The sequence below is a fragment of the Dermacentor silvarum genome, chromosome 7 (assembly GCF_013339745.2).
Source record: "Dermacentor silvarum isolate Dsil-2018 chromosome 7, BIME_Dsil_1.4, whole genome shotgun sequence".
NCBI lineage: Eukaryota > Metazoa > Arthropoda > Arachnida > Ixodida > Ixodidae > Dermacentor > Dermacentor silvarum.
Genome location: NC_051160.1, coordinates 139,109,553 through 139,181,641, shown reverse-complemented (window position 1 = coordinate 139,181,641; position 72,089 = coordinate 139,109,553). Strand labels below are relative to the sequence as shown.

Genomic DNA, 72,089 nt, shown 5'->3' with positions numbered 1-72,089 from the left:
TGGCCACATCAACTACATCGCACGCTATTAATCCTGCCGCTACTATTCCCTCCACAGATCTGAAGCCTTTCCTACGAAACAAACTGCGAAGCCACTGGCAACACTTGTGGGACGCCGAAGCAAATAATAAGCTCCATTTGATTAAGCCACAGGTAGGGTTCTGGCCCTGTACAACTAAAACACGACGAACTGATGTCCTATTCTGTCGTCTTAGAATAGGACACACATATGGTACTCACAATTTTCTATTGAATGGCAATGATCCTCCTACCTGTGGTAGATGTGGCGAGAGGCTCACCGTCCTCCACGTCCTCTTAGGAGTGTCGGGAAGCCGAAAGAGAAAGAAAGAAACATTTTCCGCTAGCATATCGCTATTGTGTCCCTCTCCATCCCGCTATGTTTCTCGATAAAGAACCGCTTTTTAGCACCAATGCAGTCCTTCGCATTCCTTGAAAGATGTTGTGCTACATGTTATTAGCCCAATAAGTTCATAGCACATCCTCTCTCCAGAGGATATTGCTGTGATAGTTCTTTTCTTTTTATAGCACATACCTCCAGGCCCTGGTGTTTCAAGGGCTCTGTTTAGGCACTTGTGCTTCTGGCCAAGTCTAGCATCTTTATTATTTTGTAAGTCGCATCATTCCTTCGCAATGCATTGTTCATGTCCATAGTATACATAATCAGTCATTGCCATAATCTTATTACGTATATATTTTACGCACTTTACAGCGACTGTTTTAGGCCCCTTTAAGCCATGTCACATCTAGTGTTCATATAGTTCACTATTCATGTACCACTATCAAACCGCTACCATCGTCTTGACGCTCTTTGGCCACATCTGGCCCTTGCGCCAATAAACCACAATAATCATCACAGTACTGAAAAGGCTGCTTGAACCCACAAGTCATATAATATCGAAATGTCGAACCACTTAAGCTGTTGCGATGCTAAGTTCCGAAATGGATTGCACTTGCATATAACATATACAGTCGAGTGCAAAAGTCTAAGAATTAAGGGGAAAAATCAGTTTCCTGGTTATGCAACAGTACAGCCTGGAATTGATGTGTTAACTCCATCGGCTGAAAACACATGGGCGTATTTCACACCTTGATTTTAGCTTGCATGTTCATTGTCCTTAGACATCTGCACTCGAATATACATGTAACTGAGCAGTTAAACACATTTCACACATCTTAATGAGATTCCCAACCATTAAAAGCTGTCTGAATATGAAGGAAAATGATGTTTATCGCCCTTGTATCAAAAAACACACCTTTAGCTGAGGCAGTAAATGTATATCACAACTGACCAGATAAACACATTTCTCACATCTTGGTGAGATTCCTAACCATTAAAAGCTGTCTGAATACGAAGCAAAAAGAGGTTTATCGCACTTGTATCAAAAACACACCCTTAGCTGAGGCAGTAAATGTATATCACAACTGACCAGATAAACACATTTCTTACTTCTTCATGAGATTCCCAACCATTAAAGGCTGTTGTCTGAATATGAAGCAAAAAGGTTTATCACACTTTTACCAAAAAACACACCATTAGCTGAGGCAGTAAATATATATATCACAACTGACCAGATAAACACATTTCTCACATCTTGGTGAGATTCATAACCATTAAAAGCTGTCTGAATACGAAGCAAAAAGAGGTTTATCGCACTTGTATCAAAAACACACCCTAGCTGAGGCAGTAAATATATATCACAACTGACCAGATAAACACGTTTCTCACATCTTGGTGAGATTCCTAACCAATAAAAGCTGTCTGAATATAAAGCAAAATGAGGTTTATCACACTTGTATAAAAATACTCTTAGCTGAGGCAGTAAATGTATATCACACATGTTTAAAAATCCCTACTAGTAAAGGCTTCTTAAATACAAAGTAATATCAGGTACAACTGCACTTATTTCAAACATGCACCCATAATAAAGGTGCCAAATGTACATCGCACAGTGTTGCATAGCAATCCCTAGACATTCGTGGCTCTCCGAGTACAAAGTAAAATCAACTTTCCTTAAATATGCACACATAGCAGAGGTGGTCATTTCACATTACTAGAATGAAGCTCTGAAAATTAGTGGTGCATTGTCTTGAGTAACTCGAGTATCATTTGCAGGCTGCCTAAAGAACTAATGATTTAAAATCAGTTATGCACATCTTAAAATATTAATCTAATTCGTGGATATTATAGGGAAAGTTGTAGAGCATTGTGCAGTCTGAAACACCGAAGACTGGATGGAATGAAAGCATGCAATATATGTAAAGTGGTGTCATGGCATGCTTGTAGTCATTGGGGTAAAACATTCTAGAGCATGTCTTTGATGAATGGAATGCTCGAACCATCACCAACGAAATGACGAACAACATTGTGCAGTGTCATTTGTTTCTGAGGTTGAAAGTGGTGCACAGTGAGTGAGCTTAAGCACATATCAGTCATGAAAGTTTCACAAGTGGCTGCTCATCCCTACAAAGAATTTCCTAGAATTATTCTTGGCAGTGCAATGTCTCTCAAGAAACTGTGCAAACTGCCTATGTGAGAGTCCATGAAATTTTCGTCCCTCTCTACTACTACCAGGAGCCCACCTGCATCAACGCGAATGTAGAAGTAGCAGGTTCTGATATTTTCAAGGTTCAGGTGCAGTTGGGCTTGCACCTGGTAGTAGTAGGCATGGGTTTCTTTTAAAGCCCCATTAGCTGCAAGGACAGAACTCATTCTTTTTTGGCCTTCAGCTAATAAGTTCTCAGGATGGCAGTCCCTGAGACTATAAAGACATTTAATTTCTACAAGTGCAGTTTGGTGGCAGTCGCATCTGAAAATTCGGTCAGGGCTGCAGCCGAAAAATGGGTAGCTGGGGTTCACCATGAGGCCACATGCCTCAATGTGGGCATTTGAGTAAATGGTGCTCAGATGTGCTAGAAGCCTCTCTTTGGCAACAGGTTCGTTCACAACACCATATTGCACAGCAGGCACATTCAGTGGTTGCGCATTAAATATTTTGTTTAGCAGAGTTGTGCAGTGTACTAGTTTTGATCTGCACACATCCTAAAAAAGTGATGCCGTTATCCTACTCTTACGGTGTTGGTACCATATGGGACAACATGCCTGATTTCGCATGGCTACTTCTATTATCCTCGCCTCATTTTCTGTTATGGACAATTTTTCGAAAAGAGTGCCTGCCAAGCACTCAACGCTTTCATGCTTAAAACCTTTCCGGCTGAGCAACCTTGATGTGAATGCTACCAGAGGTGTCTCAAGTGTTAATGTTAGGGGTTCCTCCTCAACGTGATGGGACAAACTATTGACATTTTCAGTTGGAGTTGCATTGACTTGTTTGCAAGTTGTCAGTGTAAATATCCTTGCCGTTGGTGCAACCTATGGGAGAAAAACAAAATTTGCAGTGGTTAAAGAATGTTAAACCAGCAATACACAATGCATTTTGTTGAACTTGTTCGTATACGTCACCTCCTTAATTTTTTCCAAGAAGCCTTCGACGTCAAGGGCTTCTTTAAGTTCTACTAGCTTGCACTTTTTTGGCACTGTTGGTTGAGGTCCACAGGAGTGTCGCTTGTACACTATATCTTTTGTTGGCATAGATGGGACCTATGGACAAGAAAATATAAATAAATCTTTATCCACAAGTTGTTCTGTTTAGCTGCAAGTTTGCTCTAGCTGTTAACTCAATGACCATGTACCATGTATAATTTCACATCTGCACAAGCAAGCCTGGCTTGTGCACTTTTTGTGGCGCCACTGTGATATCAGAGCCTGGCTTGCGTATTACCTTTTTCAGACGAGGCTGCACCCACTGGCATGGGAAGTCTGTCGGATCTGGTTGATGAGTGTTGACCTGGGTGCAGAAGTCGACGGCGAAGCATACAGCAGCGCTGTGGCTGCAGACTCGTCCCAGACTGAAGAAAAGCAAATAAGGATCTCTTACAAGGGCTCCTTACAATGCACGGCTCACTGAACTGGAGAAACATTCCACTGTGCTCTCACCATTATTACACATAACAATGTGCATAACCATTTTGCTTACCCTGCCATACATGAACACCTTGCATCTTTTATTTCTCCATCTTCAGTGACCAAAATCCAGCACTCATATACTGGTCCATTCCTCTGTGAAGGGCTCACGTAGCCTTTGAGAACCCGCAATCCTTGTCTCGGTGTTGCAGTCTTTATATCATTAACTTTGCCTGTGTAGAATTTTTTCTTACTACACCAGTGTACTGTGATAGCCCAAATAATAAATGATTAATTAGTAAAACAGGTGTGGCATCTAGAAATCCAGCAAATTTGGCTGTATAGAGGGGCAAGCCGTTAGAACGAGCAGCAACAAATGAGGACTATAGCGAAAATTATTGTAGGACATGAGCCGACTGCCGAGTTTTAGCAACATTCCATAATTTGAATTTCCCATTGCACCACCTTGCCTGTGTTACTGTTTGTTATGTTATCAGCTGTCAGTGTGTAGGGATGGCTTCAAATTCTGCTGTCGGCACATATCCTATATTCTTACTCTAGTCCTTGTTGTTGTGGTGCTGTGGAGGTTCCCTATAAATGCAGTGACAATTCAACTGAATGTTAGGTATGCATTATTCTGTGCATGCACTCTCAGTTTGACAGTAGTTTATTCATCAAGTCGTGCAGTATACAGGTGGGGGAATAACTGGAGGAGGTCCCGTAGTGAAATGTTATAGTGCATTCGTTGTCAAACATAATGTAAAAAAACAAGCACTAGCAATACATGCGGCAGGATGTCAGTACTTTCTAGTTTCGATCATTTTTATAAATGGAGCGGAGCATACCTATACATGTACACAAGCCGGCCTTCATACGTAAGCACATGTAACAGCATGTGCTATAAAGCTTATAAATATGACTGGCACAATTATGCAAAAAACAAGGTGAAAGGAAAATAGCTTTGTAAGGCAGCCCTATCTAACCATGTTAATCCTAGCTATGGAATTTTAACACTGTCAGGCAAAACAGCTCATGTGTTCACCATTTGTGTTCTCACTAATTGAAAATTATGAGTACATAAGGCCAGTGCTTAAAGTCGGGGGACCCGGCCCCCTCACCATTTTTCGAGGAGGGGCTCGGTCCCCCTCTCGGCGAGCTTCTCACCGCGCACTCGCCGGAGCAAGACGTGTTTTTCTTGCTCCCTTGCGCCGCTTTGTTCCCCTCCTACGACCACGCTCTAAGGGTAGCCCTTATTAGGGCTCCCAAGGGAATGGGACGTTAGGAACCTTAGCTCTAGCTGAGTTACCGTATAGCTAGGCGGCTACACTCAACATGTAGCCATCCAGCCCAGCACCCTCACGATGGGTGATCTCTCGGACGGCGAGTCCGGTTTCGCGCCCAGCGGCACCCCCGGCCGCTCGCGGAACATGGAGGCTCTCCTCAGAGCCACTCGACGGCTCCTGACCCATGACCTACACCCACCGGCTCTCCAGTCTGCATCCCAGAAGGTCGGAACAGTGGGCAAAAAATGCGCACTGCCAAGCGCCTCCAGCCTTCACCCAGACGCATCGGCGCCCCGACCCCTGCAACGGCCCGAAAGCGCAAGCGCTGTAAAAGCCGAAGCCCCCCGGTATGCTGCATCCCCCCCAGCCACATCACAAAGCCGCCACAGTTTGAGAGAAGCTGAGACCACAACCGGTTCGCCACAGCACATCGAACTGGTCTCGCCTCCCCCACCCGCGCAGCAGGAAGTGGCCACGCACTCCCCCCCCGCAGCCTGACACAGCAGGGGACGGTACCGCAGACGAAAAGAGCCTGCATACAAGTACGCTCTACAGTCCCCCCCTCTTATCCGCTTCCACGAGCCCTTCCGAGAGCTCCTCCTCCCCCCGCCATCGACCGGGAGCACCCCGAGCAGCGAGGACACCTCCTCTCCAGCTTGCACCCGAGCCCCTTCCCCTTCGGATCGCGAGGCGCCCGAGCTGTCAGAGGGAGAGGAACCAGTCCAGCAAGTCCACCACGTGGCCCACGCGCTGGCAGAGGTAGAAGAACCGGCTGCTCAACCCCCCGCACATCACGGGGCACCCAAGCTCCCGGAGAGAGAGAAACCAACAGAGAGCCAACAACTTTCAGAGCACATGGCGCACAAGCTCCCGGCGAGAGAGAAATCTCCCCAGCGACTCCATCCCCCCCCCCCCCCCCCCGGCGGACCAGGTTGACACTGCTCTACCGGCGAGGGGGAAACCGGTCGGACAGCTGCGTTCCCTGGCGGCAACGGCGCGCCCCAGCTGTGTGCTTGGTACCCTCGCCCCCCTGGTCGAGGATGCGTTCCCCCCTCTATCCCCTCCAGGCAAGCCGCCCCTCCCCCACCCTGGCACAGAGGCAAGCCTGCCACAGGCAAGGAGGGAGAGAGACAACCAGCTGAAGGAGTCAGCTGTGGCTTCAGGGAAGCAGCCCGGCGACCGGGCCGCGTATTTCCATTTGCTAGTAGGCACGGTGTAAGAATAAGGAGAGGTGCTGACACTCTCCCCCCAACGCGCGCGAAAGCGCCGCTCGCTCGCGTCCAGATTATGTTCGGCTTGTTTGCAGCTGGTTCGGCGCCGTCGTAGAGGGCGCTGCGGTATGCGGTCCCAGCCTCGGCGGGAAGGCGCGTGCTTCGCTGTCTTAGTGCGCTTTGTGCTTGCATGTGCGGCCGTGCTATTTTGAAGGCACACTTTTTGTTCACGCGCCTTTCATCATCTTGTGCTTGTGTATTGTCGCCACGGGCCAAGGTGGAAGCGGCTTTCTGAGAGTTTAAAATGGGTAGAAAGTGCTTCGTCACGAACTGCAATTCTGGCTACCGAACTTGTGCGGAGCGTGTGCCTCTATTCAAAGTGCCGTCCGACAGCGGTCGTCTAGAGCAGTGGCGCCGTGTAAATCTGAGGGCAGACCGAACTCTAATGCCTACCGACCATGTTTGCGCCAAGCATTTTTAGAGGATATGATATCGACGGCATATATTACGCGGAGCTCGATAAAATGGTGCTACTTGACGCGCCAAACAGCCCTGTTATGTCTGCAAATACAGTTCCCACCTTATTTTCGAACTGTCCAAAGAACCTCACACGGTCAAATAAATCTCGAAAGCCGCGGCGGAAGAGACAACCTCCTGTGTGCCACAAAAACTGCTGTGTGGCACAGCAGTCTGTGCAAATTTTGCTGCATAATACATATACTGGCACCAAGATTTAAAAATATGAAAATGTCACATAGCTGGACAGAACCAAGGCAATGTTGTCTGTCGTCTCTTGGAGATACTCAGGTTATTGTTTTTGCATTCCGCCTTATTACATAATTATTTTCATAACTGATTAATCAACTTTTCTAATGCTATAATTAGATAAAAAAGTGTGAACGAGAGAATTGCACAGCAACATGAAAGATTCCCGATACAGCTTTTTGTTGCTCAATACGTGATACATAAAAGTGTTTTCCGAGCGTGAAAGAAACCCGCGAATAGACTCAAAATTGCCTCGAGGCACTTTGCGTGTATTCGTGGGCTTCTTTCACGCTCGGAAAAATACTTCTACGTAGCGTGTATTGAGTAATAGAAAGCTGTATCGGGAGTCTTTTATGTTGCTTTCCAATTTTCTCATTTAAACTTTTAATATAATTATAATAATTGAGAAGTTGATTAATTAAGACTAATCATGTAATTAGGCCAAATGTAAAAAATAATATCAGTATCTCCAAGGGACGGAAAACAACATTACCTTGGTTCTGTTCAGCTACGTGACATTTACATGTTTTTAAATCTTTGTGCACCCTGTATAATACTGCTGTTTTCTGTGCAGATGTGTGCCTGATTTTCAAATTTCTGCAATCCTGGATACTGAATGTTTTTTTACAATGCGCGTGTGGTGTATATTACACGCTTGCATGTTTTTATTCAACATTTTTGCATTGTGGGAGTGCATGAGAGCGTAAGCTTCTGGGAAGGCTATCCTCCATTAAAATTATCGAGCTGCTTCAGGCACAATTTTTAAATTATTCTGTCTTTGCAAAATAAAAAATAAAAAGTCTATCAGATTATTGTGTGCTGGGTATAAGTGTATTTGTGGACAGGCTGTAGCATGCATTTCTCATATGCAATTAAAAAAAAGAAAGCCACCTCTTAGATCCTGCAAGAGTTACTCGCTCCCCAAACGACGAAAGCCAAATGAATAATATACACAGTCTGTGTTAAGTGGAATTGAAATAAAAAAGAGTTTCAAAAGTAAACTGTATTAGTGATATTGTAATCCAAGATAAAACGCCTGCTTTCGTCCCGCCTGATAAATTATCTTTTGAAAGATTTCTTTACATAGCTATGGGCTTTCTCATCATAGGTTCTAGCCATGAACACCCACTTTGCTCTAGTGCGTTGCATATCGCAAGCTTGCGCCGTTTCATTTCTTAAATTATATCGCGCCCACACTGAATTCGCGTGACGATGCTTGAACGGTTTTCTGAGTTTGAATTTTCCGATGCAGTCACTATTTTCTTCTGATCGAGGGGCAGCACGCGGGCTTACGCTTTCATTTTTCTATGCTTGTATGCGTGACTAGATCGGCCGCAACAAAATGTGCGCGGGAGCGGAATGTGAGTGGGCGTTGAGTGCTGCCCGATCGATCCGTGTTCACTTCATTCACGCCCTGCACAATATACGTTCATGTTAGCAAAGCATTCAGCCTGGTGCACTTACCAGCTTAATCTGAAATAAAGAATTTCCTTCGCGTTTTGAGTTTTACTGGCGCCACTACGAACGAAAATTTTGCGGAGGCAGAGGAATGCCAAGCCGTCGGCGCCTCTAAGCTGGGACCGCTGGCCGCGGTGCCATCTATCTGCTCGCAGCAGAGCTACTCGGTGGGCCCGCGCGCGGCCGACGCTCGCTCGCGCGCAGTGTCAACACCTAAATATTCTTCCACCGTGCTAGTAGGTACAGCGTTTGACCACTGGCGCCACGCTGCGCTGCTCGCGCGTACCATGCTTCGAGCATTGGAACAGAGGAGGCGTTGACGAAGAAAACGCTGGACTGGTGGTGACTTAGCCTGCTGTTGGGATCGGTGGTATTATAAACGCATCACTGTTTTGATGATCCAAATATAATCTCACTATCAGGGAGGGAGCAGTGTACCTGACTGGAGCAGTATTTTTTTTATTTGGGGTGTTGCTACGCTGCGCTCCGCAACACCCCAACGACCGCCGCTTCGCGTCGGCGCCCGGCACCACGGCTGCCGCCGTGGCGCCGGGGTTCAAGCGACCGCGCTGGCAAACAGAGAGGGAAAATAAAGGAAAAAACGTGATATTAAGAAAAAAAAATGAAGCCAGAGCGGGTTTCAAACCCGCGTACGCAAGATCCCGAAGCGAGCGCCGTATCCACTCAGCCATACAGCCACGCTTCCAAGGGTTGCATTCGTGCAAACCATATGATTGCGTTCGAGTGCCCTCGGTGAACGGAACCACATAGAAACGCGGTACGCGCGAGCGGCGCAGCGTGGCGCCAGCGGTCAAACGCTGTACCTACTAGCAAATGGAGTGTTGCGACCTGGCCGGCACACGTGCACTCAACGGTGCCCCGCCTCCTCCAGCGATGCGAAACCGCAAGCGCCGCCGCCGCGGAGGCCGTCGACAGCGTCCTCGCCGCGCCCCAGCCCTTGTGCCTTTGCGGGAACCTTGCGGCACTGTGTTGTATCGCCCCCTCGCCGGGATGACAAACTTCCTCGCACACTCGCATGAGGCGATTGCGGCACAGCTGTCGCGGGTGGCTGGCGCGCACCGGGTCAGAGTCAACTTCCGACTCAACATTGTCGCGGTTGATGCTGCCACCGACGCTCCACTGGACCCGCTCCTCGCAGTCACAGAAATATGTGGCGTCCCGGTTCGCGCGACGACGGCCCCGGCCGACTCCTGCACGGGATACGTCTTCGGCGTCGACCGCAACCTCAGCGATGACACCCTGCTGGCGAACATCGATTCGGGTGTTGCGGTACTTGGGTGCTTCCGTGCGGGCAGAAACATTGTCCTCCGCTTCGTGGGCAGGAAGCTCCCTGCTGAGGTCGCACTGTTTAAGGTGTGCCGGTTCGTGCTCCCGAAGCGCCCGCGTCCTAGGCAGTGCCACCACTGTGGCGCCTACGGCCATGTGGCCGCGACCTGCACCTCGGAACAACGTTGCCTTCGTTGTGCGGGTGCCCACAAAACGTCCGGCTGCACGGCCAAACAAGCCACCTGCCTGAACTGCGGCGGCCCTCACGCGGCGACAGAGCCGCGCTGCCCCAGCTGGCAGCACGAAAGGAAGGTCGCTGAGACCCTAGCCTCGTCTGAGCTGCCGATATCTCGCCACCAAGCTACCGTCCTAGTCGGCACCACGGGACAACGCACCACACAGGGACCGCAACAATTCGCCGTCTCCCGTGTCCCGTCCCGAGTGCAACCTGGCCGGAGCTACTCCGACGCCGCGGGCGACCGCCCGGCGAGGCTGCCCGTCGAGGGCAACACGTCGACGCCTCCGCCCCGATCGCCCTCGGCGTCTCCCGACTCACGCGATGCCGTCATCGCGCTGTTGACTGCCGCGCTCGCGTTCGCGATAGTTTTTGCCGCAGGACTGCCCCGCACGCCCACTGTGCGCGGCCGCCCTTGCCGCTCAACGAACACTGGCCAGCCATGGCAGTTAGACCTCAGGGTGCCTCTCGGCCGCGCATATTGCAGTGGAACTGCAACTCCCTGCGCCGCCGACACCCTGAGCTCGCAGGGCACCTTCCTCTGCACGACTACATTGTCCTCGCTTTACAGGAAACGTACGCACGTGCAGAGGAGGTCTCGCTGCCGGAATACATCGGCTACAGCAGTGCGTCGGACTGTGCCATGCCTGAGTGTGACGCTGCGCCGTGCTCCGATGACGCGCATCCGCCTGGCCGCCCCCGCGTCGCCGTCTACGTGCGAGCCGCCCTTCCACATGCGCGGGTCCCCACGGACCACCTGTGCTCCGCGATGATCGAGTGCGTGGCCGTCACTGTGCGCGTGCGCGGCACCAACACCTCGGTGGCCAGTGTTTACGTTCGCTCGGGTTCCCGTCGCGCCGACTACTCGTTTGGGAAGCGACGTTCGTGCGCCGGGACGGAGTCGCCACAGTGATCGATCTGGCGCTTGTCTCGGAGCGCTGCTCTTAATCCTGGCAGCGTGCTCCGGACACCGCCGGATCGGATCACTACCCGATCACCCTGTGCCCCACCAGGCCAAGTCGCGGAGCCACGCGCGTGTACGCTGTCGTGCGGTGGCCGCTTTTCCGCGAGATGTGTGCGAGACCGTCGCGCTCCAGTGATTACTTCGCGCACATCGCGGAGTGCGCGGGCCGTGCCACGACATGTGTGATCGTCCCCGCCGGCACGCCCTGCCCCGACATCAAGTTTCTGATCGTCCGCGCGGCTCGCCGACGTGCTCAGCGACGCGCGGTCCGCTCCGGTGCCGCCGCGGACTGGACTACGTACAACCGTCTTGACGCGGTGTGCAGGCGACACGCGAGGCAGCTGCGCCGACGTAGCTGGGCGGGCCTCTGCTCGTTGCTCGCAAAACCCCGCAACCAACACCGCGGCTGGCGCGTCCTGAGTGCGCTGCTGAACCCCAGGACACCACGGTTCCCTGTCCTCGCCATCGCTGTGGCGCACGGCATCAGTGAGCTGGCGCTCGCCGAACAGCTGGCGGACGCCTTTGCTACTGTCGCCACCGCTCCCCTCGGTGTGCCTGCGGTCGCGCTGCGGGCGCTCTACGTGGCTGTGTTCGTGCGGGGTGGAGATCAGTCAACCCACGCGCAGGCAATCACAAGTCTGTGCGAGGAAGACTTCACCTTTCACGAGCTGCAGCGCGTGCTGTGCCGAGGACGGCGCCGCAGTGCGCCCGGGCAGGACGGAGTCACCCACCAAATGCTGCGCAACCTGGACGAAGATCAGCGACACCTCCTGTTCAACGCATTCAACGGTGTTCTGCGCAGCGGGTGCCTCCCGCAGTCCTGGCGCTCCGCGCTCGTGGTGCCAGTGCTGAAGAGTGGCAAGCCGCCTCGCAGCCTCGCCTCGTACAGGCCCGTCTCTCTAACGTCAGTCCCTGGCAAGACGATGGAGGCGATGGCCTTGTCGAGGCTCCAATGGATTGCGGACATCCGCGGTGTTTTTCCGCCTGAACAGTGTGGGTTCCGCACGCATCGCTCCACGGCCGACTGCCTTGCCGCCGTTGTGGGCACGCTGGAGCAGGCGAGTCGCGACGTCCACGCCGCGTTCCTGCTGCTCTTCGACGTCCAGAGTGCGTTCGACTCCCTGCCCCACGACACCATCATCTCGGCTCTTGGTGTAGAGGGCAGGCTTCTGGCGTACATGCGGGCCTTCCTAACCGACAGGTCGTCCGTTGTTCGGGTTGGGCGGGCGACCAGCTCGCCCCGTTCAGTGACGTGCGGTGTGCCTCAGGGGAGTGTGTTGAGCCCCTTTCTGTTCAACCTCGCACTCGCGCCCATCAGCGAGTGCGTGCTCAGCAGTGGGCACCTCCCTGTGCGTGCCGTTGTCTACGCGGACGACGTGGCGCTCTTCGTCCGTGGCCCGCCGGCGGCGATGGCGCGGATGCGTGTGCGGCTGCAGGCGGCGGCGGATGCGGTCGGCAACTTCCTGCGGGCCATTGGCCTGCGCTTGTCGGCGGCAAAGTCGGAGGCCATCATGGTCCATCCGCGCGCTGCTGCCCGGCGCCACACTGGCTGCGTGGTCGTCGACGGTGTCCCCCTTCCCTGGCGGCTGACGGTGCGCTACCTCGGGCTCACCATTGACCATCGCCTGACATGGTTCCCCGCCGTGAAGCGGCTTCGCGCTGCCATGCGGAAAGTTGAGGGCGCGGTGCGCGCGCTCCTCGCGCGTGGTGACGGCTGCCCCCCCTCGTTCGCGGTTGGCATGTACGGTGCAGTGGCGCTGTCCAGGGTCCTGTACGCGCTCCTATTGTGCAACCTACGACCGCATCTGTGGCGACGCATCGACGGCGACCACCGACGAGTGCTTCGCATGTGCCACGGCCTGCCCAGTGCTTCTCGTGTCGCAGAAACGCTCGCGGAAACCGGCGCCTGGCCCGTCTCCCTCACTGCCGATCTGCGCGCCCTTGGCCACTTAGAGCGCCTCTCCCGTGCCCCCGGTGCCGGCCCCATGCTGTCATACCTGCGCGAGCTGCCCAAGTCGCGTGTGGGGGAGCTCCTCCAGCTCTTCGACTGCCTGGTGGTCGACGCCCCGGCCTCCCCTGCAGCCTGGCCGCCACCAAACCAGCGTGTGCCGTTGCGCGTGTGCCTCGACCTGCCGGGCGTCCGCTCCAAGCACCGCACGCCTGGTTGCGCTGTGGTGCAGGAGGCTGCCGCTCGGATACACGATGACCTGGTGGGGAGGACACACCTGTACACTGACGGTTCTGTCCGCCAGGACGGTTCCGCGGCCGCCGCCTGCGTTGTGCCGCATCTCGATGTCGCGAGACAGCGCAGCCTGTCCTACCGAGCTTCCTCCACCACAGCGGAGCTTGTGGGTCTCCATCTGGCGGCCGACATCCTCGAAGAGTCGCCGTTCCTGAACCGAGTGGCGATTCTTTGCGACTCGAGGTCCGCATTGCGCCAGCTGCTGCTCAACGAGCGCGCGCCGCCACTGGCACAGCGCGTTGCCTGCAGGCTGCATGCTCTGCAGCAACAAGGGTCCGACCTGTGGATCCAGTGGATACCGTCGCACGTTGGTGTCGCCGGGAACGGGGCAGCTGATGACCTGGCAAAACGCGCCCACGATCCCCTGTCCCCGCTGTCGACGCGAGTCAACTCGTTCGCCGTGGCGCGGCTTCATTTCAAACAGGAGCTCGCGCTGCGCCACCCCGACAGCCGCGTCGCGCGCGGTCGCCCGCCACGCCTGCTTCCGGAATCCGGCTTCACGAGGAGAGAGCGAGCCTTCCTCCTCGCACTCCGGACCGGTTCCGTCTGGCCCGCCGAGCGCAAGCGGAGCCTCCTCGCCCCTGTGCCAGGACATAGCCTCCTATATACTTCATGCCTGCCCATCGGCGCCGAGAACGCAGGAAACCGGTCGTCGCGCCTAGTGCCGTCACTCACCACTAGTTGGCGGTGCTACCCCAGAATAGAAATACAGGACGCTCTACGGCGGCGCGCGCTGTAGCATAACTATATATCACGCTATTTTTTATTACCGGTGCCGATTCTATTGTTTTACAACATCTGCGGGCGTTTAACACCGACACAGAAGCGTACAGGCCGCCGCGCATTGCTTCTTCCAAAAGAAAAGAACGATAAAAGTAAAACCACAGCTCTTATCTGTACTAGTATGAAGCTATTTTCCTTCTGCTTAATATTACATATGTTTTGTATGTCAGTGTGAAAAAAAATAATGTCGGCTCTAATAACTGCACAACAAAAACTTTATTGCCATCATTTGGATTTAAAGTTTGTGGAGCTTTCGTGACAGGGGCTTCTGTGAAAAAACTTTTGCGATGTCGTTCTTGTCCGTTATCTTCAGCGCAAAATTAGTGAATAGAGGGCGGAAGAACTTTGTCACCATGATCTCAAACAGCTTTTCGTGATGCTCAGGCACTGAACAATTACGTAGTTCACGCTCTCGCAGAACTTAAGCAGTATTCACGGCAGTCTCCCTCAGCGGCAGCGTAAAATTTCTTAGCTTAGCGAGCACTACTTCAACCTATTTGTGCAAAGAGTTCAGCAGAACTACGAGTTCGTCTGACCGATACAGCAGACGGCTTCTGTCTTCAAGCCTAATCAGAGAATCTGATGGCGCCGAGGGCTTGGCTTAGTCAACAAACTGAGGCATTCTTTGCAAGACACCCGCTCATTAACAGCTTAACGGCTCTCGATAGGTATCCACCAACCATCGCTAGTGCTGCACATTATGGCGAACGAAACGTTTCTTTGCGCCTTGTAATGTGGTTGAACAGCGCTGCTGTCGCCTCTTCGGGAAATTTTTTGGATGGTTCTGGCGTAGTACTTACGCTCAGTTGCTGGCGTAGCGACGAGCATGTGCTATCTTCCGTGTCCATCACGTTGCTGTTTGTCGATGTTGACGCAACGCCTGTCTTCAGAGACTTTTCTGTTCCGCACAAAACTGCCCGTGAGTGTGTCTGATCGTTGCTTCCAGCCAGTGGCGCACCGACGGGGGGGGGGGGGGGGATTCGGGTGTTGTAACCGCCCCCCCCCCCCTGAGGCCGACCTAACCCCCCCCTCTTTTGTTTAACCCCTTTTCTTTCCTTGCGCATTCGAGTACTGCAACTAAGATGTAAGACGCGCAATCGTCTGCACACTCGCAAAGAGCGCATTTTTTGACAATTTCCTGCGAAGAATTCGAAATTAGTGCTGTTTAGATGGTATTGGCAAACTGTCAACACCCCCCCCCCCCCTGGCCGAGATCCTGGGTGCGCTACTGCTTCCAGCTGACCTCCTCAACCATCCAAAAAATATTCATCGGCGTCAGACGAGAGCTTTCTAGTCAGAACAAATCAAAGTGCATCTCTCTCAGCAAGTATCTGACGCATTCCCACGTCTGCCACATTCAAACTTGGAGCCACTTCTCTGGAAGTTCTTCATCGCTCGGAATTTCATGAAATGAGATGCCCGGGACGTTTCTCTTACTGTACGAGTTGCATCTATATAGGTCACAACGATACGCCATACTACTGGGTATCACAACTCGCAAAGCGCCCTATCAAACCACTTAAAGTAGCACAACTCACTCGTGACCACAATGTCTTCTTTTCGGCCAGAAGGCTCTCATTTGCGCTGCTGCTAGACGTCCTCAATGTGGCACCGACAGTCTCATAGCCACAGTCCTTCAATACCCTGCCGCAGCTCATCGCGTCAATCGAAGGCAGAATGCATTTTTTCCCCAGCCGTGGACTGCTGCAGGAAGGTGGTGATCGCTCAGCAAGCCAGCGAACTGTCGGCAAGCGAGGCAAACTGGGTATTGTCTCGATTTGACACGAATGGAGACGCGCACACGCAATTTTTCCCGCCTTTAACCATGCACGGCGGCTAGCGAACTATTCTGGGGTAGCAGCGCCCCTAGCGGGTGACCTGCGAGGAGGTCAGGAGAGGAGGTTGAACGGCGCCAGGGTTGCCAGATTGGGCTATTAATAGCCAAATTGGGCTACTTTTTAAGCGGCTTGGCGGCGAAAATTTTGAGTTGGCTACATGGCTATATTTGGGCTATTTTTGCATTAAGGACGTCAGCACTGACACAATATGGGAACGCCGGTTTATGAAAACCCAAAGCTCATTGCTGCGAAAAAGTTATGAGGCAATCTCGAAGGCTGTGTTTTTAGGCAATGTAGGCGCTGAGTGGATGGCGTTAATTCATCGCTGCCGTGTTTACACGTCTTTCCAGGCTAAGCTCTCTTTTTGTTTTGGTTTTGGTGCCATCTGCTGCCGCTTCACACGTGGTTCAGTAAGAAAACCGTTCTCAAAACTAAGCATGGGCAAGTGGGCGAAATACAGCTGTGCATATAAGAAGGAATGGTAGAAGAACCCCTCTTTCAAAGGTAAATTTTACTTTATGCGCATATTTGGTTTTAAAAGCATCTGGTGGTGTGTTGTTTCGAAATGGAGTAAGAAATTCGGCAAATTTCTTTCTCTATTACAAAATGTCCGAAATTCATTTCGCATTCGAAGGCAACTATTGCATCTGCAAAGCATAAAGCCATTCAGAATTTAAAATATTGCAGTTGAGAATGAGGATGCCTTCAGGTAGCGTGAAGGTCTTTCGTGAGGCTCCCACATGATCACGAACTTCGGCACAGGCACGAGCGCACTGTCGCACTTCGTACTTGCGGTGGACGCACTTTGTACTCGCTCGTCGTCTGCCGTTATCTCAAGATCGGTAGCCACGGCACGGTGCGCGTGGAGGACCGCTGCCGTTCCGTCCCCTCTTTCCCTTCTAGTCTTTGGAAACACACAGATATTGCCGGCCCACCGGCTTTATTAAAGAAAGGATAATCGAATGCGCTATAGGATATTTATTGCGTTTCCTTTTTGCATAAGTAAGAACGCAGGTGCGCCATTTTCGCTTAGTGTGACGTAGTGACGGTAACGGAGGGTGAGCCAGCCTGGTCCAGCCGAGTGTGTTCGCGAAGAACGAGTTATCAGAGTGCGCGGGCTCGTTTCCTTTACTGTTGTTTGCCCCGGCGGGCTGACCACCCCTAAAATGAGTATTTTTGGAACGTGATAATGCACAGGTAACTGAGCAAGAGGTATTTCCTTTTATTGCGAGAGCAATTATATGGGGACTCCAAGCGCATTTCTACCGTGGTCGTCGCTGGGAGGTTGCGTCTAAAGTTCAGGCACGGTAACATCGTCGCCGCGCGCGTAAGTGTTCCCAGTGGAATTACATTTCTTTATTTTTTTTTCAAGTCACACTGAAGGTAAGGTACACAGCCCCCCTCGGAAATTTGGCAACACACGCATTCGTGCCTGCATTCACAGAAACTTACGCACACGTTTTCAGATTGCACGCATCTTGCCAGGGAATCTCTGTTTAAAAATTGCACAGTTCAACGCTTCGATACGAATAGCACCTGGGTTATTGCCAGCGCCGTAATCCAGGTGGCAATTAAAATTGCAAACTTTAATTCACCTCTTCTGCTACGGGCCAGCAGGTCGTTCCGTTTTTGCACTATTGCAGTCACAACTGTCCCTTCTTCGCACGAGGAAAATGAGAGAAGGTTTCAAGGTTTCTCCAGAGTCCAGTGTGTCTCTAAGCGGTGGCATTTGCTAACTCAGCGTCAAGCTGCTTTCGAGTAAAAAATACAAAATTGAGAAAGAGAGAGAGCGGGATAGAAATAACATGCTTATTCTATGAATCAAGCTTAGAAAAGGCATCACTATTCTAAAATGCATTGAGCTCGGGCCGCCTCTTGAGCACTCGATCGTGACCAGCCGAAGATGACCCTAGAGGCTGGAGCTGGCCGTATTTTTCCCTACACTTATAGAAAAATGCCTTGAGTAAAGCGAGGCGTGAACTAAAGTTAGCTCACAACATGGCTCAGTAAATACTGATAGCGTCATGAATCAATCGGAAACGAAATCCTTCGGCTCGTAACAATAAGTGGTGTCCAAATCCACGTCTGAGTGGCAGGTCTCACTAGAATTCTTTACGCAGATCTTAAGGCCACTGTTGTGCTGTTTGCATGCGGGGGAAGTAATTTTGGAGCCGGAAATACGCGGTGAACCATCTGCACCATCTATAAGACACCTGCAGAACATCATCAAGCTTTTGGCTATGTTTTTGGCTACCTTTGCGCCACAAAAAAATTGGGTCTGGCTATCTTTGGGCTACATTTTGAGATAATTTGGCTATTTTTTGTTGCGGCCATCTGGGAACCCTAAACGGCGCTCCCGGAGTGATTGCGCGGGCACAGAAAGTATATAGGAGGCTATGGCCAGGACTGCGGTGCTGTCGAGACGCTGCAACATCTGAAGTGCAGTGCTTTGTCGACGGCGCGCGCCACTCTTGCCCGCGTTTACCGCGCGCAGAACCTCCCCTGCTTGACGGTGGAGGACGTCTTGCACCCCTCGGGCTGCACATCGAGCCACGGCAAACTCTTTCGCGCACTGCTGAACTTTGCCGACGACGTGGGTTTGGTCGACCGCCTGTAGGCCTCCCCTGTGCGCTCCCGGCGGCTCTTTCGGGGCCGTCCGGGATGCTGCGTTGGCGTTGGGGTCCGGCGGGTGTCTCTCGGCGGCTACGCCCTTCCTCTGTTTGTTTGCTTGATATTATTGTTGTTGTTGGTTTTTTTTTCTCATGTGGCGTGTTCTCTCTCCGACAGTGTGCGACGTAGACCCCACGCGCCTGTGGCGCCTTAGATGCTGCTGCTGCTTCCGCTCCTGCGCCTGCGAACTCTTTCCCTTCTCTTATCTTTCAGTCCCCATCCCCCTGTGCAGCGCGGTTGAGGTGTCCTCTATTGAGAGACAGTTATCGCGCTGCACTTTAAACCAATTTTTCACCATTTCCAACTATAATCTCTCTCTCCCCCTCTCGGCAGGTCAACTGTGGCACTGCAGCACCCATTTGACAAGCACTGATTTTAATACCAGTAGTGCCTTGTGCGCGGCAATTATAACTCTCCAATTTTCCGACTAATGATTTAATCTTGTTTAATCGTTAGTTCATGTGGCATGAGCCAAAAAGGTATTGTAGTACTGCGGCATGCATTTTCCCAAGGCACTGCAGGTGACGGTCACCACTCTTGCTTGACTAATATTCTTGGCACTGCATTCTGTTTCATGAGCCACCTGCGTGAAGCTACCTGCTCGTGAATTAGTGAAGGTTCACCCTTAGCTTCATTAGATTACCAGTTAATTTTTATTCATAAAGTTGTGTATTATATGAGCTGTAGCATGTATATGAGTTGCATGTATCATATGAGCGTGTGTGAGTGTTTGTGCGATATACTGGTCGCTGCCCTGTGAGCCCCCCCCCCCCTGTATTGAAGGGAGACTAAGCCCTGCATACATAAAACATGTAAAGAAATGTAACTCAATCCTACCTGACTTCACATACTGGTATGCATCAAGAGCCCGAAATGCTTTAGCAGGCCGCCATCATGGCAAGGCCTTTCCAAAAAATACTTGCATATTGCAGCATAGTCAATGGCAGGCCATAGGTGTGTGCCATGCTCATAGTTCAGGTTTCTCATGGCATCAAGGTTATATGAAGCCAAGTTCCTGAAAAAAGCCATTGAACATTTTAATACATAGCTACAAGTTGGACAGACTACAGATGATAGAGCGGCTGCTCCGGAAAGGTGGTGGTCCTGGGTTGGAGTCCTGGACCAGGACGAATTTTTCTTAAACTGCGAGGATTCTCTTTCGAGGAACCTGTATGGGTTTTCTTTGTAGCAATTGCTACGATTGGGTGGATGTCTCATTTTCCCTTTAATAGTTTTAATATTTTTAAGATGTGCAGTTCATGTCCATAACTCCACTTTGCACGTAGGTATGCTTTGTATTGCTTGCAACTGAACTTGTTTTTTATGTTGTACCTATATGGCACAGGCAAGAATATTTTACTCTACGCAGCTGTACCCTTCATTTAGTGCATAAAAAGCAGCATTGCAAAAGGCCACAGACTTCTCATGATGCCTGCTTTTGTAGCTAAAAATAGTGATAAAATTGGGCCATCTACCATAATAGTGACTAGGATGTAGATAATGTTCCATATGTAATGAATTAACAAAATTTGAGGTTGTAGTGAAATCTTAGGACTGCATGCTACTGTACTTGCACAGCATTGCCTACTAAATATAAAATGAAGCACACAGATGTGTCCCAAAAATGGAGGCACTGCATGCCAGCATGTACAAGCTATCTTTGCAGCATACATTTAATCAAATGCTGAAAAAAAACGCAGAATATTGTAAAGCTGGCGTACTTGCATTTGGTTCAGTGTGGTACTGCCAAAGCATAAAACGATGGCGGCAAAAGCTACAAACAAATGAGACTAGTACAATGTTGCAACTAGTTCATTAAAGGAAGCAAATTTATAATATATATACGTGCCCATAAATTCAACTATTAATGCTGGCTCATCAGGGAAGCAAACTTAATAGTGCCTGTTATGTGCAATTGCTTGATGTGGGTCTTGTTTTGTCGTCATGCTTCCTTCAGATAGCTTTGAAAGGTGACAACAGAGCAACTTAAGTACTATCCAGTGACATATGGCATGACAGCTCCCTTTTTTAATTTGACACCTTACTGGACACCATTTTTGTGTACATGCATACTTTTTACCCAGGACCAAGTGATAATGTAATACAGATAACCAGCTGAGTTCAGATTCAAGGAATGTTTGCTAAAAACATTTCACTCAATTGATAGAAATGTGGCAGCACTGTTTCAAAGTTTAGGTTTGCTTACTTGTTCTGTACGGTAGCTTGTTATGAACACTGTTTTGCTGTCATTTCTTGCTTTCACGTTCGTAATTCTTGCTTTCTTTTTTTACGGGAAAAACTTTTTAGCACACACATCAACACTGAAACTGCTCGGGTTATCTTCACTGTTCATCAAACTGTCATGGCATGACCTCAATAACGGTTTCACTTCATGCCTATTAAGTATCTTAGCATTTACGCCATCTGTGCCTTTCCAATTCGATTACGTAAGAAATGCTGCAGGCAGATGCAGTTACCCCGTCATCCTCTTCCAAACACGAGACATGGAAATTGACAACACACGACCTGCAGCTAACTGCACGATAACATATGCACCACCGAATTTGTTGCCTCCAAACCAGCATTTAAGAAAAGCCCAGTGATGCAGCAAAACATTACTTATGACACAGTTCACTGCTGCCACGAGCTTGTATATTACAGATTTTCTTTGCAGGTAATGCAAACTTTAGGTGAAGACACGTAGAGAAGAATACACGAGGACAAGCACTGTCCTCGTGCATTCTTCTCGACGTGTTTTCATCTGAAGTTCATGCTACCCATAAAAGGCAATGCAATGCCAGCTAGCCCGATCAGCCACTTCACTATGTTACAGAATTTCATCACATTAACGCCATTATTTATTATGTACAACAGACAACAGCAGAGGTGCATGGTTAGCAGATAGCCTTCATCAGCAAGCTGTCTTGCATTTATGTTCACAAAACTACAGCTTCTGTGCATGCTCCTTGGTTTTCATTATTTACTTTGTTGCATTGTTCCTGACAGTTAATACTTTGAGCATATATTATTTTGAACAGGCGTTCATCGCAACTAATTGCGAGATGGCACTTGTTCTACATGTTTTTCACCCTTGCCTTTCTTTTTGTCCACTACAAACACCAGCAATAGTGTATGGCAGCCTATTGCATTGTTATGCATCTTTAAACACAGAATAAAGGAAAGCAGTTCTTTCTTTATGCTAGTGGCGCTAGTTCTTGCCTGGTGTATTTGCTGGGAAGAATGGCTGTGTAGGTAGCAGCTCTAATGGCACCAGTGTCATTAAACGATATCTAACACTGAGAAGTACTGTATATTGTGTGATAAAAGGCAATTGCAAAAGATGCGACTGTAACATTTCCACTGCTGGATTTGTCTCAACTATAAAGGCTCTTACTCTGCATTTACTGTTTGCCCCGTTCCAACTTGAAGCAGCTTTGATTGAAGGCAATCAACATGGCTGGCTGGTGCAGCACTGTAAGAGAGAAGCATCTAAGAGTAAACAAGTGCAGCAACATGTTGAAAAAATCTTTCAGAGCTGTAAACAATGTAGCTGTAAATCGGTGAGTGAAAGAAAAAACGTGTGAGCAGAGGCAACGCTGGTACCTTTACCCTTACCTCAAACTACTACTTTGCAACATCCCTTGCCAAGTCAGCTGGTCACAAGCATCAGAGGGTTGGCTGCCACTTCTAAAACTGTAACAAGGCAGAGACCATCAGTGAACAAAAAGAAAATGAACGTACAGTGCCACTTACCAGGCGGCGATGAGCTGTGTAAAGGCCGACACGTAATGACTCCCGAATATACTTCTTTCTCTAACATTGACTCCAGCAACCAGAAATATTGCGGTACTCGCATGCACATATAGAGGTATTATGGCACATGGTCTTACGGCGCAAATTTAAACGGGACAGAACGAGATACATACATATTACTCGTACAACTAGCCCACCGTAGTTCCTTCAACAGATAGAGGTAATGCGCAGCCGTAACATGTCGGCGATAGGGCCGTTGTTGACAAAAAAGCGAACACTTCATACTGTGTACCACTTCAAATGAACCTCGAGTTTCGACCGAGAAACGCCGTTGACAGCGCGCAAGGTTTTCAGTCATTTTCAGCACTTCATTTTCTAATTCCGCTAGCTGCGCCGTTACCGCCGATATCATTTGCAGCGACGATCAATGAACAGAATTTACCTGACCGCTGTAGCCAACGCCTCAGCACCCGATTTTCTAAGTAATGCTTCTTCGGATAATTATAACTATTTCATCTGTCTGACTGACCCGCAGGCAAAGCAGTCAGTGTCGTTAAGTCAAGAAGCGGCATAGAGCTAAACCTGTCAGAGAGAAAGCAGGCTGACGAAACGCGAACTTTATGAAAAAAAAGCATATCCTTACCTTTCTTGGCTTGCCATCGTCGCGCCAAGAGTGAACTGAAAGCAAAAAATCAGCTGCACAAATGGCACTACATTGCTGGCCGACAAAGCGGACGGAAAGCTTCGCACGATGAAGTTGAAACCGCGCAGAAAAACACGTGCGCCGGGCTTGCCGCCGATGCCGCCTCGTCGAGCGCGTCGTCCGCCGAACCGGAAGATCCAAGCAGACGGCGCGCCCCACAATTCCTTGCGATTTCTCATTTTACGGGTCACCTATTGACAGACCACGATGGAGTAAAAAACATGCAAGTCAATGGGGCTCGCACACGCCCACCCGATCAGTCATTCCACAAGAAAGCATCAGTAGATGCAGAATTTAAAAATGAGTAAATTATGGGGTTTTAAGTGCCAAAACCACGATCTGATTATCAGGCAGGCTATAGTGGTGGACTCCAGAATAGTTTAGACCACCTGGGGTTCTTTAACGTGCACCTAAATCTAAGTACATAGGTGTTCTTGCATTTCGCCCCCATCAGACTTGCAGTGCATTGCAATGATCGCACATGCCGGGGGCCCGATCAGTCATCGCACAAGAAATCATCAGTAAAGATACAAAATGAAAAGAAATGAAAGCCCCAATGAAACTTATTAGTAGGCATGCCACTTTTTATACATGCTTTAAAGGTTTTAAGTACATAACGTGTTTGGTATTCTGCTTGTATTAGTACCTTCTTTTTGCTCTTCTGAAGTTTGATATAGCGGCTAACGTAACACACTTAACAAAGCAAGGTCGAAACAGTGAAAACATGTTCTCTCACCTTTTACGATGCTGTCGCTTTCTCGTCAGGGCTTCGTCACCGCGCCGCGACACAAACATCAGTCCAGCCGCTAGCCCAGCACGTTACTTCGAGCAACCGAACAAAAACGGAGAGCTTAAGAGCTTTGCGCCGCACTGCTCCACTACGGATTGTAGCAACTGCGCTTGGAGTGAGACTAGTGAAACCAAAACTGACAAAAAAAATACGTGTAGACTAGTTCGCCATTCAACCGAATACCAATCCGTAGCCTGTACTTCCCATCATTCCCATAATGGTTAAACGATTGCAGCGCCAGATTTCCCTCTAGTTACAGTAGAATCTCTTTAAACGGAAATCGCTTAAATGGAATTGCCGCTTAAAGGAACAGTCGCCTGTAATTTGGTTGGTTTTGTATTCAGGTAACGTAAAAAAACTTCCGGTAATCCGAAGTAAAATTTCCGCGTCGCCGTGTAAACGGAATCGAAAATGAAACTTCTTGGCAGACCCATGAGATTGTCAGATGCCATGAGCATCAGTTTTTTTCCGCTTCCGGCTGTTTCTTATTTTTAGTCGTAAGCCTCACCTAGTTGGTAGGCGGCCGTGTTAGCGCAACGAATGCGCAGTTCTTGTGTTAGCGCAGTTCTTGTTCTAGTCCTTCGATCTCAGTTCAAGTCGCCGAAGTTACAGGGCTTAGCCCCCACCGCCTCGTTCGTGCCGTCGTGATGCCATTCGTGCTTCATTGCCGCGTTGGCATTTTCTAACATCGGTGGCTTGTAAGCGCTCGCGAAGTTGAGGTCTAGCCTCTGTTGTTTCAATGGCGGCGCAGAAGCGTGCACACCATGCGCTCACGTTAGAAAAGAAGATGGACATGATTCTTGACTTCGAAAGCGGCTCTTACACGAAGTCGGTGCTCGCGACAAAGCACGGCATCCCGAAAAGCAGCTGAACGAGGATCCTGCACGACAAGAAGCTACGGGATGCCTTTGAAAGGTCGCGATTCGGGGCCCAGAGGAAGCGTCTGCAACAATGCGACCACGAAGAACTGGAGAAGTGTCTCGTGTTGTGGCTTAGGAGAGCCCGGAGCTAGAACATTCCAATCAACGGACCACTAATCCATGCCAAGGCAGAAGAGTTTGTCCTTCAACTCGGGATAGCAGACTTCTTGTGCAGTGAGGGCTGGCTGACAAGTGTTCAAGACAGAAACGGCCTCGTTTTCCGCACCATTGCAGGAGAAGCCGCAGCAGCTGGATGCGACAGCGTGTCGCGACTGGCGTGCAGGGCGGCTTCCGGAAATTATGCGTCAATTCAAGAACGAGGACGTCTACAACGTAGATGAAACAGCGCTTTTTTTAAGCTCCTGCCAACGAAATCGATGACTTCCAAAGGTGTGAAATGCACAGGTGGCAAACTGAGCAAGGAAAGACTAACTGTTCTTGTAGGAGCAAACATGTCGGGCAGATACAAGTTGAAGCTGCTTGTGATCGGCAAGTCCAAAAATCCTCGCTGTTTTAAGGGCATAAGTAATGTGCCCGTGACATAGGAGTCAAACTCAAAAGCGTGGATGACGCAAGCCCTCTTCAGCAAATGACAGCACACCGAGGATGCGCGATTTTCGCAGCATAAGAGGAAAGTACTTTTCCTTGTTGATAACCGCCCTGGACATGGGACTGTAACAGGACTGAAGTCAATTCAGTTGGAGTTTCTCCCGGCCAACACCACGGCACTGTTGCAGCCCATGAATCAGGGAGTTATTCAATCCACGAAAGCCCGCTTCCCCAAGGGTTTCCTGCAGAGGATGCTGGTGTGTATGAACCAGAATAAGGAATACAAGGTGGACATTCTTGGCGCCATTCACCTTATTGCCGATGCCTGGAGGCAGCTGACTGCTACTACTACAGCAAATTGCTTTAGGCATGCAGGATTATTTTCAAGTGACCAGACATCCGACTTGCAGGATTTGCCTGAATGTGACAGTGAAGATGCCCTTGAGAGGCAGGAGGTGGTAGAGCAGTGTGCTTTAAAGGCAATCCATCTGGACTTTGTGAGTACATGCACATCGACGGTGATGTTTTTTTCAGAAGGAACCAGGACCTGAAATGTTTGTCCAAAGCTGAAGTGCCATGGAAAAAACAATACTAAAAATGCAGTTCCAAGGACTCATACATAGCAAAATTGGCACATTTTTTAGTCCAGAGTGACTAATTGTTGCCAAATAAACTTAGCGAGTGCTGTACCAAAACCGCTTGCAGTTTTCTTGCTTTCTGAAAAACTATCAGGTACATTCACCTCCTAGTGCTTGGAGTTCCATAAAATGGTATTAAAGTGACACTAAAGGCAAATATTATTTCAACGTGGACTGTTAAAATACCATACCATAAGCCTTGAAACGCTTGTTTCATGCCAAGAAAAGACTAGTTTTAGGAGAAAATTGCGTCCGAAGCGTTCACGTACCTCTAGCGCAATTCAAATCGCCCGCCCGAGCGAGGAGTGGTGTCGTCATGGCCATATAGTGACGTTGTGCCGCCAGTGAGTAAAACGGCGCCCGCAGACAGCGCTACAGCTTTTTATGCGGAAAGCGCAAACGCGCGGCCAGAAACAGAGCCGACGGTAGTGCGAAAGCGGGAGGTAAAGCGCGCGCCGAATTGTGAGCACGAAGATCGTCGACGCTCGACGCAATGGACCAACTAGTTGACGACCCTGACAACGACACATAGGCTCGCGATGCTGGGCTTCATTTTAGCGATTTAAGCCCCGATGAGCGTGACATGCTGTTGAGGGCTCGCGCTGCCGGCGTCGTTGCCTACCACGACGGCGGCCTCGACACCAGCTCTTCCGAACGCGAAAGCAGCGAGGACTCCAGCTATCCGATGTCGGGCGACGAAGCTGGTCATGTCATGTCACGACTCTCAAGCACGGACTGGTAAGTACAGATGCTTGTTGCTAAGGGCTGCATCGGTTGCTTAGAAACTTGACCTGGCTGTCGCAGTGCGCAGTAAAATGTAATCGAATCCTCTGCTCATTTCCTGCTACGCGAGCAGCTATAACGCAGTGTCATTTTCAAGTTTACACGATCGAAAACAGTTCATGGCCAAGCCCTAAACCGAGCACCGTGCCTGTCGCTTCGCGTTGGACGAACCTCTAAGTCGTGTTATGAACAGTGCGGGACGGAGCATTGCGAATTGCATGTGTTCTGTGCTCGCTGCTTAGAATAAACGGCATTTTTGTTCTTTTATGGCACATGCATTACTGTTACTTTCACATTACAAGTGCGAATTCAGACACTGTCAGGTGCTTCCAAACTTTCGTGAGTTGGAGTGTGTGTGCTGTCGCGAGATAGGTGCACCCCTAACTGTTGCGCAACCGCAGGGTTGCATCACGGAACATCCGGACGTTTAATGTTCTCTGTCTGAACATTGCCATGCTCCGTGTGGCATACCTTGAACTTCGTTCAAGGTGGCACACCATGGACAGTGAAATGCACAAGTTCTTCGTTTGCACATCTTTCTCTGGACAAATTAAACATGCGTCGCTAAAACACATAGCTTATTGAAGAAGACAAACACAACTTTTCTGATCCCTCAATGAGGTCTTCTTCAGTTTTTATTTATAAATTTTTTTTGTTCAATGCTGTTAGCCTATTCGGGTTGTTTAGGTGGGTCAAAGACCAACATAAAAAATAATTTCTTAAAAAATGTTAACAGAATTAGTTTGCTAAGACAAGAAGGTCAAGACTTCCAGTCACTGTGCGTAGTGTAGAACAGCATACATACAGGGCATCTGAGGCTCATCCACGAGGCCGCAGGTACCATCAGGGAACCAAGTTTATAGTTGCTTGTTGTAAAGTTGAGAAAGTTTTCAGTCGTAATGGGTGGAGTCCAGTCCTTGAAAGCTATTTGGTATTTTTGTGTGTTCTGCTATGATGAGAAACAATGAACGTGATGGTATTTTTTTAATTCTCTTGAGTAATTCAAGTTTAAGGGCTGTAGTGGTTCCCAGACAGCCGAAGCATACTCCTGAGTCAGTGTCACAGAGGTTTCATACGGCAGAATTTCTGGCACCACAGGCAGGTGTGGTGCCTTTTAGCTGGTGTCTGAGGAGACCAAATATTTTGCGATTGAATCCAGATGTTTCCAAAGTTATTAGTCCAATTAAAATTGCATTCATTTGCTACACCAAAGTTGTTTACTTCACTGGTGTGGCTAATTTCAACATTGCTTAGCAAATAGCTGTGCATTAAACACGTTGTTTTATTTGTAATGGTCATGCACACTGTTTTATAAACAAATTATAAACATTATAAACACCAGCTTTCAAGAGTTGTCAAGGATTCACTCACTAATACTTAGCCAGTTTGTTTGTCGGCACCATTTTTTCATTCCTTTGAGCGAGCCTTCTCCTGGCAACATATGCCGCTAAGCATCTTGGTGTGCACAATACTGAATGAAATATCGCAACAGCAAGGCTAAGAGATGTTGAAACAACTGTTTGCTAAAACATTTTGTTTATTCAAGCGGCGGTAGAAACAATTGAGAGTGGTTGGGGATTAAGAAGGAATCTAACAAATAGCAGATAAGTCTGTACGTATTTACAAGAACTACTGACCTAGAATGACTGCTAATTATTGAAAATGGCATTTATTAAAAAAGCGGTGACATAAAAAAATAAAAATACAGTTGAGTATGCTCGTTCATCAAGTAGTGTAATGAAAGAGGATTTGTAAAGAATACCTTTGGCAATATAGGTGGCAAGAACACGTGGTGGGTGGGTAGAAAACGTAGTTTATGATTCTGAAAAATACACACACACATGGTTGATATAATAGCACATTTGAGTTTGTAGACTGGCTGTTGACTGCTGCCTAATGTTCAAATAAAGTTATTGCATGTTATGTAAGGTGGTAATAGATGAGCAAGGCACTAGCAGCTTAAAAAACATTATAAATGTATAAATGTACTTTCTTGAGCTGTGATACTGTTTGACTGCTTGTGCATGCGTTGCTATTTTCAAAAATAACATACATCTCAACTATTTTGCTGTTTACTTTGAACTTCGGCATGCCAGGTTATTGGTAATGTCACATTGGCAATGTCTAGCAAAGATGTACACCCACACGTCTTGAGAAAATCAGCTGACTGCCCATGTTCTGTATCGCTGAAAGTGTCTGTCATTGCACCCTTTCAGTGAGACATCTGTATGATGTATAGCTTTTGGCAGTGTGTGGCAACTGTGAACAATATTCCACTATCTGGCAAAATATGTTTATTGGACAGACCGCCATGAAGTTTCCGCAAATGTTTGTGAAAAACAGCTGTGGCAGGCACTTCGCTCACCATTGCAAGAGATGTAAATGCTTTTGGTGGACAGTACAGGAGGAGTCAAACATAGTCCCCCCCCCCCTTTTTTTTACTAACATTACTGCATAATATATAGGAATAGTAGGCAAAGCATAGCGCAAGAAGCACTTGAAAATTGACTTGCCGAATGTGGCAGCTGTCTCCAGTGCACACGCCGTCGAGGTGCTTTGCCTGACCTTAGAAGTCTTTATGCGCCACTGTTCTGTGCCGTCACAGCTCCTTACTTGGTCTTGTTTGGAGTTCTCATTGAAGTGTAGCGCTGCAATCAGTGTAGTAGAAAAGTAGTTTCCCAGAGCATTAGAAATCCACTGTAGTGTCATTGCAAGAACATTAGCTTATGCAGACTCACCGGCCTTCATGCCTTCATAGGTGAACGCAGTGGACTTTAGTGTGAAACCATTAAGAACACTGTGGAAGTACTCCAGGCTATACTTCTGCACAGATGGTGACAGCTGGCGGATGTCCTTCACCAACAACGGTGCCGTCACAATACACTCCATTTTCTTGTAGGCTGGAGAGTCTGACAAGAAAAGGCATTGCATATGCATTTGTTCTATGTGCTGCACCTATCCTTGGTGCTATTTGATTATTTGTGCCTACGAGCAGTGAGCCATTGCATGCGGCGGGATTGTCCGTGGAGACAGCGGGGGTACAGGTCACCATGTCCGTGTATGTTCTTTACATGATTCAGCATGCTCCTCCATGCAGCCACCAGCATGTCCCCATTGCCACCGCAAGCGCATGCACACCAGTACAGGTGGTTGGTGATGGCTTGCATCCATTCCAGAATAGCATTGCATCCCGCCCTTCGTGAAGCTGTGGCCAACTTTTTCCTGATGCCTGTAACAAGGAAACAGCACAATGCACTATTAGGGAGTTTTAGTATAGCGGAAAACAGCAAACGCAAGGATTTAGCGTTAGCGTTGCGTGCGGCAAACTGCGCATGCGCAGAACGTAAACGTAGCCAGAACTCTTACGTACATACGCTATTTCCGGAATATATCTGAAACCGAATTGTTAGAAGGATGGAAGGAGCAGAACGTCACGGCGGGACAACAAAGACGAAACACCTGATTCCCACGAAACACCTGATACTCACCTTCGAATTGAGCATTTTGCCAGAAAGCATTGAAACAGGATACACAAAGATAGCCGTAAGACTTTCCATACCAAACCCTAGGCGCTGCTACCAATGTCAAAGATTCGGCCATGGCTCGCAGAGCTGCCGTGGTCGACTCACCTGTGCTAACTGTGGAGTACAAGGTCATGCCTCAGACAATTGCGAGGCCACACCTCACTGCGTTAATTGCTATGGTGAGCATCCAGCGCATCTTGTCCAAGTTGGAAAAAAGAGAAGGAAATTATAGCACTGAAAGTCCATGAAAACATATCGTTCAGGGAAGCACGCAAAAGGTGCTCACCATTCCACACAACCACTTATGCTGGTGCGGCGCGTCAAGGGGCAGCGTCGCAGCGGCTACTGCCACCTGCCCAGCCCGCGCGCAGCGAGCTGTCGCTTGTGGTTCCTGCCCCCAGGGTGGAAGGAACTAAGTCTACTCCACCCAACCAGCAAACAGGCCTCGTCGGACCTGGCAACACTGGTTCCACGACAGACAGTCTTGTTCGCATGGAGGAAGGAAAAAAAACTAGGAGGGAGCGTCACGTGACAATCTTGAAGCCTAGTCATAAAAAATTTAAAGGAATGGGATCATGGGAAATAGGCCCTCACGTGATAGGCAAGCGGTAGATTTTACTCGGCTCGCTTCGGTGGCTTCGGTTTCGTCTGCTGCGGGGGTTTCGGAATATGCGCACATACTCGGCGTGGCAAACGTACGCCGAGGTTAGTAACGGAATTCGAGTGTGTGAAGCAGTGAGTCTCGCCGCCTAATTAGCAGACAGGCGCCAAGGCTGTTGCGAACGAAGGCGTCGGTTAACCGGCATTGCGCCGAACAACCCGGGAGGACCACCTCAAGGACGACTGGTTGCGTTTCAGTGTGGTTTCAGGGGGAACGAGGGAACCTTTCGCCCTGCAAACGTGTGAAGGCAACCAAGCCGCCCTTCCGACGACGATTCGTTGCGTTTGACGACGTCTTCTGGGAAACAATGATGCCTTTCGCCCCCGCAAAATGTGCACGCGATTAAGCGAGCGTACAAGGGTCCGAAGCGACTGTCCCTACAGGAAAAAAATGCGTCCCGTCTTGTGCCCAAGGATGGACTGGCGAGCCAGAGACTCCGAACACATTTAGGGCCGTGCCGGCCCGTAGCGCAGTCGACACTGTTGCTCGAGATCTGCTCAAAGTCTTCGGCCTCTTAGTAGAAGTACCGGCGAGAACTCCCGTCAGCAGTAGGCGCACCTGCGTGATGAAGTGTTTTGTGCCAAGATGCCCTAATCGAACAGAAAATCGGCGCGATGGCCTGTCCTTCCATAGGTAAGCACAATGAACGTTTCTTTTATTTATGAAAATGGAACAGCAATATTCGCGATCGTTAGTGACTACGGTGCTCGTGTGAATTATAACTGACGAAATAGTGGTGCAATACTATTCAAACCATTTTTTTTCCAACTTTGTCATAATTCCCACTAAGTGTTAAACATTTATTTCTCTTTAAAGTACTTTTATCAGCTAGCGTACACTCCTAAAAAGTTACGATGTGAAACTATTTATTGTCGAAGAATTACATCTCCTGCTATAAAAGTTATTATTGACTGAATTTTGTATGTATTTCTTGTGGCTGAAAACAATCAAAATTGCAATAGAACTAATTAATTGAAGAAACCATGAAAGATTAGTCGTCACATAACATACCAAGTTTTGCAATAGTCGCCAAGAACAATAATTTTGTAGAGAATATTCTGCTCGTAGTAACTCGGCTTGTGAGTGCAAAGTTCAAACATCATGTTGCAAAGTTCAATCACTCCCCATGTTGAGGCTAAATATCATTTTCTTTTTTTTTCAGAAGATATGATGTTGGTTGACATATTTTAAACAACAGGCAAATGACAGTTGAGATGAAATAACAGTTTTACTTTAAATTACAGGAGTGAACATCATTTTCATTCATTTATTAGTAGTACCCTGAAGGCCTGGAGGCATTACAGAGGGGGCATTACATTACATTATGTATGTGTTACAGCTATATATTTGATATTTTTGTGTGAAACATGCACTGCAAAGTTACTACAGCTCCATTTCCCCCGAGATTCAATTAGCTGTATGTGTATTTTACAAGCACACTTAGATCAAACAGTTTTCTACACAAGGAGATGCGGTGTGTAGGGAAAGCATGCACAGATCATGTGAGGTCTTTTGCATGACTCTGCAAAGGTTGTGTAAATGCATTCCACAGCAAATGTTATTGTTGGACCTTAAAAATATCTGGTGGGTTATTCTTTAACTGCAGACGCTTGCAAAGGACGATGCCACAGCAATGAGTCAACCTTAAAGTGAAGCAGCTACATCCACGGGAACATAACAGCATCAAGTTGAGCCAGTAAGTTGATGCACAGCTGTATGCAGCCATAATGCATGTTTCCAGTTTGATCATACCTTTTTCATGACTGTGGTAGATGTCCCTCACCATTCCTGAAGTGAAATATGCTTTTCTTATATTCAGGCAGGTAAGTCACATGCAGTTCCCTTTGAACTCGCAGACAAAAGTGGTTCGGAAAGGCCCATATAATATGTCAAGAGAGAAAAGGGCTTGGTTGAAAAAGGAGCTGCAAGCAATGTTAGACGCCGACATCATCCGACCATCAATTTCACTGTTTTCTTCGCCTATAACAAATCGCTCCTAAAGACGATGGCACTTTTCGTCTTTGTACCGATTATAGGATTCTAAATCGCCAAACAGAATTAATACCTTTCCCGATGCCAAAAATTGCTGCTATTATCGATGAAACTGGTGGTTGCCACTGGTTTTCACGGATCGATCTCTGCAAAGGCTTTTGGCAGATTCCCTTGACCGAGGAGACCAAAAAGTACACCGCATTTGTTACGCGACTTGTTCGAATGTAACCGATTGCCTTTCGGATGGAAGAATTCCCCAGCGTGGTTTCAAAAGATCATGAATGACATCCTGAAACCATACTTGGGCACCTTTTGCAATGTTTATATAGACGACATAATCGACAATGGATATGGACATCTCTGAGGGCTTGTCTGATTGATGTGCTAGCAGAGGGTACTGCTACATCTGCTAGCGCGTCCTTGACTACATCTGCTAGCGCGTCCATGAGTACGCTCTTAAAGTAGCGCTTTATTTCAACCGCAACTTTATGTTTGCACCATTGTGCCAAACATATATATTTGAGACATAGATTTTACAACGCGACATCTTCAATTTTGCTGTCGTTGTCAAGCGCGTCGTCTGCTAGCGAGCGCGCGTTCGCTACGCGGACGCTGGCGGACGCCCAGTTTTTCTCGCAGAACCTCTGTGCAGTACATTTTTTTAATGGTTTAGTTACTTCGGTGCCCCCATGACTCTTTACGGCCGGTGCCAAATGTAGTTTTAGCCAGGTGAACTGCTGTTCTTACCACTGTCCTCTAAAAGTAACTGGTATCTCCGCACCATGAAGGCTACGTAAGAAAATTTTATTATTGATATCGTGTCATTTTGCACGCGCTTCTTGTTGGTGGATATTGATCAGGGACAATGATCGAAGAAAGCAATCTTAGAGTGAAATAAACCAGGTTTATTAACGGCGTGGCGCGAACAATGACCAATGTATTTCTAGGTAATGAAATCAAAGGGTACATAGACATATATATTTACGATATATATATATATATATATATATATATATATGTAAGGGAAAAAAAATAAGAGGTATTCTAAATGCAATAATTGAAAACGTGAGAACTCCCGACCGGAATAAGCGCGCGTGTTTGCAGTAACAAACACACTTATTAGTGAATACTAGAAATAAAACTCTCATTCGCAGAAATAATATTCATAGCAGGCAAAACCATCTTATATATAATGTGTATGTGTGTGCGTGGACCCGCCGGGGTGGCTCAGTCAGCTAAGGCGTTGCGCTGCTGAGCACGAGATCGCGGGAACGAATCCCGGCCTCGGCAGTCGCATTTCGATGGAGGCGAAATGCAAAAACGCCCGTGTGCTTGCGTTGTAGTGCACGTTAAAGAACCCCAGGTGGTCAAAATTACTCCGGAGCCCTCCACTACGGCGTGCCTCATAATCATAACTGGTTTGGGCACGTAAAACCCCAGAAAGAAGAAAGATGTGTGTGCGTGCATGTGTGTGTGTGTGTGTGTGCGCGCGCGCGTGCGCGCGTGCGTGCGTGCGTGCGAGTGTTATTGATATATACTGTACGACGCCGAATAGTCATTTCCGTTCGAATGTAACGCATAACAGCACTATTGAAATCTCAAAGGTGAGTGACTGCATGCAAGTGAGGACTGTTATTCCGAATGATTTTTGCTGCCGGAGAGTCGTGGCTGTTGCGCAGAGGCGCAGTTCCTGAGAGAATTAACGGACGGGTGTTAATAAGTCCTGCTAAACAAGTTCCTAGCTCTCATTCAATATAAACGCCCCGTTTTGGGGCAGCCTGTAAATCTGCTAACTTGATTCAGACAAGAATTTTTGACAGTCTCACCATGTTTGCAACCCATTAAAACTGAGTGCCCCATTTGGTACCACACTTATCTTCTTCAACGAACGCAACATATCTGCACATATCTCTACGTGTATGTGGGACATGCCGTTCCTTCAATTGTTTCATTATGGTCGTTATGATAGTGCACCGGATAACTGAACGCAGCCGTTTATAATATACAAGCTGCAGAGCATGAGCGGTCATACATTTGGGAACCGCATTACATTTACGCATGAAATATAGGATAAGGATAACATGTTTTGCTCGGAAATCCGACTCTAGAATAATTGATGTTGTTTACATCCTCAGAAATAAGCCGAAGAACGCAGCCACCTGTTTTTTCCTTTTTTAATATAATCAAATTCTTGAGTTTTACGTGGCAAAACCACGATATGATTATGAGGCATCCGGTTTAGTTTTTGCCACCTGGGGTTCTTTAACGCGCACCTAAATAGAAGTACACGAGCCTTTTTCCATTTCGTTCCACCCGCGTTCCGCGACCTGGATTGAACCCGCGAGCTCCAGTTTAGCAGCGCTACGCCATATCCACGATATAGGCACTAATTAGGCTACCGCGCAGCCTTTCTTTCTTTGTTTTTTTTTTTCTTTTTTGAAGTATCAACTGGAAAAAAAATTCAAAGTATGGCTAACTAAAGCCGTTTTGGGCGCTCGAGGTCCGACTGCAATAAATGACCCAGTACCAATTACTCCGCATTCTGTTACGTGAGAAAGGCGGAAACTTGAATGGAATGTTGCACTGCAGTTTACTCCTTTTTATTAAATCTATACCAATGCTTCCCGTAAATCCAAGTACAAGGCGCCGGATGGGGCAGATATGCTTTACAATTGTTTGAAGCGGCAAGCAGGAAGGCTACATATGTTGCTTCGTCTGCGTTTCGCAAGACCTACTGATAGAAAACTGTATGCGCAACAATACACATGAGAGGTACATGCTGCTTGAAGAACTGAGACAAATATTTTTTCTCCAAAGGGAACCGTACGAGAACATAGTAGAATGAAAGCCGACACTGCGGCCGCAATGCACGCGCAATCACCGAGCAAAATAATAAAAAATAAATAAAGAAGAGAAAGGAAAGGAATTTATTCTTAAGGCATTGTCATATGCAATTATGAACCCCATTTGATCAGTCTGAACGCCAATACCAGCGCGCGAAGTAGTACGAATGACCCTGCCGAGCAGTATCGCCAGCAGTTTCCAACGGCGCGACCTTGATGCGGCCCAATCCACTTCGACCGCAGCGCCGCCCCACTATTTTTCCACGTCGGGCGCCTCACTGCAAAGCATGCGCCGCCCCAGCCGCTCGTCCCACTCGACCATATTCTAGTGGAGACAACCCCGCTGGCGCCGCCATATTGAATCACACGAGCTCAGACTCAGCTACGCTTGCTTTCATAAATAGTGTTACTCGCGGCGCACTTCCAAGTGCTTTGCCTTGAGGAGGATTTTTTTATTGGTATCGCATCTGCACATCTTTATAACCAATAGCCGTTAACTCGTCGAAGGTCGAAGACGTAAATGTATGGCGCCGGGAACATGCCCCAAGTTGCCTAATTCAATCACGTTTAATATGTCGTGTGTATGTTTAAAATACGCACTATTTTTTTGCGCTTCGATGCTTGGTATATAAGGTTTGCGACCCCCTGTGTGTGGAAGTTTTTCTTTTTCGCTGTTGTACTTTGGTTTACACGTCACGCCTCCCTTACCGTAGCCAGCCACTCGCGCACGGCGGTTAGTTTCCCTTGCGTTGCGCGTGCTCTTCGCGTTCGTTGCAATTATTTGACGATATCTACGCGCAATCTTGCCTTTTTTGCCCACAAAACTGTGTGCTGACAGGATTAAGCTGGTGTAAAAATAACTGCGATAAGAAAATAAGGTTTAGTTAGCGCTGTAGAGAAAAATTTAACGTAAGTTTTCAGTGTCAGACTTGCGTAGTAAACACAAGGAACCAAACGATGCACAAAATACATTTACTTAGTAATGTCTAGTACAGTCAATCATGAAAGAGATATGTACATGAAAAATTATATGTACTGTGTGGCGCATGAAGGTTATGTTGAAAGACGAGATAAAAAAAATTCGCAAGGTAGGCTCGACACACACAATTCGGGATAGGGAGAGGTTTTTTATTTATTCATTACATGGGGGGGGGGCGGGGTTTCAAGTGAGTACATCAACCTTATTACACACAATATAAATCGAAAACAATACAAACAAGAAAACGCTACCGCGGGTAATATTAATCGATATCCAGCCAGAATACATCAGCTACCATCGAATACGTCGCATCAGCCAAACACATCGATGGCGAGTACAGAACATATTATAAATCACCATTAGAACACTGATAACTACATTGAAAAAATAAACAACACTGCATACATATCGCGTACAAAAACCGTAAATGAAACTAAGACAGTCAAATACAGATTAGCAATGTTTTTCACTTCGAAAATATAGTCCATGATGATGTAGGGCTGTTGACTTTAACAGACGGCGCCCATCCAGTCGATTTCCTTTGTACTGGTCCTCTTCAAGATGTTTCTAAGTACAAGTAAAACAACAAAAGTGATTATTGATATGAAAAGTTGCCTTGTAAATACATAGAACCCATTACAGTGCTTAAAAATAAATTTTTGCAGAAGTAATGCTGTATTACCTCGCTTCACATGTTTCGAAGAAATGCACAGGCTACAACAGACACCATGCCAGAAAGCGCCGAAACATTTTGGTCCCATGATGCCCCTTAACTCTACTACACCTAGGCATACCGTGCACAGGTATTTAAAGACCGTCACAGTACCCACTACGATCGGGAATGAGCACGAGTGACCATCGGCTTACGAGCACCACACTACAAATATATCTGTCTAAAAAATCAGCTATATAACGTAACAACCTGAGATCCGCAAGATATCTGCTGAGAAATCACAGAAAATCACAATGCTTCGGTTGCCACGTACACAACAGCCGCTCTCCCCAGAAGAAGCACTGCGTTCTTCAGTACCAAATAACCAGTAGCGAAAAAAGAAACTGAGGAAAAAAGAGAAACAAGAGACACGATGTGTGCTTCCCGTGAAAAAGTAATATAGGTGGTTTACATGAAGATTTGTAGCTAATGTAAGACTATTTCGCTGCGAAGCATTTTCGTCAGTCCTTAAAATAAGGGTACTACTCGCATAGACTGCGCCGATCAAAACGGCAAAAGCCTCTGCGACGCGCGCTCGCAAACCATAGGCTACTCAGACAGCATCGGTGCAGTGCTTAGTTCGTGAGCGAACGTATAGGTACGTGAGCGAGGATTAGAAAATACTTTCTTATTTAAATGAAAAACACGGTGCGATAGTCGAAACTTTCTTGACACTTACCTCGCAAATGTAGGAGCTATCCGCTGCCTTTCAGTGATACCGCTTTACTTGGGCTTCCCATCTCTTCCTTCGCTCTGGGTCTCGGGGGAAGCGTAAACAACGAAGCCCTTTACGCGTCGATCCGTCATGTCGACTCGATGCACTTGACAAGCTTGTCATTCATGCGGCTGAACACTGTCCAGCAAGCAGAAGCGTCAGTGAAGCATCCGCGCGCACTGTGTCTCGAACTAAGCACCGGCACCAAGCAATCGCAACCGCTCGCTGTGATTCAAGATGGCGTCGCAGCGAGAAAGCGGCGGGGCGGGGGCGGTCAAAGGATGGCACCACCCTGAACGGCGGCGCTGGCATCGAGGCACCCTACGTTCGCCAGGATGCTGGAAGCCAGCCGTTTTCGCGCGTCCGCGTTGTTCGCGGCTACGCAAAGCGCATTTCGAGGCAATTGAATTGCATTTAAACATGACAGCATCCTGCGCCGTTCTCTTTCGTTTCAGTCAACACCGCAATCACCGCCATACCGGCACGCATCGCGAAGTGGCACCACCGACTGTGAGGCCGCACCATTACTGTTGGCGGCGGTCACCTCAGCACCCACCTCGCGATCCCGGCACACGGCAACAACTCCGGGCGACGGAAACGCGTGAAACGTGTGAGCAACGTCCGCTGCATTGATGTGAATCGCGAAGACTACAAGTGTACGCCACGATACCTTCTGGGAAGCCAACTTCATCGTTTGTGGTCGCGAAGTGGCCAGCAAGCTATCTCGCACGTACACGCTCGCTAGCGCACTTTCCCATGTACATATATCTGAACAGCACACTTCGCATACACTAGGCAGTTGTGTAACGCGCGTTAACAGACTGCGACAGCTGATTCGGGCTTCAAAAGCTACGCACAGCCATGCACGGCCCTTACACAATCATTGAATGTGCTATCAACGAGTGCTTGGCTCTCGGACAACCCCCCAATCTTACGAATCCGGAAGACCTCGCTACGCTGCACCTAATAACCGTACTGTAGCTTTCACACGCTTTTTACTTTTAGGTAACGCCTGTCGACGCTGCATTTTTGTTTGTTTTTCTTTTTCTTCTGCATGACACCCACAATCGTCATAACCACATCGTGCTTCATGCAGCCCCTACAGTGTTTCTTCGTTATTCCCGTCGGCTAGCATTTTCTGGTGCATTCCCGCCCCCCGGAACAAATTCGCCGCAGGAGCAATGGCACTCCTGTCGACTTATTTCAGTAAAGCTCAGCTCCGCGGCTCGCAGAAAAATCGCTTTCCTCGGCAGCTACTGCGCAGTGGCTGGATCAGCGGGAGTATATGTATGCCCTAATTTTAATTACAATCACTGTTGAAAAGTCAAGTGCACAAGACGGAAACCCTTCAATCTTTCTACTCCGTAATTCAGCAATAGAATGCGAAACGGCAATTCCGCAAACACAACTAAGGCGAAGACAATTCATGTACAGTACACCTCAGTAAAGTATACTGCTCACGTGCGTGCATCACTTTTGCACACAAGGCAACAGTTTCTCATTTATGTATCATATTTCTCCTCTTTACATATGTTGTTCTCTTTCTGTAGTTTAGACGATTGCGGTATGGCGTTCAGCTACTGAGTCGTGAAATGTTCGCTTACTTAGTTTTGTGCATTGTATTTCATGTACTACATGAAATGTCTGCTTCCTAAGTCGCTTCCACTTTCTCATGCGACAAGTTTCGTTCACATGAGCCCAGCGGTTGTGTCGTAAAATATTTTTATGGCGTGCTACATGTATTTGAAAAGGGAAGTCAGAGTTGGGCTCCCGAGCTACACGCATGACGAGTGCACTGTAAAATAATTTACACCCCTAAGGGTTTTTTTGAGTGTATAACTAACTCCCTAGCACCCTTGAAAAAGATGGTTTTTATAGGGAGCTACACCCTTATGATGGTTCTTCTAATTTGCAATAGCACCCTAGTAACGAACAGTTGTATTTTTTGGAAGCGGGTAGTGACGCACGTGTTGCATAGTTGAAAGCAGTGTAGGGTGGCAGTTTTAAACCGTGTTAAGGGAAGCTAGTGGAGGTAGCCGGAGAGCGAGATTGCCGTAGGGCTTACCGTGGGGCTTTGCTCAGGTATTTTGGCGGGCTTTCTCGTTAGGTGGTCGGGCTGACGATGGCGCGGCAGGCTAGGAAAGTCAGGGGTGATGGCGAGCTGGTACAGTGCGAGGAGTGCAAACGTTGGTGCTATTTGGACGAGACGCAGTTCGCAAGTTTATCCGACTCTGAGGATGCTAGCTTCGCATGCAGGTCGTGTGAAGGATTTAAGGGGGCTGTGCGGCGGGTGGAAGGGGAATGGGCAGCTAGTGTGGAGGAGCTCAAAGGGGAGCTGAAGGTGGAGCAAGAGCAGCGGATTGAGCTCAAAACTCGGATCGGCGAGTTGCTTGGCAGGGAGGGGGCCGACGCCAACCTGGTAAAGCGAATATCTGGCGAGCTATAAGAAGAACGGGAAAAGCGGGCCGTGCTGGAAGAGTGGGTGGAGGCGCTTATGGCACAGGTGGCGCGTAATCCCGGGTCGGAGCTGCGTCAGGCGGGCGGCGGGGACAGCGCGGAGCCTCAGGCAGAGGCATGCTATGAAAGCAGGGAGGGACACCTAGGGGCTGTAGCCGGCAGCAACACGGGGGTTCCACAACGCTACAACGAGGTAGCGCGGCAGGCTTCGGGTGGGACGGGACGAGCGGCAGGGAGCCCGTCGCAGCGTGTCAGTGGCACACTGCGGGAGGAGAACCAGCTTGCGCGAACTGGAGGACAGTAATCCCAGGCGGGAGGCGAACGTGTAGAGCGAAGGGTCCTGGTGGTGGGAGACTCCAACGTAGCGCGGGTTGAGGAGGGAGTCCTTACAAAAGTGAAGGCAGACGAGCGGGTAAGGGTGGAGGTCCAGTTAGGGAAGTGCATCGTTGACGCAATGGCAAAAGCTGAGAAGGTGGTATGGGACAACATGGAGCACGAAAATCTCGTCGTTATCCATGCTGGTCTCAAGGATGTGCTGAAGGGAAGGAGCCAGAACCTAAAGAGGCATTTAAAGGTTGGGTTGCGTAAACTCAGAGAAGCCTCTGTGAGTGTGCATGTGACCATATGCACAATCCCAGAGGTCCAGGGCCAGGCTAGCGGGATGGAACGGAGTGTGGTTGAGGCTAACCGGGTCACTAGGGGTCTGAGCCGAACACTTGGGTACGGCGTAAAGGACGTAAACCGGGACGTGTACGAATCTGCCTCCCACCCTTTTGCACAGGATGGCATTCACTATAGTGGTGCCACGGGCAACAGAGTAGGTAGTAGGATAGGGCGCCAAGCTACGGTTTTTTTGGGGGACCCAGAGCCCCGAGGCTACCAGTGTAAACGAAGACGGACCCAGAGAGGTCCCAAGATTCAAGAAACGTAGTCTGTAGGAGAAGAAATAGACGTAAGCTCCAGGGGCAAGGTTATTCTGACATAGGTTACATTAACATGCAAAGTGGCAGGAATAGGCTGAAGTGGAAGGAGATAGATGAGCAACTAAGGCAGGAAAAGCTGATAGTATACGGATTTGTGGAGACACATCTTGGGGACGTGGAGCAACCACCCTGTAATCCTGACTATGCATGGGAATATTGCAATAGAACAAATGGCAGCAGAAAAGGGGTGAAATTGGGGCATTCATTCATAAAAGTATGAATTGGCGAAGGGTCAAACAGGAATGCAAGGAACATTTATGGCTAAAAGGAAAAGTGGCAGGAGAGCAGACACTCCTTGGCTTTGTGCACCTGTGGACAGGAGCAAATGCCAAAAAGGAAAACAAGAAATGCTGGAATGCATATCAAGTGACATTAATGAGCTAGGACGAGGGTGCGAGATCATTATACTAGGAGACATGAACGCACACATAGAAGACATGGACGTGTACACAGACTCAACAGGCAACATGATGCTGGATATGTGTGAAAGGCATGACTTAATTGTATGCAACAGTACTGAGAAGTGCCAAGGGCACATAACACGGGAGGTAGGGAGCCTGCAGTCGACGATAGAATATGCACTAATGTCACATAAGATGCATGATAGGCTAAAGGTAATGAACATAGATGAATCTGGCTCCAGAAGTCTAGGTAGGGATCACAAACGTATTAAGGTGAGTTTTAGAAGAGAAATGGATGTACGTAGGAGACAAGATGAACAACCAGGTGGGATATTTTACTCAGAAAAGCAGCGGGAAATAGCAACCCAACAAATTGAGGAAGTAATTTCAGAGGATACTAAAACAGAATGGACATATGCAAATTTAACAGGGCTATTTGAGCTAGAGCTTGCTAAGGTACGAGTCAGGCCTAAAGGGAACAGAAGACGTAAACCCAAGAGCTGGTGGGATGAGGAGGTTAAGAAGGCCATAGGGAAACGTCAGGAAGCATCCAGGGAACACAGATATTCAAAGCAGAGGGGTGAACCAGAAGCTGATGTAGACAGAAAGTGGAATAACTTCTTAAACTGTAGAAGGGAAGCATCCCACTTGATCAATGAGAAGATTAGAACGGGAACCCAATGGTTGTCAGAAGCAAACAAAAAGGATAGAAAAGCAGCTAAGAAACTTTGGAAACATCTCAACTCCTTGAGTAATAAGACTAGCCTAGAGCAGACGTTTATAATTACAGCTCAAGGTGTTCGGCTAGAAGGAGATGAGGCAATGGAACATATAAGGACAATGATGACAGAAAATTTTAAAGAAACGTAGCATGTGCTCAATCTGGTGAGGATAGACTGGTTAGTGTAGTGGCTCCACTTGAACAAAACGAGTGGGAAAGGGCAGAGAAGAGAGTTCCTAGTAGCACGTCGACAGGTCCTGATGGAATCCCAATTATGTTAATAAAGACATTGGGCCCAAAATATAAGAAAGCATTAAGAGAGGCAGTGAGCAAAACGATAATGGAAGGTAAAGCTCCCGACGGGTGGAAACTGAGCAGGATGAGCATGATATACAAGGGAAAGGGAGACAAAGCCGACATAAACAACTACCGTCCCATAACAATGGCGTTTACAGGGTGGTGATGCAGATTATAAAGGAGAGACTACAGGCATGGGTGGAGAGCGAGGAGGTGCTGGGGGAACTACAATATAAAATGGGTTCCGGAAACAAAGAAGGTTAGAAGATAATTTGTTCTCATTGACACAGTGTATTGGAATAGCAGAAAAGGAACACAAGCCCCTATGGCTCGCATTTCTGGATATCAAGGGAGCCTATGACAGTGTAATCCAAAAGGATTTGTGAAAGATACTGGGTACTCTAGATGTGGAAGATGGAGTAAGTAATCTTTTAAAAGATATCTATAAAAGTAACGAGGTGCTTATAAAATGGAAAAACAAGCTAACTTGGCCTATAGAGATACAGCAGGGGCTTAGGTAGGGGTGCCCTCTGTCACCTCTGTTGTTCATGCTGTATTTACAAGGATTAGAGAAAAAATTAGAGTGGAGCGGACTTGGCTTCAACCTTTCCTTTTTCAAGCAAGGAGAATGGATTAAACAGTCATTACCAGGACTGATGTACGCGGATGACACTGTACTTATGGCTGACAGCAATAAAGACTTGCAGAGATTAATGGACATCTGTGGTAAAGATGGAGATAGCTTTGGTTTGACGTTTAGTAAACAAAAATCGGCAGTCATGTTTTTTAATGATAATCAGGGCAGCGAGCATAAGATACAGGAGGTTACGCTGGAGGTAGTGGATATGTACAAATATCTTGGAGAGTGGATAAACAATGAGGCTGAGTACCTAACGGAACATGAAAAATATGTAACGGCTAAAGGTAGCAGAAATGCAGCTGTGATGAAAAATAGGGCACTGTGGAATTACAATAGGTATGAAGTGGTGAGAGGGATTTGGAAAGGGGTGATGGTCCCTAGTTTGACTTTCGGCAATGCGGTCCTGTGCATGAGATCAGAGGTTCGAGCAAGGTTGGAAATTAAGCAGCGAGGTGTAGGTAGGCTTGCTATAAGAGCACACGGAAATACACCAAATCAAGGAGTACAGGGTGACAAGGGATGTACGTCATTTGAGGGCAGGGAAGCTGGCAGCAAGATAGAATTTGAAGAGCGATTGAGAGAAATGGCTGAAAAGCGGTGGGCAAGGAGAGTTTTCAGTTATTTGTACATGAGGAATGTTGACACAAAATGGAGGAAGCTGACCAGAAAATTGTCAATCAAATATTTGGACTGCAGGAGGGGTGCAAACAAGGAAACAGCGGTTAAGAAAAAAGTTAAAGAAACAGAGAGGGGTCTGTCGAAAACAGGGATGCAGACGAAATCAGCACTGGGAACATACAGAACTTTTAAGCAAGAAATTGCCAAAGAAAATATCTATGATAGTTCTAGGGGAAGCTCTGTTGTTTGAAGCCAGGACGGGAGTATTGCGGACTAAGATGTACAGAGGCAAGTACCAAGGTATAGACACGTTGTGCGGTGCGTGTGCCCTATAAACCACAAACATTGCGTGGATGTCCATTATATATTTCAGTTGGATATTCAATACCTCTAATAGAGGTTCAAATAGATCTAGTTTACGTAAAATCAACGTAGGTGGTACTGTCAAAAGTCCTCTTTTTTATGTTGAAAAGACGTTATATGGATGTAATTCCTGGACATTCGTTACATTGTTTGGATATTAGTTTTGAGCCAAAATACGTTATAAATACGTCACCAAGATGTAATTTTATACATTCCCCAGGATGTGTGGCAATCGTGTAGTGTCTTTTTCACCCGATAGAAAAATGATAGTAGCCTTGAAACATTGGTTCCACAGCAAAACTTTATTTTAGAACAAACATAACACATAATAAAGTAACTTTTCAAAGAAAAAAATAGAACTAAAACACACGTGTATATCATCAAGGAGTACCTCAAGCTTTTATTGAGGATGTGTTTAACAAAATGAAAGCTATGTTGAACAGCAAAAATGACACCATACATAAGCTTAGGATATGGTTGCTTAGAAAATATAGAACTAAATAACACAGAGCACTAAATCCCTAAATCATACCCTTGCAAAGTATACCTCAAGCTCTCGCTGAAGAATCCGTGTTATACCATACGCAAAATGCAGCTAAGACAATATTGCATAAAAAAAGAAATACTAAGATGAACAGCAAGAACTGAAATGTCGAAGCGATGAATAGCATGGACTCTAACAAGAGTTCTTTTGAACACACAACTCTTACATCTGGCAGCATCAAGCTCAATATTTTCTCAGATATATTTGTGACCATGTCAAAATGCAGACATTGAAGTGCAAGTAAAACAATAAAATCAATAGAAGTGCAAGTAAAATCTGCGAAATGTGACTAGAAAGTTGGTCGAAGCAACATCCACAGAATGCGACTAGAAATACACAAACTACAAACTTCCTGGAGTGACGCACACATCTGTGAGTAAAACTTTTAACGCAATGCATGATCCTTGTGATATCTGCAGAATGTGAGTAGAAATACACGAACAAGCACAATCTTCTCTATGTATTAGAATGAAATTAAAATTTAAAGATATTATTGGGCTGTCCGAACTTGTGCTCTTAATTATGAATGCTGTATTCGCAATGATGACATCAACGGCAGCAGCACGCTGGCGTGACAAGTCTCGGCAGTTGCATAGCAAGCTGGGCACTTGATATAGGAAACAGCACAAAGGTACCGAGTGGTACAAAAACATTTGAACAGAGTAACCAATTGGGCTTGTTGGTTGAACATCGTTGAAGGCTACGGCACGGAACCGACGAAGACAGGAGAGGCACACAAAGAACACAGACACAGCGCTGACTTTCAAAAAGCTGATTCTTGTTGAAAGTCGGCACTGTGTCTGTGGTCTTTGTGTGCCTCTCCTGTCTTTGTTGTTTCCGCGCTGTAACCTTCTACGAAGAAAAAAAAACATGTTGACCCACATCTATTCTGCAGGAACAGTAACACAACTACAATATGTGTACATACTGACATAGAAGTCTATGTGAAGACCAACTGTATAAGTTATGCAGTACAGCTATTGGTTGAACTTATTACATGTATATCATTTACAAAGTATACACTTGGCACAGCAGTGGAGCACATGGCATATTCCAGACGTGGTCAAGCATTTGACACTATTGGAGCACTTGGTAAAATGGAGACGCAATGGGTCACTTGGTATACTGCAGAAACGGAGAACACTCGGCACAGCGGCGGAGCACATAACACAGATATGGAGTGCTTGGCACATTGGTGACTTGGTAATACACTTCGCAAATGGAGACGCGATGGGACACTTTAAATACTGGAGACGTGGAGAGCGCATGGCAGAGTGGCGGAGCACATAACAGTACTAGAGCATTTGGCACATTGGTGACATCATAAAGCACTTGGCAGTTTTGGACAACTTTGCACACTGGAGCTAGACGCCATGGGTGATGGGTGAAGTACAGCAGGCCTAGGGGACCATGTCACACTTGTCCGGGCTGTTCAGTGGCACTGTGCTGAAGAAAGCATGGTCACACTGGAAGCTAGATGCTGCAGGTGATAGGTGAAGGTACAACAGGCCGAGGGGACCAGGTCACACATATCCGGGCTGTTCAGTGGCACAGTCCTGCAGAAAGCATGGTCAAGCAAGGTCAAACAGTTTAACATAAAATGCCGAGAGCTAATAACTTTAAACACAGACCGTGGTGAGGAAAAAATTATACACAATTTTAAGATATTACGCGTGTTAAAAATTATCGATACTTTAGGTTCACATTTGCACTCATTAAATTTTCTACACCATGACATACTCATTGATATATGCGGTTTACTTGCAATTAATTCGTGGAAAAAAATCTGTGTTGTAAACAATGTGTTGGCTACATCATGTAAATACCACTGACATACAGGGTGTTTCATTTTAGCTGCATCAAATTTTAAAAACTGCCTGTGGCAGATAGCACAAATACTTGATCTAAACTACTCAATGAGGCCGCCATTACTTCCACGAGAAATCAAAACGCCTAATTGATTAATGACATAATTCTGCTAATAAACTTTTCAGTTATTTATTCTACAGCACATATTTCAATCTACGAATTACAGCTGCTGAGTTCGCAAGGCGTATCCACTTGGAACGAATTCTCAGGACTGAACCAGTTTCGAGATATTAATTTTCAAAGTGTCCGATGAAATGCATAGGCGTTCCAGTTAACTTTGCTTCAATGCATAAAACAGCGTTTTCCTCAAAAATTTCACTTGAACGCCCATGAATTTCGTCGGACACTTTGAAAATTAATATCTCGAAACTGGTTCAGTCCTGAGAATTCGTTCCAAGTGGTATCGCCTTGCAAACTCAGCGGCTGTAATTCGTAGATTGAAAGATGTGCCATAAAATAATTGAAAAGTTAATTAGCAGAATTATGTTAATTATTCAATTAGGCATTTTGATTTCTCGTGGAAGTAATGGCCGCCTCATTGAGTAGTTTAGGTCAAGTATTATAATTGTGCTATCTGCCACAGGCAGTTTTTAAAATTTGATGCAGCTAAAATGAAACACCCTGTATGTCAGTGGTATTTACACGATGTACCCAACACATTGTTTACAACACTGATTTTTTCCACGAATTCAATTAGGCGTTTTGATTTCTCGTGGAAGTAATGGCCGCCTCATCGAGTGTTCAGATCAAGGATTATAATTGTGCTATCTGCCACAGGCAATTTTTAAAATTTGGTGCAGCTAAATTGAAACGCCCTGTATATGTAAGTACTGACAGGATACTATCGACTTGATTCCAGATTTTGAAAAAAGAAACACTGGCAAGCCACAGACCACTCTCAATATTGCACTACTACAGGTTTTCTAGAACCAGTTTTGGTTTTTGGGAGGCTGGTTGATACAAAAGCTATGCAGTATATTATTTAGGACACTATAATGCTTACAAGTTCTTTTTCTAGGGTTTAAATGTTCACAACCTCCCGTTAAAGCAAAAAATAGAGGTACGAGATTTCTGGCTTTATAAGTTCACTGCTAGACAAATATTTATCCTATGATCGTTAGCGTCATTGTTGCTCTAAATGAATCCACACCGTACACCTTGCTAATATTTAAACTTATCACTTCACCCAATATTTTGCTGTCAACTTGCCAAACTGAAATATAACGTACCTTGACATATACAGTGAAGCGATCCTTCTATGTCATCACACTACTCGTCCCTTCCACAGCTTACTGCACGATACTTAGCCGCCTTTAAATTTTTCCCTACGCTTCAAGTTTACAGGCAAAAAATATAGTAAAAAGGTGCTTCAAGTGCACGGCTACACTCGACAGTGCCTAGTGTAAATGATAATAAGTGTACGTTTTGCTAGGAAGCTTACACAGTTATCTTGTGAAATTGTATCAAAGAAGTTTTCAAACTACCTACCCACCCAATTGTATGATAATTGCTTCCACTTCAATACCGGAGAGCTTGAGTGTGAGCCACACTCATGCCATGTTGCTCAGTTAGAAAAAATACTTCATTGCTGCTGCAGTGAACATGCAGAAAGGTTTTTTTTTTCAAATCTGCTTTCGTATCCTAGGAATGCCTGTCATAGCTGGTTTCAAATGAGAAAAATGTTTAAACCATTGCAACACATATGAAGACACATTACCTTGGCAATGGCAGTTCTGTGCCTGGCAGGAGCGTGACGCAGCCACTCCCAGATAGGCTGTTCTATAGCAAATTCGCTAGTCTCATGGCCAGTCTGGGCAGCACCTATGTTAAATAAAGATTTTCTCATTATATGTAAAAAACCCGCATTCAAAATCAAACATACTTATTTATTGACACAGTAAGCAATTTACTACATCTCGAGCTTTTTCATAGCAAAACGATTTTATCACCTTAACAACTCAGCCAATAAACAAGATCACACAAAAAAATTTGGCAGTGCTCCAAATGCTCTGATGTATACAATGTGCAAAATACGCATGCTGCCACTCCAACCACAGTCCACCTACATTTGATCTTGTCATTATCAAACAGCAGCTGCAAAACACCTGCATTTGAAGTGGAAGCGTGCTCTAATTTTCTTCTAATTTATAAACGAAATTTAGGCTAGTTTAAGGCTAAACATACACATACCTCGGCAGTCCCACGGGGGGTCTAGTTCTAGCATCTTTTGGAAGATTCCGGAAACACCAGTGTGCTCTTAGAAGTCAGAGAAGCGGTGTCAGGAACCTGCGGGTAATGTTACATTCTAGAGCCTACTTTGCAAGCGAAGCTACGAAATTTTAGCTGCTAGTGCTTTCCCTGCCTGCCCGTTCTGCGGTGTCCTGCACGTCAGCGTCAAATACATTGGAAAACCGTTCTTCTGAATCCTCACCGGCTTCGGATAGACACCAGCCGTCGAAAACCTCCGCATTACGATTTGAACAATCTGAGCTGCTTTCTGTGCAACTTGGGCCGGTATTTTGTAGCGATGCCTTATGCTTTATTCTATACTAGTCTCATCATCCACCGCTCACGGTCGGCTGATCCCGTTGATAACACCAGCGGACCGTCACTCTGACCACTGACCAAGCGCGAAAAGCGCGAAGAGGCATTAGCATCGGAAAGGCATCGCCACAAAATATCAGCCCTGAACAATAGCCTGTAGCCGCGCTACTGCTAACAGGCGTTGCGCTTACTGCACTGAAGCTAGGATACTCGCTTTCGGAGTAGCTCGCTTGCGGTTCACTTTTGGGCAGGCTACTGCTAGCCCGTCACGAACGCTTACTGAGCTGCCGGTGCGCAAGGCTGTCGCCTGCCTCGCCAGGCCGGCCAAGTGCTTCAAACAAAACGGCAACCTCGCGGCGTGGTCTGCTCTTGACATCTCTCAACATAGCGTTCATGATTCTTAGGCAATACACACTAAGCATGCTGGCTACGCTAACAAAAGTTTGCTTACCGTTACGAGACAAAGGAGCTTCTGGTCCCACCGGAGCGCACATCGCGCCTTTTGCGTCGCCGCTTTCGATGGTGCGATAAACAGACGTTCAAAGCTTGCGGTACGTACGACTTTACGATCGGTGGGCACTCTGGAGGACGCCTGTGACGATCACGCAGCCCCAGCCCCAACAGCACTTCAAAAAAAAAAAAAAAAAACTAAAGCAAACACGCGACTTCCAAGTTCACTTCGGCTCCGAGAAGAATGATGCAATCGCAACGCAAGTACGCCGCCAATGCAGGCAGAAGGAAAACGCGAGACGTTACGCCAGACTAGTTCTTGCCATTTCTTCGTTAAAATTGCTACTATATTTACGTTCTTATTTTATAATATTAAATGTAATAATATATAGTACGAATTATACAAAACCGCAATGTTCACAAAGGTTTATCTTAAAACTATAAACGAAAGGCTGTTGTTGATTACTGCAGGCGCCATGTTGTTAAGGACAATTATCAGGATATAGGCGCGAGATTTGAAATTTTACGTTCATTTGCTAGAAGTAGTTATTTCAAAGAAACAAACAATTAGCACAATACTGGGCCTCTTCGATTTTCCACGTCTGGCTACCCGCGGGCTGCCAGAGCCAGCCAGCGCGCCTTCGTTTTTTCTCGGGTTGCTCCGCCGACCGCGTGACGCACTTCCGCCGCGCGTTCGTTTTACTCGGGCTGGACGCTTCTGGCTACCCGCGGGCTGCCAGAACCAGCCAGGACGATTTTGTTCTGGCTGCTCTCTGGAAGTTCTCTGGCTAGCAGACGACAAAAAGAGGCGATGCGCGCTTGCCGCCATCTTTGTGGGGACTTGACGGATTGCAGCGCGGGCGCTTAAGTGGAAGTTTTAGCTCGCGCTCAACTCCGACGCGGCCTATTCAATTAAAAACGCAGAAACGCGGTGCAGTGGTTGACAAAAAAACGAATTCGCCTTTTACATGTCTTTAGATAGGAGCACGCGAGATAAAGCTCCCTCTTAACCTCGCTCAGCCAGCTGGCTAACCTTCGGTTTTCATTACTTCGGGTGCTACGGCGTTCTAACGCAAAGTACCGCCTTGCGAGGCGGTGCGATACCGAAGGCGGCAAGCAATGGAAGTTGTGTGTGTGTGTGTGTGTGTGTGTGTGTGTGTGTGTGTGTGTGTGTGTGTGTGTGTGTGTGTGTGTGTGTGTGTGTGTGTGTGTGTGTGTGCGTGTGTGTGTGTGTGTGTGTGTGTGTGTGTGTGTGTGTGTGTGTGTGTGTGTGTGTGTGTGTGTGTGTGTGTGTGTCCCGTAAAGCCTCTACCCGTGAACAGCGCACCGCGCTATCGTGTGGATGTTATCGGCGTCGTGCGTATCCCGCGCAGGTTCTAGACGCTCATTCCCACACGTTACGGTGCCGAAAATTTACCGACATCCTGTTTTTCCGCATCTTGTCAAAATAAAATGAGAGACCGTGAACTCAACAACGCCGGCGAGCGACGTGTCGCTGCGAGCTGTGGCTTTCGGTGATACGATCATTTTCACGCGTGTGGCGTTTTCTCACCGCGCGCGTATCGCCGATATCTTCGCAACTGCGTTCCGACTTGTGAGAAAGTGCGATAGGCGAGGCGGCGAACCTTTAACTTGTATAGTCAACGCTTGTTTCCTTCCGTTTTCGGGGCGTCCTGTGTATATACATGTGATTTGTTTCTCGCAGGTTGCAGCTATAGGCGCTTCTTCTACGTTGCGGCGCCTTTTGCGGTTTCTGTGGTGGTATCTCTTCCTGTATCTAACGTTTACGTGGTGGTATCCTCCTCTTTTTTTCTACAACTCGCGAAAAAGTCGCAGTCGCAGCTTCCGATTCATTGCTCACTTCGCTCCGTACGTTGCAGGATGTCTCAACGGGTGCTCATCGGAGGTGAAGAGACGGAGATCTTTCAGGCCTTGGATGGTGATGGATTTCCCATCATTGAAAACGGCCTCCCGCTCTACATCACCGCAGGTATAGTTATAAGCTATTCCTCTCACGATTGCGAAATTGTTTTTCGTGTAGCTTCTCAATCTTAGCGCAGCGTGGTTTTGCTGTTGCAGGCGGCGTGGCAGTTCGTTTAGTTGAGGCGACAGAAGCTGCAGTCCCGGACCCGGTCACTCCAGCACCGGTCCCGGTCACTCCAGCACCGGTCCCGGTCGCTCCAGCACCGGTCCCGGTCGCTCCAGCACCGGTCCCGGTCCCGGGTCCCTCGAAGGAGAGGGCAGAAGAGCTGTGGCCTGAGGCCAGAGTTTTATTTCTTATTGAGCTTTTTAAAAAATATCAATCCGACATAAGAAACCGCAAAAAATTTAAACGGGAGGTGTGGGAGATGTTGACTAAACCAATCAATGAACGATTTAATTGTAATATGGCCTTTACTCAGATCGAAAATAAGTGGAGAGCTCTGGAGAAGAAGTACAGGGCAACGAAGCAACATAACTGTATGTCTAGCAGTGACCGGAAGACCTGCGACTTTAAGAGTGAGAAAACTTTTGAAACACTTCCATGCATGGTAATTTGGCTTAATTCAAAATAATGCTTTCGCATGGCTGAGCGTTCAAGCTATATATTCTACATCGTTTAAAAACTGTTTTTCCGTGATATTTTGTAGCCATGCACTTGGAGCCTAAAAAAGAATTTTAAAGTGCATCGTAAATTAGCAAATGGTCCAGATTTCATCTTAATGCCAATGAGTCCACTATATTGTATAGCCGTGTATTTTATTTATTTCATCACACCTTTTCATTCATATGAATTGTTATTTTTCATTTATCATATATTGCTCTTTTGTGCCTTTAATTGTTGTGTCGTCTAGTCTTTCCTTAATATTTCAATTATAATATTCATTTTATTTATTTCATCACACCTTTCATTGATATAAATTGTTATTTTTCATTTATCATATATTGCTCTTTTGTGCCTTTAATTGTTGTGTCGTCTAGTCTTTCCTTAATATTTAAATTATAATATCATTTTATTTATTTCATCACACCTTTACATTGATATAAATTGTTATTTTTCATTTATGATATATTGCTGTTTTTGCCTTTAATTGTTGTGTCGTCTAGTCTTTCCTTAATATCTAAATTATAACATTTCTTTTATTTGTTGCATTATGCCTTTTTATTCATATAAATTGTTCCTTTTCATTTATTATATATTCTTTTGTGCCATTTAATTGTGGTGTTGTACCTTTGTTCTTTGTTATCTGATTTAGGGGTTTCTGCATATTTTTTTATTTATCTAGTGACTTCTTTTTTTCCTGATGTTATGATATTGCTTCTATGAGCTAAATGTAAATATTTAGTTGAATTTTGTAGCCACTTGGAGCCTAAAAAAGGAAGTGAATCAAATGGTCCAGATTTCATGTTAATGCCAATGAGTCCACTATATTTGTATAGCCGTCGACTTTTATGAAGGTAAATGCTGAAAAGCAGTGTGCCAATGAAAAGCTTCTACAAAATTAGCCCTGATTTCGGTTTTTCAGGCAGCTGGCTGAGGTCTTCGAGACTATGCATTCATTCAACCCTGTGTATGTCGCAGGGGCAGGACGTCGACGAATATTGAGGCAAGTTACAATTGTTCTCTGTTTTGTTTCTTCTGGAAATACATTGTGTGCCCACCATCAATAATCACCTTCCATGCCTAAATAGCACCTCTTCCTTATTATAATTAAGTGATATGGGTAATAAGTTACTATGCTTGCATGCTCGTCGTTCAGTGCAGAATGCCCTTTATCTTGTAAAACAAATGAACTTAGGCCACAGTATTTTGCCATCAGTGCCCAGTCAGCTGCCTCAAGCCCCCAGTCGCCAGCTGTCGAAAGTCCCCAGGCAACTACAAGTAGGGGCAGCACAGCAGATGACGTGATGGAGCTGCACCCAGGCAGTCCATCACCACAGCTCAGTCCAGCACAGCAGCCCAGTCCAGCACAGGAGCCCAGTCCAGCCCAGCAACCACCACAGGGCCCTTCAGCAAGGCGACCCCGACAGGACCCAAACCGGGTGCTTATAGAGGGTTTTTTAAACTACCTCAAACAGGCCGAAGAGAATAGAGAAAGGCGCCACAACGAGGTCATGGCGATCTATCAGGAGGCTGTCACTGCTATGAAGCAGGTGGCAGATGTTATTGTACAGCAGCATCAGCAGCAGCACCCTGCTCCTGATGACTTGTAAATATTTAAACTATAACATTCATTCTATTTATTTTATCGGACCTTTTCATTCATATAAATTCTTATTTTTCATTTATTATATATTGCTCTTTTGTGCCTTTAATTGTTGTGTCGTCTAGTCTTTCCTTAATATTTCAATTATAATATTCATTTTATTTATTTCATCACACCTTTTCATTCACATAAGTTGTTATTTTTCATTTATCATATATTGCTATCTTGTGCCTTTAATTGCTGTGTCGTCTAGTGTTTCCTTGATATCTAAATTATAACATTCCTGTTATTTGTTGCATTGCCTTTTTATTCATATAACTTCTTCCTTTTCATCTATTATATATTCTTTTGTGCCATTTAATTGTCGTGTTATACCTTTGTTCTTTGCTATCTGTTGCAGGGTGTTCTGTATATTTTAAAATTTTTCTAGTGACTTTCCTTTTTTTCTTGATGAATAAATATTTAATTGAAAAAAAATCTGGGGTCCTTGATTATTCAAATGCTGTCCATTATGCAACAAGTTTACATGTTGCAGTGTGGGCTAAGCATATGTTGTGTAGCGTGGGCTAAATTTAAAGCCCCTATTTTGTATCGGTTTTGGATATATTTACCTAGCCTAGTATGACTGAACAAAGGAACCCACATGTAGCCAGGCATCTGTTCAGAAACTTGTAGTGCAAATACAAAAATAGTCAATGTAGTTGTATCACATGCAGTATGTATCACACAGAAGACGTGTATAACAAGTGCAAAATAATTTTTATTGTAGTGATTGAGCATCAATACAGGGCCTGGTACACAGAGCTATGAGATTATTGTCATCATTGAGGAAGAAAAGTTAACTGGCTTTTACTTTTCTACTACAAGTAAAAAAGTGTGGCAGTCATTATACTTGGCGTAAAATCGTTTGACATGTTTTCTAACAGTTACTGCCTTTCGAAAAGGGAACATCACGTGCACGCATGTGTACACTGAGATGTAACATGCAGTAAACAACCACAGGTCGTAGGCGTGGTGTTGGTTTGAAATCAATACTTAATAGTAACAATCAAATTGCAAATTAGTTGTCAAAAGGGTGCACAAATTGCTTGACACAGCGAGTGTCACAGTAATCATGTTAAAATACTAAAATGTGTGTAGAAACAAGGGATCCAGGGTTGCATATGTCAAAAAAGGTAATCTATCTTGAGGATGAAGTGAACAGATAAAGAAATAAAAATATAGTCACATACACAGGTGCACTCGGCATTAAAATTAAGTAAGCATACACTGCATGAACAAACTAAGATGAAAGCATAATTAAATTTCAGCACAATTTACAAGACACATGCATATTAAAAAATAAGTGCAGCTATATAAAACAGGACTGGGCATATATATATATATATATATATATATATATAGATATATATATATATATATATATATATATATATTGATTTATACTTAAGAATAACAGCAAAGTAAAAAGAAAAAAAAGAAAAGTGCACGGACAGTGGACCGATACTGAAAAAAAAATGTGGAACTGGCAAACAAAACATATATATGGGTGTGCGTCATTCATACATTAAGGGAATATCACAGGCAAGTCACCAATGTAAATAAACCCATGCTACATTTAGAGGCTCTGGGCGATGCTATCACGGAAGGCTGCTGCGGAGAGGGCTGGTGCGTCATCACCTTCGGCAGGCTCTGCAGACGAGACATCAGTACCGCTGTCGCTCGCTTCGAGGTCCTCCACGAAGTCGCCGCATCGTCGAGCCTTGTTGTGCAGCACACAGGCTGCAAGTACAATCTGCACCGCTTGCTTGATGCTGCCGACATCAATCCACAGCAGCCGCTGGAACCGAGCTTTGAGGATTCCGAAGGCCCCCTCGATGACCACTCGCTGCTTACTGTGCGCGTAGTTGAATGCAGTCATCCATGGCCGCCAGTTCGCCGTAGTCTGGCGGTAGGGTGGCAGCAACCACGTCGTCAAGGGATACGCAGCATCCCCCAAGAGATAGCCTCCTGCGGCGGTTAACGTATAGCGATAAAATAATTTAAAGCACGCGCAGGCTGAATATAACACGAAGCTATACACAGCTATATAAAATATTCGAGCTTCTACGCATTGCGGTTATTCATCACAATTGCCTGTGGGCATGCATGTATTTTCTGATCCTCTGCGTGCTATACTTAGTTTCATTTTGCATTATAATAATAATAGATCAGGGGTACGAAATTTCATACCTTCGCAATTCGTCGGTGCTTCGTCGTACAGGAAGCTGTCCCGGAGAACCCGAGCATCGTGGGCGCTCCCGGGAGTTCCGATGAACACATCGATGAACAGCATATCTGCATTGCAGACCCCTTGAAGAATGATCGAGTGGAATTTCTTTCTGTTGTAATAGCTTTGTTCAGACTCCGAGGGCCTAGAAATGCGGACGTGACATCCATCGATGGCACCGATGACGTCCGGGAGCCCCGACCTGCGACGAACCAACTCCGAGAAGGCCCGCTTGCTTCGCTCCTTTTCGTCGCGGTCAGGCCAGCAGATTTCTCTCGCACTTATAGAGAAAATGAAGTCCAAGACACGGCTAATTGCTGCGTGGACGGTTGATTCGCTGACATCGAACTTGTCAGCAATGTGATACATAGTTTGTTGCGTGCCTATGTACGTTAGCGCAATAAGAAGCGTTTTCTCGGCCGAAATTTGGGGACGTCCTCGGGTACCTTCTTGGTAGTAGCTCGACGCTTCGAACTCCTCAATCAGGGCTCCGCACGTGCTTCTTGAAAGCCGGAACAACTTCTTGAACTCAAATTCCATGTACGTTGGCACGACACTTTCAACGTACAAGGGCACCCTGTGCCGATCCTGTCTATGCAACTTCATTAAATGCAGAACCAATGCGAACTCATCGCCGATGTAGTCTTCGTCAGGCTCGTGCGTAGGGGATGATCTCGCGAAAAGCACGCCGAACAGCGATGTGATCATCGCGAGCAGCTCTTCGGCAATCATGCTTACAAGCGGAGAACGCACAAGTGAGCAGACGACGCACAAATCAGCAGACGACGCCGGCGCTCCCTCCCCGGCATTCGATTTTACAACCTGCGGGCCGCCTTGAAGTTTCAGCCCACGTGACTATGACGCCGTTTCCTCTCACAACCGGAACTAGCTGGCGGCCGTCTGGCTGCCCGCGCGCTCCCAGAACTCCGAAAATCGAAGAAGCCCACTAATACCAATTACTATACCTACACGTGCACCAACCAAAAATTATCTAATTGGGGTAGGCAAGAGATAAAGGCGAACTTTGGACGCAATGATTGATACCGCGTGTCAAAAGAAAAAGATACCAATTATGTAATATTGTTTATATTTCAGGAAACTGTAGCTTATTGAGATTAATTAGACTATACAAAAGCAACAAAATAAATAACACAATCATATTAAAATAGTGCATGAGATAATAAAATAATAAAATAAAATAGCACAGCAATTCGTGCACACAATGTCGTGTGCAATATTACGAGGCTGCGCGGGGAATAGACTTGCAGTGTGCAGTGGATTGTAGATAAGCCTTGAAGGTAAATCATATATATATATATATATATATATATATATATATATATATATATATATATACCTTCTAGGCTTATCTGCAATCCACTGCACACTGCTATATAGCCTCCTGAGACCCGGACACAACAACGGGACATAATCGCTCTTCACGGTAGTTTTTATTGCCTACTGTTATGTCATGAACTTGAAAAACAATTTTTAAAATTTCAATAGTGTAGCACCACTGCAGGATGACGTGACAGCGGCCGTACGAGCCGTGCCGTCGTCCCTACTCAAAATGGCGAAGGTGGTGAGCCCAGCGGCGGCTGCGACGACCAGCGTGGCTAGCTTCTAGAACGACACTGGGCGTGCCGAGCTTGCGCCTCGAGCACGCGCTGTGCTTCTTAATTTTTTCACTTCTTTGACAGACGGCGCTAAGGCACCGGCTGAAAGCGCCGACCAAAGGGCCCCGCGTTGCGGCGTGTGGACGCTATAATACCACGGAAAGATGCCAAAAGCTCCGCCTCCATGTACGTGAAAAAAATGACTATCTCCATCATCTCCTCATGTAAGCTGTGGTAAAAAAGTTGTCGCAGTTTCAGCTGAAAGGCGAAGCATCAATTGCGATAGCAAATTTGTAGAGAGCTATACGGAGTAATGATATTAGCTTTATCAGCTGTATAAACTTGGACATGCAGCAGCACCGGCAACACGCAGAACTATTGTCGACGCCTTCGGCGTTTTGCCCGCGTTCGCTCAAAATGCGTGCGGCGTTGGTGACTGTTGCCGGAGCCTCTGATATAAATAGGCACTTGGTGCCGCAGCTAAACGTCGCCTCCCTTCCCTCCCCCTCCCCCTCCTCCCCCACGGCCTCTCGCGCGTCGGAAGAAGGCGCGTTTGCTCTACATATATGGTGATTGTATATAAAGGAGGAAAGAGACGCTTACTTCTGCAGCCCTTAAGCGAGCATGGCGCAGAACGCGCGTTTGTTCTCCGCCGTGCGTTCACTTCCCGTGAAAGCGCGCGCCCCTCGCGCCCTTTCACTCGCACATACAGCGTTCGGCGCGCGGCGACGATTTCATCTCCATTGACGTCATACGGAACCTCACGGCGACGGCTACGGGCGACGGCGACGCCGACGGCAGAAATCTGCTTTTGAGTGTCCATATAATTGCTATCGCAATAAAACTGCATTTCATTGTTTGAACGCTGAGATGAAGATGGAACTACGTGTAGTACATTGCCATATTGCTGCCGCGTCCGGTATTTTCACGAAATCTCGGTGACTTCGAAATACGCCTCGAAGGCTTTCGGCCGTGTGGGACGACACAGAGGTCTAGACCAATTTATTGTCAAATATCTCGAAAGCGGATGACAAGAATATGAGTAAACCACTTCTTTACAGTAGTTACACATGCACCGTTCTTCACACCCAGAGTGAATATTTTGCGTAATCACTCCGAGTGAATTTCGAAAAAAAAGTGGAAGGCAATGTGCAATGTATTGTACAAGGGGTCTCAGGAGGATATATATATATATATATATATATATATATATATATATATATATGATTGACCTTCAAGGCTTATCTGCAATCCACTGCACACTGCAAGTCTATTCCCCGCGCAGCCTCGTAATGTTGCACAAATCATATATATATATATATATATATATATATATATATATATATATTAACGCGATAGCGTTGAGGGCCCCGTGTAGCAGAAAATCCGGCGTTGGTGCCGGCGTAAGCGCCGGCGTCTGTGGCGGAGAAAATCATCCCGAACCACCCCGACCGCGCAGGCTCTCCGTGTGGCGCAAGGTGTTAGTGAACAAACATTGAATTTCTCACAGTAAAATCCGTCAGAAAAATGGTAAAGTACGACTTAACTACAACCTACAGTCGGATTGTAATTTGAATGTACGAGAAAACGTAATTCTGTTACGAGGAAACGCAAACACAAACCCTTTTTCGAGCATTTCTACCATACCAACAGTGGTGCGCTCGGGTAGTTTACTTGCGAAAATCCTATCCAGATGGCGCTCGCATCCTCGGCAGGTCAAATTGGGACTCGGCCTCCCAAATACGTTTTTTGGAGGCGCGCGCGCGTCGGGGCAATAGCAAACAATTAATAAAATAATAAGAAATCTCCCGGGCCTTCACATTTTAATATAAGACGACTTATATTGCCCCTGTAAAACTGTCTCCCAGCAATGCATTTCTGTTTAAAAGTGAAGCCCACTTTAAGGGGATCGGTGTAAGCTTGGTCTTTTAAGCTGGATTTCCCACGTTCTGTGTTGCAGTGAAGCCTAGTCATAAAGAAAAATGCGATGCGAACGGGGCCCGATAACTCTATCGCGTTCCACTCTTACAGGCGAAGCTTAAGCGTCCTACATTTTTTTTCTGCTGCCCGAGATTTAGTTCCTAATTACACAAACATCTCTGGTATTAAAATATATTATAACACTTCGTAGCCTCGTGGTAAATTTATGGGTAATTTCATATCCCTAACTTCGGGCGAGTTAAATAATAATAATAATAATATTAATAATAATAAAACCCAATAATAACTATAACAGTACACACCACGTAAGTACATACATACATACATACATACACACATACATACATCTAGCACGCCTACGAAACGTAGGAGGTATGGTTCAAGTGGTATGTATGCCAATTAATTTTATGGTGCCTGAATGATATCCTATGTACATCCATAGTACGTTATCTGGTAGTCTAACATTCATGTAGATAGTACATCTTATAGACATCCATGCATTACCTTATAAAAAAGGTACGTACTCTAGATGTAATATGTACGTGACCTCAAGACGTTGACGTTTGGATCAATTATAGACGTTGAAGAGAGGTTCGTGGTTCAGTGGGTGGAGAGGAAGAGAAAACGGCTGAACACCTCAGATTTCTGTAAAGGGCTTAACCCTACAGCGCAAAGGAACAGGGCTGATTTTTTCAAAGCATTGGGGTTTAGGGACAGCGAAGGCAAAATAGACTTTAAGCGGGTAGAAATAACCAAACGGAGGCTATCTGATTGGTGGCTAAAATCAAGGCAGGGGTGAAATTTCACCCACCACAAAGTACAATATATGGTAATAGTCACGGCTAGCTGGCGTATGCCACCGCCCGATTTAAAGGTTTCAGCCTCATCCATCCATCGAGCGGGGGAGCCGCCGCAGCCGGCGGATCAGAGGGAGCGCCATCTTGTGGGGTGGGCGGAGACGAGGTGGCGGCCATCTCTCCCCGGTGTCGGGAGATGGCGCCGCCGTCGTCGCATGCGGACAGCTCTCTCTGCACAACTCAGTTTGCGCCAAGGCTGCGATGGGGGCGCTAGTGGCGGGTTTTTCTGCAGTGCCGCCTGGGCAGAATCTGAAGTCTATAACATGGTGTGCCCTGAGCATTTATGCAGAAGTGTTTAGTTTACAGTTGCTGTTTTTAATGTTTGTATAATATATTCCTAATTTACTCGAGCTTTTATATAAAACAAGTATCTATCACTATGTCCGCGCAGGGGCGTCTGCGTCAGCAGGCGTTTGGTGTATTGCGACACCACGTACCCGAGCATGGGGGTGGGCCCCTCCCGCGTGTAGCCGTGCGCAGCTTAGCCGTGTCCGGGGAAAAGGGGATCCTGGGGGTTGAGTCAATACCGGGTGTTGGACCTTTATGGCCCCTGGGTTGAGGCAACACACCTGTTCGGCCTCTGCTTCACATAGACGGCACCCCTGGGCTGACCCACCCAGGGGAAATCGGCAGTTGCCTTTTCCTGTCCTCCTCTTAAATCTTCGTCTTTCTCTATCACTTTCAATCTATCCTGTCTTCTGTTCACTTCCTTTACTTCCAATTTCCCAGGCAGCTAGGGTTAACCTTGTGTGGGTAGCCAACCTTGGATATTTGGTTATAGTGGTTACATACAGCTGGCGTCTGCAGGTCTTGTGTTTACAGGCCCTGGAGCATCCCCTTGTTGGGATCCATGGTGGGTGGCTGGCGTTGCTGCCGAAAAATCCATATATACCAATGGCAAGTTCATTCCCTCCACTCCGTGATCGCCGTCTGAAACGAGGGCGCACCGATGAAGTAAGTCTTCCAGTTTTTTGGTCACCAAAGAGAAACATTTCCCCGATTGCAAGTAATTCACCCAGAAAAAAAAAACAGACAAATCAGTACGAACATTTTCACCCTTCCTTGTGTCAAAGACTTTGAATGATATTTTTGGACCAGGCTATAAAGCATCCAGGATGGCACATGGGGATCTCCTCTTGGAGCTCCGTGATCTGAAACAATATGAGAAACTGCCTAACCTAGTGTCATTTGGAGAAGCTCAAGTAACAGTAACCCCGCACCGTACCATGAATACCACCCGTGACGTTGTATCAGATGATGATCTGTTGCAGCTGAGTGAGGCTGAACTCCTAGAGGGTTTCAGTGAGCAGAATGTAATCAATGTTAAGCGATGTTAAGATGAGGCGCGACGGTAAGGAAATCCAGACCAAGCACCTGATACTTACTTTTAACTCCCGTGTTCTGCCAGAATCCATCGAGGCCGGATACATCAAACTTCGTGTTAGGCCATACGTGCCAAATCCTCTTCGATGCTTCAAATGCCAGCGGTTCGGCCACAGTTCACAGAACTGCCGAGGCCGCCAAACTTGTGCGAAATGCAGTGCTTATGAACACTCCTCCGAGTCTTGTGAAAGCTCTCTACATTGTGTTAACTGTGTTGGAGAGCACGCCGCATACTCGCTGTCGTGCCCATCCTGGAAAAAAAGAAAAGGAAATAGTAACTATTAAAGTAAAGGAAAACATAACCTTCAAGGAGGCACGCAGGCGGGTATCGTACCTGCCGAAAACAAGCTTTGCCGAAGTGGCGCGTCAGGGGGCAGCGCCACAACAGCTTCCGGCGGCTGTCCGGCCCACACACAGTGAGCCGGCAGTGACGCCATCCGCCCCCTCGGCGGCTGCAGCTAGCGCTGCTCCGCCAACTCACAAGAAGGGGCCATCGACCTCCGGGCTGGTGGCCTCGAGGGCCTCGTCTCTCGAGACGAGGCCTTCTCTTCAAACCAACCGCTCGCAAGAGGCTATGGACACAACAACCAGCCAGACGCCGCCACCAGCGCCTCAGGAGCGGGGAGAATCTCGCGATCGCTCCAAAAAAGAAAAAGCCCGCATCACAGGGCCCGAGAAGGGCTCTGTAGCTTAAGTTAGTCTCCTTTACACCACAGCACAAAAACACTTTCAACATGAATACATAAATAACACAATGGAACGTCAGAGGACTCCAACACAACCTCGTTGACGTCAAAGAAATCATACACAAGTTTAATCCGAAGGTGCTGTGTATTCAGGAGACACACCTTAAACCTACACAATGCAACTTTCTCCGGCAATACGCCATATTTCGTAAAGACCGCGATGACACAGTCGTGTCTTCCGGTGGTGTGGCTATTGTAGTCGATAGAGGTATTGCCTGCCGGGAATTAAAACTTCGTACGGCCCTAGAGGCAGTTGCTCCCCGCAGGGGCGTCTGCGTAAGCAGGCGTTTGGTGTGTTGCGACACCACGGACCCGAGCACACGAGGGTTGGACCCGTGTCGCCGTGCGCGGCTTAGCTGTGCCTGGGGAAAGGGGGATCCTGGGGGTTGAGCCGATGCAGGGTGTTTGGACCCTTAAGGCCCCCCGGTGGAGGCAACACACCTCTTCAGCCTCTGCTTCACATAGACGGCACCTCCAGACTGACCCACCTGGAGGAAATCGGCAGTCGCCTTTTCCTGTCCCCCTCTTCAATCTTTTGCCTTTCTCTCCCACTTTTCGATCTTTCCTGTCTTCTAGTCACTTTTTCTCACTTCCGAATTTCTGGGCGGCAAGGGTGAACCTTGTGTATTATATTTAACCTTGGATATATATATTAGGTTATATTGGCGGTGTATAGCTGGCATGTGCAGGTAATCTTCAAACCTTGTACCGTCCCCTTGTTGGGCTTCATGGTGGGCGGCTACCATCGCTGCCGAAATCAATAAACCTGTATGGTATTAGCATTATTCCCTAAACTACCTGATCGTCCTCTCTCAAAAAGAGGGCGCACCGAAGAAACAGCTCAATTATTCTTTCAACGCAAAGAAACCTTCCCACGATTCCATGTCATTCATAGTGAAAACCCTGGAAAGACCGTAAGAATGATTTCACCTTTCACTGTTGCGAAAAATCTCACCGAAACAATTGGTCCCGGTTACAAAGTTACAAAGATTGCGAACGGTGACCTCCTTCTTGAGGTCCGCGACAAACAACAATACGACAAAGTCCCAAATCTGGTCTCACTCGGTGGTGTGAACCTCACAGTGACTCCACATCGATCCATGAACAAAAGCAGAGGAGTGATTTCCGACGATGCTCTGCTGTACCTGACCGAGGAAGAGCTCCTAGAGGGCTGGAAGGAGCAGAATGTCACCATAGTTAAGAGAATAATAATCAAACGGGAAAACAAAGAAATTCCAACTAAACATCTGATCGTCACCTTTGCGTCCAGTGTGCTGCCAGAAACGTTAGGAACAGGATACACGAAAGTCCGAGTCCGACCATACATACCGAATTCTCGAAGGTGTTTCAAGTGTCAGAGGTATGGCCACGGTTCACAAAGTTGCCGAGGCCGACAAACCTGTGCCAAGTGCGGTGACCACGATCACCCTTAAGATGACTGTGATGGCGCACTCCACTGTTCGAACTGTGACGGTGGACATGCAGCTTACTCTAGAGCGTGCCCTACGTGGCAAAAAGAAAAAAGATATAATCACCCTCAAAGTAAAGGAAAACATTTCATTCCAGGAATCGCGAAAGCGTGTATCATTTCTTCATACCACAAAGTATGCTGATACGGTGCGCAAGGGGGCAGCGCGGCAGCAGACTCCGGCATCTGCCCGGTCCACAAAGAGTGTAGCCGCGGAAGTGCCACCAGCCCCCCTGGTGAAAGCAGCCTGCACTGCTTCGCCGTCCCTAATGCAAGGCCCATCGACCTCCGGGTTGGTAGCTAAGGCTTCGTCCCTTGAGGCGAGGTCTTCACGACGACCACACCGCTCACAAGAGCGGACGTCCAGCACCTCTCAATAGGCAATGGACACTAATCCTAGCTAGACGGCGCAGCCAGCGCCGAAGGAGCGCCGCGAGTCTCAGGACCGCGGCAAGAAAGACAAACCCCGCATTACGGCGCCCGGGAAGGGCTCTGTAAGCTAAGCAATCTTCTTAGACACACAGCACAAACCTCTTTTTATTTAGACATGAATACTGAAATATTACAATGGAATGTCAGAGGACTTCTGCGGAACCTTGATGACGTTAAAGAACTACTACATAAGTTTAATCCAAAGGTGCTGTGTGTCCAAGAGACACAGCCTAAATCTAGACATACCGATTTTCTCCGGAAATATGCCATTTACCCCAAAGACCGCGACGATGCTGCCGCATCATCCGGCGGTGTCGCAGTTATACTAGATAAGGGAGTTGCCGCTCAGCAATTACAGCTGCAAACGCCTCTTGAGGCAGTTGCAGTTAGAGCTGTGATATTTAACAAATTAGTTACAATTAGTTCCTTATATATTCCTCCTGGTTCTCAACTATTGAAAGCAGACCTCCAGAACTTTATCCATGAAGTTCCTGATCCCTATATAGTTGCAGGAGATTTCAATGCGCATAGTACGCTTTGGGGAGATTGTCGTTGTGATGCGACAGGGCGCCTAATAGAAAATTCCCTGTTTTCCTCGGGTGCCTGCTTACTTAACAAGAAGGAACCCACATTCTACAGTCTTGCACACAAAACATTTTTCTCGATAGATCTTACCATAGTGTCAAGTACTCTTATTACCTATCTGGAGTGGAGTGTTATTAGGAACCCATATGGGAGCGACCACTTTCCCATTGTTTTAAACTGTGCAAAACAAGATGAAAACACTCCACATGCTCCCAGGTGGAAGGTAGACTCAGCCGACTGGAAGCGATACAGAGAGCTCACGTACTTGACCTGGGATGATATTTGTACACTCAATGTTGATGACGCAGTGGCATACGTAACAGCATTTCTTCTCGATGCAGCGTCAATATGTATTCCGGAAACTAATGGGACGCCTTCAAAACGTCCTCTCCCCTGGTGGAATGACGAATGTAGGGAAGCGCGCAGGAAGCAAAATAAGGCTTGGAGTCGTCTTCGCGACTCACCAACAACAGAAAACCTCATCATCTTCAAGGAAATAAAGGCTCAGGGTAGACGAACACGCCGCCGTGCCAAAAGGGACAGATGGTAAAAATACATTTCTAGTATAAATTCTTACAGAGACGAGAGGAAAGCTTGGAACAGAGTCAAAAAATTAAAAGGCCGGCAATCTCAGCCTCTGCCTTTAGTCAATACCGAGAGAGACATGCTTAAAGAACAAGCTGATACTTTAGGAGCACACTTTCAATACATTTCTAGTTCCTCCCACTACTCTGACACATTCTTGAGCTATCAGCGACAAGCAGAACGAGTGCCTCTGGTTCAAAAAAGCAGACAGACTGAACCATACAATCATCCATTCAACATGGCGGAATTTCAAGCTTCACTGAACTGCTGCAATAATTCGGCTCCACGAACCGACCGAATACTTTATGACATGATAAAACACTTAAGCTCTGAAACCCAGAAAGCACTATTATCACTTTTTAACGCCATGTGGTCTGTCGGGTACATTCTTTCCTCTTGGAAAGAAGCAATTATAATCCCAATTCTCAAAGAGGGCAAGGACCCGTCCCTGGCCAGCAGTTACAGGCCTATTGCTCTGACAAGTTGCCTATGCAAACTGTTCGAGAAAATGATTCACCTACGCCTCCTTCACTATCTCGAAATTAATAAAATACTAGACCCCTTACAATGTGGGTTCAGGGAACGTGGATCTTCAACAGATCACCTGGTTCGCATTGAGGCTAACATCCGTGATGCCTTTGTACACAAGCAGTTCTTCCTGTCGGTATTTCTTGACATGGAGAAAGCATACGATACCACATGGCGCTTCGGAATTCTCCGTGATCTGTTTGGTATGTGAGTCCGAGGCAATATGCTGAACGTTATTCGAAGTTATCTTTCCAATCGCACGTTCCGCGTTAGAGTCGGTAATGCCCTGTCCCGTCCATTTACGCCGGAGACTGGTGTACCAAAAGGCGGTGTGCTAATCTGTACCTTCTTTGTCGTAAAAATGAACTCGCTGCATACCATCATTCCACGTACATTGTTTTACTCTGTATATGTGAATGATGTACAAATCGGTTGCAAATCATGTAATCTGGCTATCTGCGAGCGTCAAGTACAACTTGGTTTAAATAAGCTGTCTAAGTGGGCGGACGAGAACGGATTTAAACTAAACCCTCAGAAAAGTACGGCCGTTCTCTTCTCTAATAAGAAAGGTATATTACCAGACCCCGTTATTCATCTTAATGGAGCACGCCTATCTGTGAGTCGCGAACATATTTTTTTAGGTGTCATTCTAGACTCTAAACTAACATTCATATCCCATTTGAAATATTTGAAAGCGAAGTGCCTGAAGACGATGAATCTGCTGAAGCTTCTGTCACACACAACCTGGGGTTCTGACAGAAGCTGTCTCCTTAGCTTGTATAGGAGTCTCATACGTTCGCCCCTTGACTATGGTGCCGTGGTGTACCATTCTGCAACACGCACTGCCCTAAGAACCCTAGACCCAGTCCCCCACCTTGGTATTCGTCTGGCAACAGGTGCCTTTAGGACAAGCCCCGTTGAAAGCCTCTATGTTGAGTCCAATGAATGGTCTCTGCATCTTCAAAGAACATATCTTAGTTTCTCCTACTAATACTGAGCATCCATGCCATCCAACTATTCAGGACCTCTCCACTGCCACACTTCATCGTAACCGCCCAGCTATTACAACACCTTTGTCCCTGCGCTTGCAAGGATTGGCAGAAGAAATAGGTATTCCACTAGCAGAAAATACCCTTATGGCTCCCACTCGCCTGCCACCGCCGTGGGAACGGCAGACCATAGAGTGCGATATCTCTTTTTTTCGAAATAACAAAACGTGCGCCTGAGGCACACATACGCTCGCACTTCCTTGAACTTCAGGCGAAGTATTCCCGCTCAGAATTCTATACAGATGCCTCGAAGTCATCTTCTGGTGTTGCATATGCAGCCCTCGGGACGTCGTTTTCGACGTCCGGTGCTCTAAATACAAACATAAGTATTTTTACAGCTGAAGCTTACAGCTGAAGCTTACAGCGGGCGGTGGTCGGGGGCGCGCCAAATGTCCGTCTTCCGCTGGTAGCTGCGCTGGGCGACGGGCGGGCGTGCTGGCGGCGGCGGCGGTGGACGACGGAACTGCGGCGTTACGGTGCCCTGGCGCGAGCGCGGAGGGGGGCCTTCACGACGGGCGACGGCGGCGCAGGTCATCGCTTGCGGCTGTGGTTGAGGCGATGCCGGAACTTCTGGCACTTCCAGTGATCGCTGAACCTCTTCTTTAACTATGTCAGCGATTGAAGCCACCTGAGGCTGCGATCTTGGGAATAATTTCTGTAGCTCTTCCCGTACAACCGCTCTGATCGCCTCGTGCAGGTCGTTGGCGCCTAGAGCTTGAGCTTCGGCGTAGTTTGTCAGCGCACGGCGGTTGTATTGCCTGGCTCGCATTTCAAGCGTCTTCTCGATCGTTGTCGCCTCCGAAACAAATTCTGCCACAGTCTTGGGCGGGTTGCGCATCAATCCGGTGAATAGATGCTCCTTGACGCCCCGCATCAAGAACCTAACTTTCTTTTCTTCAGACATGTCGGGGTCGGCGTGGCGGAAGAGGCGAGTCATCTCCTCCGTGAAGATCGCGATGCTCTCGTTCGGCAATTGAACTCTGGTTTCCAGGAGAACTTCAGCCCTTTCTTTTCGTACAACACTCGTGAAGGTCCTCACGAAGTTCTCGCGAAATAGGTCCCAAGTCACCAGGGTGGTCTCTCTGTTCTCAAACCATGTCCGAGCAGCGTCATCCAACGAAAAATAGACATGGCGCAGCTTGTCATCGTCGCTCCATTTGTTGAATGTCGCGGTCCTCTCGTACGTCTCCAGCCATGTTTCAGGGTCTTCAGCTGATGATCCACGGAAGGTAGGTGGCTCCCGAGGTTGCTGCAGCAGGATGGGGGACGCTGGGGCTGCCATTGTGGTCGTTGACTTGGCCTTGATCGCTGTGGTCTTCTCGGGAAGAAGTCCGTATTCTGGCAAAAGTCCTTGCTGCCTACGGCTAGCTCGCTGGTCCTTGGCGACGTTGGTCTCGTCGTCCGGTTTCGGGCTTGGGTCGCGGCTTTGCGGGGGCGTTCGCTGCATGAACGCACTAGCACCTCCACCAGATGTCACGTAGTAGTGACGCTGAAGAAAACAGTCGTAAAACTGTGTACGACAAAACTGGTTGTTTATTGGGCGAACCTGTGCCCACAAAAGCAAGGTACACTCAAAGCACAACGATAGCGGCGAACACAGTCGGCGATCGTCGAAAATCTGATCAGCGGCGAAACGCGTCGGCTTTTATACCTGAGTCATCGAAGGTTCTAGATTAATCCCTGATGCCCGCGTGTCTTCCAGAAAGTTCTAGACAATTCGCGTCGGTCACACAATCAGATAACATAAGCGTCTGTGAAAACAGGCAACGGAAAGAAGCATCGATAACGTTCTAGAAACCTCCGACACAGGCGCGTCCTGCGCCGAGCGATAACGTTTAACATTTGTTAGCCGGTGGAAAGCGGCCACCGGTGAAAGATAAACATGTATACGTGTCAATACTTTTAACGGTAAACATATCAAGCAGACTAATTTCAATAAGGCTATCATACTCACAGAATCATTATGTGTTGTAAAGCCCTAATGAGCTTCCGAAGACACACGAACTCCGTCTTTAATGAGCTATACACCTCACTATGCTCAGCATATGTGCAAAACCAAAGCATTGTCTCATGTTGGGTACCTGGCCACAAAGGCAATGTAGCTGCTGATGAAAATGCTTTGTTAGTTACTTTTAGCGAGACCGACGTAAATAAACCCATACCAGCTACAGACCTCAAGCCCTTCTTACGCCATAAGTTGAGGATGTATTGGCAAAGCCAGTGGGATGACGAATTATCAAATAAACTGCACACCATAAAACCAAAATTAGGAAACTGGATATCTGAGAGAACAGCAAGACACAAGGAAGTGCTCCTTTGTAGATTAAGAATAGGGCATACTTACGGCACTCACTCTTTCCTACTGAATGGAAGTGATCCTACGACATGTACAAAGTGTGGCGATAGTCTTACAGTCCTCCATGTTCTTCTTGAGAGCCCTGAAGTAGAAGCAGAGAGGAAAAAGTACTTCCGTTTCGCATATCGTCACCACTTACCTTTACACCCTGCATTTTTCTGAGCAAAGAACCGCGTTTTGAATTTCAAACAGTACTGAAATTTTTAGCTGAAACCAACATCTTAAAAGTCATTTGGGCCGGATACTTGTAGCACGACCTTGTATTGTACTTGTATTGCAGCTGCAATACAAGCACAATTGTAAGCACGTGCCTACCAGTCCTTGCCCCCAAGGGCTCTGTGAGGTACTTGTGCTGCTGTCACCTCCAGGTCATGCTAACTATTCTTCATCGCAAATATTTTACGATCATAGTGCACATCACAAATCATTGCGATACTTTTAGTATATTTATGTTCTAAATATCTTAGTGATTGATTTTAGGCCCCTTTACAGCCACATTTATCCACCATTCTTATCTAATTTCTTAATTTATTAACAAACCATTCATTAATTACTCATCACTACGTACATGGCGCTCTTTGGCCATATCTGGCCCTTGCGCCAATAAATAATGTCACAGTTTCGCCCTAAGGGTGAAACAATGAATGCGATAGCAACACAGCAATGTCATACGAAGTAAGGTGAGCGGCTTTGGTAGCAATATGAATTGTAGTAAACATGAGCTTTTTAAGTAAGCAGGTGTGCTGCGGCGTAAGTAGACCGACATGAAGAGAGACTCGATGACCAGGAGAAGGCGCGTGTGAAACTGTGGTGTTGATGAGAAGCGCTTCCCGTGGGCAGCGCGTGCGAATGGACACACCTGTAGTGCTGCACTGTCGATCCGGGCAGCATTGCATGTGTAGCGTGCGTTGGAAAATGTGGCCCGACTATTACTAACTGAATGAACAAGCGTGGTGTGAGCGCGCACAAACAAACAGGAATAGATCACACTGAACGACTGCAGACAACGACTGTCAAAACGCTGGCAGCGAGCGTATATACGCCGCAGCGGGCGAAGGTACGTGCGGTCTATCGCTTCAACGGAAACTGAGCGGCGAATTCACGGCGCATAAAGGTCAGAGCCGTGTGGAGATAAGAGACGGTGCGGACGAGCGACGAGCGCGGTTGTTGGCAGCGTAGAAGTGCGCCCCCCCCCCCCCCCCCGCGCTCCCTCCGGCGCTGGCTTCCCGCTTCCTTGCTTGCGCGTGGGTGATTGAGTGCGTTCGCTCTCCGTGATAGCGCGCGTCCCCGCACGCTTCCGCTCGGGCATACGGTGCGCGGCGAAGATTTTATCTATAGGGAACCTCACGGCGACGGCGACGGCCGAAATCCGGTAGAAGTGTCCATATAATTGAATAAAACTACACATCAATCAATCAAATCAGAGGCAGTTGCTGTCCGAGGGGTGTTGTTTGACAAGGTGATCACTATCAGCTCTATATACATCCCTCCCAATTATCAACTACGTAAAACCGAATTTCGAAACTACATAAATCAACTTCGGGAGCCATACATAGTTGTCGGAGATTTCAACGCACATAACATTTTCTGGGGAGACCCACGTTGCGATTCGAGAGGTCGCCTAATTGAAAATTTTCTGTTTCTTCAGGCGCATCATTACTTAACAAGAAAAAGCCTACGTATTACAGCGTTACACATAACACATATTCATCCATTGACTTAAGTACATCGAGTACACTAATGCCATACCTCGAGTGGTCCGTTCTGAAGAACCCCCTTTGGGAGCGACCACTTTCCAATTATGCTAAGCTTAACAAAACAAGATGGATGCTCGCCACATGTTCCCCGATGGAAGGTTGACTCTGCTAACTGGCAACTTTCCGAGAAATAACATATTTAAGCCGGGATGACATTGCCTCTC

General features: G+C 47.1%; 2 protein-coding genes, 1 long non-coding RNA gene and 1 pseudogene across 3 annotated transcripts; 2 read left to right on the top strand and 2 right to left on the bottom strand.

Annotated features, from left to right (window-relative positions):
- Positions 1 to 40,575: 40,575 nt before the first annotated feature.
- LOC125947227 (uncharacterized) lies at positions 40,576 to 42,259 on the top strand (annotated as a pseudogene).
- A 2,781-nt stretch (positions 42,260 to 45,040) lies between these two features.
- On the bottom strand, positions 45,041 to 50,478 carry LOC125946993 (uncharacterized). Its single transcript, XR_007468052.1, has 3 exons — positions 50,168 to 50,478; positions 48,890 to 48,993; positions 45,041 to 46,859 (listed from the first exon to the last, which is right to left on the bottom strand). It is a non-coding gene; the product is annotated as an uncharacterized LOC125946993 (long non-coding RNA).
- A 2,987-nt stretch (positions 50,479 to 53,465) lies between these two features.
- LOC119457344 (bromodomain-containing protein 4-like) lies at positions 53,466 to 54,594 on the top strand. Its single transcript, XM_037718961.2, has 2 exons — positions 53,466 to 53,753; positions 53,967 to 54,594. Exons 1-2 carry the CDS (start codon positions 53,698 to 53,700, stop codon positions 54,358 to 54,360), a joined length of 450 nt encoding a protein of 149 aa, XP_037574889.1. The 5' UTR covers positions 53,466 to 53,697; the 3' UTR covers positions 54,361 to 54,594.
- Positions 54,595 to 55,785: 1,191 nt separating this feature from the next.
- LOC119459220 (putative nuclease HARBI1) lies at positions 55,786 to 57,567 on the bottom strand. The gene is made up of 2 exons (XM_037721039.2): positions 56,586 to 57,567; positions 55,786 to 56,363 (listed from the first exon to the last, which is right to left on the bottom strand). The coding sequence occupies exons 1-2, from the start codon at positions 57,352 to 57,354 to the stop codon at positions 55,972 to 55,974; spliced, it is 1,161 nt and encodes a 386-aa protein (XP_037576967.1). The 5' UTR covers positions 57,355 to 57,567; the 3' UTR covers positions 55,786 to 55,971.
- Between the last annotated feature and the right edge of the window lie 14,522 nt (positions 57,568 to 72,089).

Bases quoted from the DNA above. Each gene is read 5' to 3' on its own strand.
- LOC119457344 (XM_037718961.2), top strand. From the start codon at position 53,698: ATGCATTCATTCAACCCTGTGTATGTCGCAGGGGCAGGACGTCGACGA. The intron at 53,754-53,966 runs GCAAGTTACAAT...TTTTGCCATCAG, and splicing joins GGACGTCGACGAATATTGAG to TGCCCAGTCAGCTGCCTCAA.
- LOC119459220 (XM_037721039.2), bottom strand. From the start codon at position 57,354: ATGATTGCCGAAGAGCTGCTCGCGATGATCACATCGCTGTTCGGCGTG. The intron at 56,364-56,585 runs GTATGAAATTTC...TAACCGCCGCAG, and splicing joins AGCACCGACGAATTGCGAAG to GAGGCTATCTCTTGGGGGAT.